Source organism: Homarus americanus, unplaced genomic scaffold, assembly GCF_018991925.1.
Source record: "Homarus americanus isolate GMGI-L3 unplaced genomic scaffold, GMGI_Hamer_2.0 scaffold24260, whole genome shotgun sequence".
NCBI lineage: Eukaryota > Metazoa > Arthropoda > Malacostraca > Decapoda > Nephropidae > Homarus > Homarus americanus.
The window spans coordinates 6,837,418-6,909,506 of record NW_024721079.1 but is presented as its reverse complement, the minus strand read 5'-3'; the positions used below and the strand labels follow the sequence as shown (position 1 = coordinate 6,909,506).

Below are 72,089 nucleotides of genomic sequence, written 5' to 3'. Positions count from 1 at the left end.
ACATGTTAAAAATCCGACTCATTACAGAGGGGAGCAAACACCCAAGCCACTGGACCTCACCATAACAAACGAGGAGGGTATGGTGGCCAAGCTGGAACACCTAGCCCCCGTTAGCACCAGTCACCACGAAACGTTATCCGTCAGATTTAAATGTTACTTGGTTCATGACAAAAACCAGGCCAAGGTTCAAATATTACTAGGGTAATTACGACGGGATGAGGGAGGAGATGAATGTCCACTGGCCTGACTCACTAAGATATAAGAACGCAGACACTACGCTGAATATCATAGCCAGTAAATTGAACCACTTGATCGAGAAATATATACCCAAGAACAAACCCAGTGCATCCAGGAATACAAGGAGACCGTTACACATAAGAGTCCCGGCCCTGACATGATGCATCCCGAGTGCTAAGAGAGTTGTGCTACGAGCTTGCTGAGCCCATGAAGATCCTGTTCTGTAAATGCCTGGATGAGCAAAAGGTCCCTAGTGATTGGAAAATGGCTAATGTGAGTCCTATATTCAAGGGCGATTATCACTCCACGAATAATTATAGACCAGTGAGCCTGACCAGCATAGTGCGTAAAATACTTGAGAGCATCATAAGATATGCCATGATGGAACATCTACTACGAAACAACCTTGTAAAGGATTGCCAACACGGTTTTATGCCGGGGTGCTCCTGCTTAACACATTTACACAAGGTACTGGACGTTTGGACCCAAATTTTGGAGCAGGGTGGCAATATCGACAATATACCTGTACACCTAGATTTTGCCAAGGTTTTCGACAGTGTACCCCATGAAAGGCTGAGAATTAAACTGGAAGGGTATGGGATTCGGGGAAGTGTCTTCATGATCACAAGCAGTGTGTGGTGGTTAATGACACGAAATCTTCATGTGTACCCGTGACAAGCAGGGTACCATAGAGCAGTGTATTGGGCCTGTCGTTGTTTGTCTGTTTCATTAATGACATGCCAGAAGCTATACACTCCTCCATACAAATGTTTGCGGACGATGCCAAGTTATTTAGGGAAATTAAAAACCAAACAGATTTCGAAGAGCTGCAGAAAGATCTCTGAGCTCCAAAAATGGTCGAAGAAATGGCTGCTAAGATTCAATGTCACGAAGTGTAAGAGGATGCACCTGGGTCGTACCAACGGTATGGAGGCGTATCAAATGTCCCAACGGGACGAAAAAACTGCATTAATTGAAACTGAATGCGAAAAGGACCTGAGTGTGTATGTTGACAATGATCTGAAGTTCTCGGGCCATTGCGAAAAGAAGGTGAATCAAGCAAATTAATTATTAGGTCTTATAAGAAGGTCACTCAAATATTTAGACGGACCGGACCATCTTCAAAAGTGAGGTGCTTCCCCGCCTGGAGTAGTCACCCCCGTCTGGTCCCCGAGATATGCTAAGGAATGTCAATTGATTGAAAATGTCCAAAGGAGGGCCACCAAACTGGTGCCTGCACTTCGGCACCTCCGTTATCCAGAGAGATTGGAGCGCCTGTTACTGCCTAGCTTATATTACAGACGGGCAAGGGGAAACCTAATTGAGGTGTATAAATATCTCAGAGGTCACTACTCAGTCGAGTGTCCATACCTGGAGCTGGTGGACGCCCGCCCTACAAGGGGTTATAGCTCAAGGTTGGAGAAGTCACAAGTCCAGAAAACTGTGAGGGGAAAACTTTTTCGGAGTGAGAGTTGTGAACCCTTAGAACAACCGGCCAGAGATTGTTGTGACGGCACCTAGTGTGAGCTGTTTCAAGACCAGACTTGACCAACACTGGAGCAGGTTCACATACATTCAGGAGCCAGTGCATGCCCAGTTAATTGCGTAACAGACGTGACCGACCGCCAAGCGGCTAACGAGCTGATCAGTGGTAAAGAGGATAACCGTAAAGCAAAAAAAAAAAAAAAAAAAACAGAGGTTATCGAATGGCGCCTTAATAATATATGTTATATCTGGAGGATTCTTTTATACCACCTTAAAATGTAATGGCCAGAACACTATCCCAACTGAATTGAACTGTAACTACATATTAGCACCGGTGACAAAATTTATTCAGGTTTAGATAGTCTAAAATCCTACTCAGAAAATATAACAAAATATACCGATGATCTTAGCTTGTGACGAAGCAGCTTTCTGGCGTCTTGGGGTACTTTGTCTCCGGGATACTGAAATAAATGGAGGAAACAGAAAGGTGAAAATTGCCTTTTCATAAATGAATTTCAATTATTCTTAGACACTTAAAAATGAATCATGGATCTTTTAAAAATTATGAAGCTAATCCAGATGAGATACCCCCGTTTGTTCCCCCCAAACGTGTTCTATTTAACTTTCTTCTGTTCCGTCTAAATTCTCCAGACTATCTCTTCACACTTCGACCTTCCCCTATTCATGGAGGCATTCTAACATTTATACAATCCCCTAAAAAGGGCGGTAAATCCAACCCTCCAGTTTATTGCCTAATTCAATATCTCTTACCTCAACAATAGCAATTCTTTTTACAAGTTTTCAATGGATGAAAATAACAATACTACAATTTATTCGGGCATCAGCTGAGGACTTCCAAGTCCGTATAAGGCGCAGATTATCTGTCGTTCCTCACATATTCAGTCTACCAATCCATAGACCGCAGTGGTTGATATTTCATTAAAATTCAGAAAATTACGTTAATTTATAAGCTTAGAATGACAATAAAATGACAATTGATCTCAGTACAGCCTAGTGATATTCACAGAAAAAACCACCCGCGCCATTACTTCACCCACCTCGGTTACAGCACAAAACAAAATACAAAATTGAGGGAACATCTCACTAAGGTTCAATAAATTATGTAGTCCAATAGGTTTGAATGCCAACACAAAGACGATTGATTTACGTCACCAGCTAATTGGAAGCATCGGTCGTGTTTTCGACTACGTTTCTTTGTTATGTCGTCACCCACCCCAGCTGCTGGGAGGAACCTGTCTCACCTCTTTTAAGTTCCGAGTTGATGCTCGTGTCTCACGTGCAGTGGGGGTACAAGAGGCGGGTGAGAAAGTGGTGGAGGGGTGGGATATAACGGTCTTATTAACAAATACCTCTTATTGTGTGTGTGTGTAAGTGTATTAAACAAAAGTGCTCCTGTGCGATTGTACTCTCCCCTAAGACCGCACGACTGATATATATATATATATTTTTTTTTTTCGGGGATTAGCCCACCCGGGCAGTCACTGACCCATATCGGAGCCTAGGGGGAGCGCGAAAATGTAATAATAACAATAATAATTCATAGTAAAACAAATTGTATATAAAAAAATTGAAAATAAAATAAAATAATAATGATAATAATAATAATAATAACACTGTAATTACTACTACTACTAATAATAATAAAGAAATACACATGAAAAAAAAATCAAGTGAAAAACAATATATATATATATATATATATATATATATATATATATATATATATATATATATATATATATATATATATAGTAAGAGAAACAATTGAGACCTGCAATTGTGTTAAATAAGGCAGAAAGTCAGATCAGCAACCTTGGACTTGGTCACAATTTTCGTGATACCATTTGGCAGCAGGGTCTACCATTAGACAATACAATGTGCTTCCAATATCTTCCCAGGCGGTGGTACCTCCCTGTTTGGTAGCTGCCTACTACCTACAAACATGATTGTATGTGAAAGTGTTTTAATGTGTACGTGTGTAACTTTAAATGCGTTTGTTAAATAATGAGCTATATGTGTACTTAAATCGAGCCTGTGATCGTGTGTGTTTACACATAACTGTTCCGTATATACGCATCCTAAAACGGGATTATTGTGAAATAGCTACACCACTCCCCGTATATCTTGATTTTTTTTTTTAGAAAATTCAAATTGGTCTGTTATTGGGACGATTCCGTAAATAGCCATAATGAAAATAAATTATTCTCCAAATTACTAACCAGATATGACACTAGGGCGGTGTTGAGTGAGGATGTTTTTTACACTGAGACAAAAGCACAGGCGTTCACCCCCGGGACCAGGACGGTCTTTACCCTAGTCTCCGGAGTTGTGGGAGTCTCTTTCTCTCTCTCTCTATCCGTCTGTTGATCTGTTCCTTTGTCTTGTCTGTCAGTCTGTCTTTCTCTTTCTGTGCCTGTCTATCTCTGTGTAACTGTCAGCTAACGTCTTACTTCTCTATCTCACTTTCTCTGTATCCTCCTTTTCTCTCTACTACTCTGTCTCTCTATTTGTACCCTTCGCTCTCTATGTACCTCCACCTCTTTCTGTCTCTGCAACTACGTCTCTACGACTCTACTTTTGGCCACTCTCTTCGTGCTGCTCGCGCGGGAATATTCCAATGGGTCCTTCAGTATTTCCTAGTGTAATGGAAACAAACGCTCAAGTTACGACAAATGTTTTAATAATCTTAAAGAGTATTCTTAAAGTAGATTAAGATAGATATTAAGTTTGACGTGGAATATAGAAACAATGCCAGCGTCTGATATATGCTGTTGTACCTTAATATTGATGTATATATGTTAGAAGGAGTCCTCAACATAAAGGAGTCTGTACGTACAGTTATCATGGAGAAGCTACTTGGATCCCATTGCAAAATAATTTGTCGTTACCCGAGCTGTAATTGGCCGTTTGTCGAGGAGAAAGATATATCAGCTTGTGTTGTGATTGACTGCCCGTCGAGAAGAAAGAGATGTATACTTCTGATTGGCTGCTCGTGGAGAAGAATGCAATGTATTCTTGTGATCTGGTGGGCTGATCAGTGTCAGCCAATAGACGTCACTTACACTTGGCAACTCCAGGAGACACTGAGCCTAGCCTTAAACTTGAAATGTATTGTTACGACCCTCCTCCTTTCACCGCTTACCCAGCTTCCACCACTGGTTACCAGCGGCCAGGGTCGTATGCACAGAAGCAGTAGATATCTCACAAGAGTTGTCGAATTACCACTGGCTGTCCCGCCAGTTTCCGGTAATTTCCTGACGATCGGTATCAGTGTATAGACAAACAACAGGCAGGTAGATTTCCATCAGGTCACAGAAACACACTTGTGAACTGTAGTCTTCTTTAATAAGCACTGATTCTTCACAACACTGTTAACAGGGTGATGTCTTCACAGCTTGACTCCACACTTCGAATATATAGTCAGCACACTACCAGTGTACAACAATTCCTTAGTCTTCTCTCTTTATATTAATCACAACAATTCCACAATACTTGCACATTCAGTTGTTCTGCTAGGCTTATTCTTTACACTACAAACAGAAGCAAGCGACTAACTGCCCCTAGGTACTCCAGAGTCCAGGCACGCATATATACGCTTCGTCAGACGCTTCTCGAACATTCTTGAATCACCCAGAGATGCCTGGGAGATTCTAGAAAGGTCTACTCTGATCGAGGCTTACACTAATAAGTAAATCAGAACAAAATTGATGCAATACATTTTTGAATATTCATACATAATTAATACATCAATATATACACGAAAATTTCACTAAATTTGCCAAAATAACTGCTGCATGGGACAGAAAACAACCAAACACCTAATTTACAAAATATTATTCGAAATTATGCCTCGGTATAACAGTATTGTACTTAAGTTACAAGAGAGTTTTATCTCATAATTTTTAGCTGTTGATGGAATAGTGTAATTACTAACCGTATTATATGCTTTCTGCCTCAGCCGTTGTCATTGGTGTTATCATTATCTTAATAAGCCTTACAGTTTCTAAGAATGCTGACTGCAGATAGCTTTCATTAAGTACAGCTCAGGGTCTGTCTACTGTGAAATCGAAGCGCCGCTATTATACCCCGCCACCTCACGTATCAAACAGTCGGTCACTGGACTGCAGATTGCTTGGCTTGTATGGGGATTACAGGCCACTGCGCCTTTCGGCAATTTCGGCCGTGCCCAGTACTTGCCAACAGTGCGTAACAGAGACGTGACCGATCGCCCAAGCGACTAACGAGCCGATCAGTGGTGAAGAGGATAAAAGTAAAAAAGTGAAGAGAAAGCAATTTGTAGCTCAAATTTCAATGTAGCACGGGCGCTAAACGCGTAAAAACAACATACAGTTGCTACCTTGCTATGATTGTCAACTAAATTTAGGTGTATTATTCTTATGAAAATAGTGTCATTATATAATGAAGACAACATTCTAACTGCATATTTCTATGAGAAATTTATGAATGTTTAATTCTGTTATAGAAGTAGGTGAATCATACGTCTGACAGTTATTATATAAATAAATAAATAAATAAATAATATAAATATATATATATATATATATATATATATATATATATATATATATATATATATATATATATATATATATATATATATATATATATACAGTACATATGAAGATGCTGATAACCACCGAGGAAACAAGAAAACACGAAGTTCCCAAACGTTCGTGTAATTCACATCTTCAGGGGTGAGTACAGACTGTACTGTCTGAACAGTACACACTATTGCCCACATTTCAGTTTGCTTAGATTCAAGTTTCAATTTTCCTAACTAATAATTATATCGTATTGGCAAAGAAACTTCCCAAAAGCACTTATTTTGAACTTAGTTACTGTATGGACTCCAAATTTACTGTTTACAACAGTTCTTCTCACAATAAATAAATGAAGTGAATCTACCGTGTAGTTATTCTAAAATGAACCTAAATAAGAGAATATTACACAAGTATGAAAGAAATGAAGTTCACAAAGTTTAATGTCGGGGATATTCAAGCAGCACATTTTCAAACCCAAGTTGCCTGCACACATCTGAAAATACAATGGAAGGAGAAGAGAACATCTCGTCCCTCCCCTCAGTGTATTTCAATGAATTCAGTCAAAATAATCTGCATAATTATGTATTCCAATTAATTTAAGAATAAATCAGGATAATCTTGCTAAAGCTGGGAATGCTGTACAGATGCCGTAGCTACTTCGCTCATGAGCAGTTTGTAAGGGATTCATTCGTCCTAACTTGGAGTGGCTCTTCTGCTCAACTATTTGATAGGGTGGAATCAAAGGCATTTCGTCTTGTTAACTCTCCTCCTTTCGTTGCTAATCTCTTCCCCACAATGTTGCTTCACTCTCTCTTCTACAGGTACTTTAACGAGCAATGTTCGGTGGATTTGGCATCTTGTGCACCGCCGGCAAGGCCGTGGGCTCGTAACACTCGTTTTGCCCTCGGTCTCCACCGTTCCTGTGGAGATGTCGGTCACACTAGAATAACCCGTTATAGTACATCCTTCTTCCCTCACACAGCCAAATTGTGGAATGCTCTGCCTTCTGTTTCCATACTACTGTATTACAATATCTCACTTCAAAAAGCTGGTTTTCCGGCATCTTCGTGGTGTAGGTTACTTTAGTCCTTTTCTCCTATTTTTAATCTCATTACTATTATTTTTTTCGCCCCCACCAGTATAGCCAACCCGGGATGTTAGCAATTATATACCTAAATGGCAAGTTGCTGTAGCAAGTGCAAAACGAGAGAAGATTTTTCATTTGAATTATTCTTCAACATTTTGTTATTCAATTATCGCCAAATTTACACCTGATATTTCTGAGAGAAATATATGTTAATCATGGATTTCATCACACCACTGACTGGCATAATACAAACGCTCTATTTGACCAATATTAAATGTGGATCAGGAGAAATAAATGATCACCTGAAGATTAATCCCCCAGCTTATTTTACCTTAGGAAGAATCACCCTAATGCTAACTTCACCTAAATTAAACCTACCAGATAGCAGGAGGGTGTTTAATCATGTGAATAAACTTACTGGGGGACTAATGTTCAGGTGATCCGAAGTATAGTGAGGTAGATGCATTCTGAAAGGCCGAATGGGTGTTGGAAGAAAGGAACTGTAGAAAGGTGGTACAATACAGTGTGGGACGGCAGCCAGTTTCAAGGAAAGTAAAAGTGTAGAAGCACATAAAGGAAAGGTTACCTGAGGGCGTGAGAGTAATATATCAGGTTAGGAGAAAGGTTTAGAGAGCACAGGGTGAAGGCTTTTTCTGGTTGTAATGTGAGTTCAGATGTGGTGTTACCTGGCATAGCAGCTGAAGGCATAAATGTGTAGTTAGTGCGAGTAACAATTTCTTTCACTTCACTCCATCTAGAATAAGAATTCAGGGACCATTACTGACTAAAGTTTTCTATATACTGTACTGTAATTTACTGTATTACTTCCAGCATTTGCTTCCTTATTTGACCAGGATTAACCTTTTATAAATAACTTATTGCATACCTCTATTGCTTACATACTGTACATGTAAAATTACTGTAAAGGTTGGTTAATTTTTAGGTGAAATAAGGTGGAGTGGAGATTTTTTACCCGAGTCCTGTAGACTTGTACATTATTTTTTACCTTTATCGTCTTCACCACTGATCAGCTCGTTAGCCGCTTGGGCGATCGGTCACGTCTCTGTTACGCACTGTTGGCAAGTACTGGGCATTCACTGGCTCCTGAATGTACCTGAACCTGCTCCACTGTTGGTCAAGTCTGGTCTTGAAACAGCTCACACTCGGTGCAGTCACAACACTTTCTGGTAGATTGTTCCAAGAGTTCACAACTCTCACTCCGAAAAAGTTTGCCCTCACAGTTTTCTGGACCTGCGGCTTCTTCAATCTTGATCTGTGACCCCTTGTGGGGCGAATGTCTACTCGCTCCAAGTAAGGACACTCGACCGAGTAGTGCCCCTTGAGATGCTTATACACTGTACACCTCAATTAGGTAGCCCCTTGCCCGTCTGTAGTATAAGCTAGGCAAGTTCAGGCGCTCCAATCTCTCAGGGTAGTTGAGGTGCCAAAGTGCAGGCACCAGTCTAGTGGCCCTCCTTTGAACATTTTCAACCAACTGACAGTCCCTAGCACATCTCGGGGACCAGACGGGGTGACAGTACTCCAGATGGGGAAGCACTTCATTCTTGAAGATCATTACGAGGGACGGACTATATACTGTAGATATCTCAAAGACCTTCTTATAAGACCCAATAATTTATTTGCCTGATTTACCTTCTTCTCGCAATGGCCCAAGAATTTCGGCTCATTGTCAACATACACACCTAGGTCCTTCTCACATTGTCTCAAATAATGCAGTTTCTTTATCCCGTTGGGACATATGATACGCCTCCTTACCGTTGGTACGCCCCAGGTGCATCCTCTTACACTTCGTGACATTGAATCTCAGCAGCCATTTCTTCGACCATTCTTGGAGCTCACAGAGATCCTTCTGCAGCTCTTCACAATCCGCATGGTTCTTCATTTCCCGAAATAACTTGGCGTCATCGGCAAACATTTGTATGGAGGAGTGTACAACGTCAGGCATGTCATTTATGAAACAAACAAACAACAACAGACCCAATACACTGCCCTGTGGTACCCCGCTTGTGACAGGTACAGATGATGATTTTGTGCCATTAATCAACACACACTGTTTACGGTCATGTAGAAAGTCTTCTATCCACGCTAGGACATTTCCCCGAATTCCGTACTCTTCCAGTTTGATTTTCAGCCTTTCGTGGGGTACACTGTCGAAAACCTTGGCAAAATCTAGGTACCGTATATAATGTCGATATTACCACCCCATTCCAGAATATGGGTCCAAATATCCAATACCCTGAGCAATTGTGTTAAGCAGTAGCGCCCCGGCATAAAACCGTGTTGGCAATCCTTTACAAGGTTGTTTCGTAGTAGATGTTCCATCGTGGCATCTCTGATAATACTCTTAAGTACTTTACATACTATGCTGGTGAGGCTCACTGGTCTATAGAGAGCCCTTCTTGAAGATAGGACTCACATAAGCCATTTTCCAATCACTGGGAACCTTTTGTTCATCCAGGCATTTACACACCAATGACAATCTGTCTCCATTTTCATCAGTTTCTTTTACAAAACCATTTGATTAACATTTCACAAATTACCAACAAAATATTGAGCATGCTGCATATTGTTTACAGTATATAAATTCGCAAAAAAACAACAATGTTTTAATATTATTCACTTTTTAACCACTGTGGAGTACCTGTGTTAGCTGGGTAGGAGATTAGGGGAGGAGTGCCTATGTGAGCTGGGTGGGAGAGAGGGAGGGAGTGCCTATGTTAGCTAGGTGGGTGAGAGAAGGGGAGGAGTACCTGTGTTAGCTGGGTGGGAGAGAGAGAGGGGGGAGGAGTGCCTGTGTTAGCTGGATGAGAGGAGGAGTACCTGTCTTAGCTGGGTGGGAGAGGGGAGGAGGATCTGTGTTAGCTGGATGAGAGGAGGAGTACCTGTGTTAGCTGGGTGGGAGAGAGAGAAGGAGGAGTGCCTGTGTTAGCTGGATGAGAGGAGGAGTACCTGTCTTAGCTGGGTGGGAGAGGGAGGAGGATCTGTGTTAGCTGGATGAGAGGAGGTGTTAGCTGGGTGGGAGAGAGAGGGGAGGAGTGCCTGTATTATCTGGGTGGGAGGAGGAGTACCTGTCTTAGCTGGGTGGGAGAGGGGAGGAGTGTCTGTGTTAGCTGGATGAGAGGAGGAGTACCTGTGTTAGCTGGGTGGGAGAGAGAGAAGGGGGAGGAGTGCCTGTGTTAACTGGATGAGAGGAGTACCTGTCTTAGCTGGGTGGGAGAGAGGGGAGGAGTGCCTGTGTTAGCTGGGTGGGAGAGAGAGAAGGGGGGAGAGGAGTGCCTGTATTATCTGGGTGGGAGGAGGAGTACCTGTCTTAGCTGGGTGGGAGAGGGGAGGAGTGTCTGTGTTAGCTGGATGAGAGGTGGAGTGCCTATATTATCTGGGTGGGAGAGAGAGGTGGAGTGCCTATGTTATCTGGGTGGGAGAGAGAGAGAGAGGTGGAGTGCCCAAGTTAGCTCTTGCAACATTCACTGAAGATGTTAATTTTTGCCTTTCACCTTCATACTGTACATTACTGGGTAACAGGACATTATTAGTAATTCATGACTTATGAAACTTCCATTAAAATATACACCAGACCACAGTGGATTTTTTATAATGAAACAAAAAATATCAACATATTTAATGATCATTTACATTTGGTATAATTAACAAGTATTCTATCTCCATAGTATATAAATAAGGCTAATATAACAACAAATTAACAAAATCATCTGTAGAACTTGTCCACCTTACCCGGTTCACCTTATACGAACTGTCACTGGAATTACTCGATACATTACTTCTACTTTAACAAAACTTCAAGGCTAATAAAAGAATTTCTAAATAAATAACTGAGATATCCAAGACATGAAATAGTTCACAAGGGCATAATGAAACAAAAATAAAAATTATTAGCAGCATATAACGAGAGCAAATACTGTATGGTGTTAACTTAAACATTTACAGAAAATGGAATATCAGTCACACTTTTAAACAACATGGATTCATGATAAAACCTTTATATATCACATGATGGACAGTATACTTATTAATTACCTCAAATCTTCAGCCTTACCATGCATACCCGGTACTATAAATATCAAGAAATATTTAGAGTCATGCTTCATTTGTAATTGGCTTGGCATTCTAAAAGCTTATCATACACTATGTATTTCAGATCTATTAAGCCATTTTCTTAAGCTTGTCATGGATTACTTGTCACTATAATGGCATATAATACACTGTGCAGCTATACTGTAGTTTATAAGATCTCAAAGCAAGCATTATGTCAGTGTTACCAACAGAACCATTTTGTTTATATCAGTACATGACAAAAAGGTACAGTACAGTATATACAGTATACCTGTATATTCCTTCTATTTCAGATGGAGTTTATAAATTAACAAAGTGAACTCTAGGGAGCTTTAGGATTTGGAAATTGTGATACAATACAGTACTCTTGCTTTCAAAATTAACCTAAACCCCTGTACCTGTATACCACAGTACAGTATGTTATGTACTGTACATCTGAATAACTCATATCACACAGCAGTAGCACACTCCCAGGAATGTTATATGACCTGCAATCAACATTTATCATAAGGTATCACTTATATGGCTGGTAAATACAGTTAGGTAGGTAATGGTATAAGTGATGACTCAGATCAATAATATCAGCAATTCTTTTTGTCGGTATGAGGCATTTATATAAAACATTCAACATTTCTTGAAAATATAATTTATGGTTACTTTATTTATACTCTAATGTCTCATACATGTACTTTACTTTTTTACACAAGAATACAAAGATTGTCCTTATTAAATACAAATTGGATCTATGTACATGTTATATAAATAAATACATTAACTGTATGTACAGACCTACAGTGAGTGCTGTATCACAGGGGTAGGTAGAACAGAGTCTGGCAATGAACATGTCACACACCACAGTAATATATTTCTGCCTTGTCTTGTACAGTATGTAGTGTTTCACATTACGTACTGTACTGTATACTATACAGTTTAACACAAATAAAATCAACTTCACAATTATGCTCCTTATTTCATCCATTTAAGAATAATCTACCAATAAATAAACTCAATTAAATCTTACAAAACAAAGCAGAAACTTTTATGGATCACCTGAAGAATCTCCACTCCAGCTTATTTCACCTAAAGATTAACCACCCTAATGCTAACCTAAACTAACCTCATCCTCGCAAATAGTATTAGGGTGGTTAATTTTTAGGTGAAATAAACTGGGTTGGAGATTCTTCAGGTGATCCATTTATCATAATCAAATGCACTCTACGGTATCATGGTATAACTTATGACACAGTTCACTTTCTTGTTATCTACCTCATGGCCTACACATGTAAGCATATTCTACTAAATCAAGTTGTTTTATATCATTAGACTTTCAGTGTTAATCAAATTACAATATTTATTACATGTAATTACAGTACAATTTAATTGGTTATGCTGTAGTTATCAAAACAATAAAAAATGTGTAAATTGCTTAAATACTTATGCAAATGATACTACATATTTTCAACTAAAATATTTATTAAAATGAAAACATGTTTCATTTACTGTACAAGCAATTTACTCTTCAAATAAATATCACCAGAAGCCAACATAATAACATTAATATCGTCAGACACAATGTATCAACACGTGGTACCGTATTCCCCTACCACATGTCCACCTTGCCCAAAAGCTCTCTCCATACACTCTGAATTACCATCTGGCTGTCAGTCTTCCCTTGCACCAACTTCCACACACCTCAGCAAGATACACTTTTAAACTGTCCACATTCATTATTTCTACAGACCTACATATGTCAACTATATCATCACAGTATTTACTGAAAGGAACTTGTGTTATTATGAAAAAAATATTGTTATCTGCATATATCGAATCTTATACAAAATACAGACCAGCTAATTCATCTAAGTTGCTAACTATGGGATATTCACCATATGTAAATAGCTACAACAATCTTAAAACCCAGTATAAAGTAATAAACAACACTATAGGGTGTCTCAAAATAATGTAAATGCACTGACATAGACTTTAATGGTGATCATGTGAATGCTTTTATTACAGCAGGAACACTGTCCTCACTAGCTGATGCGTGAAGTCTCCCACAATGTTGCTGTTGCTGTTGTAGTATGTACAAGCATTTACTCAATCTCCATGAAAATCTGTCAGATAGTGCATATACATTTTTCTGAGACACCATGTATATAAATAAACTACCTTAGAGCTACAGTACATCTATGACTCCCCTTCAGAGCTACATCTTACTCAGAGGCTAAACCATAACTGCTAAACCTTATAATAAAACAAACTTTTGACACAACATGATACTTGTACTGTACATGGTGAGCACCTCTAGGACTGCAGCGATTTGGTGTCATGAATCTTTATCTACAGTACCTAGGAAGCTATTCGTCTAAATCAATATTTTAAATTGCAAGTGAATATGATGAAGTACACCACAAGTTAGAACAAAAGATACACACTCACAGCTTTACTCAATTTAAATGACTGGTTATTGACTGAATAACTATAGTGCCAACTGTGTCTTGACAAGCACATTATTGTATATAAATCACTTTGGTAATTTTGCTTATCTCTTTGGAAGTTGTAATTATATTAAATGGTCATTAAATATTAATAAAAGCAGTTGTTTCCACAGTACAGGTACTCCTCAACTTACGACCTACTCGACTTACGACCACTCGGACATACGACAACAAGAGTTGCATAAAATATTTTTCAAATTACGTATTTTCGAGTCCCGACGTTGGCGATCGCCCCGTGTACTCACAAAATTTTTGTTTGTAATTCCCTTTAAAATGGCTGGCAAGCGTAAAAGTGAGAGTTCTTGTGGTGCTGAGAAGAAAAAGAGACACCCATTTTAGATTTTCTATGCATTATTTTTGCATTTTCGACTTACGACCAATTCGACTTACAACTTGGTCGTCGGTCCCTAATCCCGTCGTAAGTCGAGGGCTGACTGTACGTCATCTGCTCTAAAAAAAATGGTTAATTTTCACGAGAAATATTGATATTTCCCCCAATTTATTTTTTTTACAATTTATTTATGAAAAATGACAATAGTATTGTACGAGGCTAAAATTCAAGATTAAAATGAACCAATTAAAAATCTGCTAAGCAAAAGCCTTACACGTAAAGTTACCCAGATCATAGTGTGGTGGTGAGAGACAATGGGTGAGGAGTATCTTGCAATGAATTTTAAATGTTTGAAGTTAGCATATAATGATGGGAAGAGGAATGTAATTTTCTTATGTAAGATCATTAATTTGAAGTCTAATAAAAAGCTCTTAATCACTGCCATAAACAAATAAATTAATACTACTGTATTAGTATCAACAAACATACATCATACTGTATCTACACTGTACTATATTTACAATTTCAAACAATCCTCTATTCATCCTTTGTATAATATGCTATTTGTTTTCGTCTACCATGTAACTATAATCTATAAAGTGAGTATTTTTCTTTCATGTAAACAAGCCTTTTCCTGCTGTACTGCAGGGTGGCTGGGCAGGTACTAATACCCTAATTCTTCATGTTCAGTTGCCAGTGGGTTACCCCACTCTCTTGGCAGGATGCTACTCCACAAAAGAGCCGTTCCACCATCAGCAGGTATAATTATCTGATAGTTTACATATTAATTGTAAAAAAAAAAAAAAAAAGGCATACAGGGAGCGAACCCAATCCCAAGTCCAGCCTGGAATAAAACCAGGACCATTTGCTTGTGACACAAATGCTTGACCAACTGAGCTATCAAAGTGACCTGAAAAGACTAATCTCTAGTAAAAAGGGTTCCATGACAAAACCCCAACGGGGTTATCATTTGTCAACACTAACCTAACCTAAACATAAAAGTGTTTTATTTTATATTTTATCCGGTCACCAATATACAAAATCTCCTCTACTTGAGATGTTGACCCAATAACAATTGCAAATGAAAACTGTTTGCCAACATCTTTTAGCAATGAAGGAATATACTGTAACTATATAGGTACCGTACTCAAACAGAAGAAACAGCAATACCGTACTCAAACAGAAGAAACAGCAAAACACAACAAAACTCGACTATCATGACTTGGGTTTTCAAAGATGGACAACACTGTAAATGGATGAAATCAAGCAGGTTTGTGGCAGTGCTCTTAAGAATCTTTTGTTGGTATACATCTTGACACACATATAAACACAAATATCACAAAAGCACCAAAAAATAATGCAGAGAAACAGACATCATAAACTTAAATTTTCCAAGACCTCAATAATCTTTACATCTTACTGTTATAGGTCCTGGGACTGTTTGTGACTTCTGTTTGGCATTTTGATGCAACTGTAACCATTAACTTGTATTTCAAGGTTTTACTGAGATCACAGACCTCATGATGATTAGGCACCCCAGGTTATTACACCTGATGTTACAACACCCTAATGCTAAATGTGGGAGATTAACGGAGGTTAGGTTAGGTTAGCAACAAGGTGCTCAATCATCAGGTGAAGTAAGCAGGGTGCCTAACCTTCACAAGATCCAAGGCAACAACAAACTATACAATGCACTAAAAACCTATATATGGAAAACCACACAGGTGTTGACCGTTATACGATGGGGTTAGGGACCTCAAAAATCCATCTTTAAGTGATCAATTGTATAACTATATTAATAAATTATGGGGAAAAATAGGTTCCGTTCCAGAGACCCTTAAGAGTCCAAACAAGTTTCATATCCTGCTGCTATAATGATTAAATAATAAGTAAATAAATAAGAAATTTATAAATAGACACAAAAACAATAGATTTATACAAACTAAAGATTTATTTTAATTTTCCTTACATGGTATGTAAGTGTACAATAGTAAGCTGCGACCCCCCCAGCTGTCACTGGGTAGACGTACATAATTTTCTTCATTTTTAACTTGTTACATGCACACATAATCTTTCATACAAAATGTGCAAAAAACAAAACAATTATTATAAGTTCAAAAACGTAAACGGAATAAACATTTCCTACATGTGAGGACTTATAACAGAGCGGGGGTTGGCATATGTATTTTTTTTTAACTTTGTTACCTGCACATAAACATATAGAATAAACATTTCTTATCTCCCCAGGAGTTAGTGTGGATTATGGGAGAGGAAGGGGGGAGGGTGCGGCATCGGGATCTCAGCCTCCCTCTACTTGGCCAACCTGAGAACTGCAGTAATATCTCCATTAGCCAGAAACCCCCTTAACCAGAACTCTCTGATAGCCTGAATTGAAATTTTCCAAGGTATACATTTTCTGAAAAATTCCGAGAAAATTTTTCCAGTACCTGGAAAAGTCCAGGGAAGAGGTTTTTTTTTTCCTGGTTTGAGAGATGAAAAGCGGGCCAATTTTCCGGAAATTCAGTGACAATTTTTCGGTACCCGGAAAATTCCGAGGATGGGGAATATTTTTCCGGGTTCGAGAGATGATGTAATGTGCAATTTCTGGAATTCTGAGAAAATTTTTCCATTACTCGGAAAAATTCAGAAAATTCTGGGGATGAGGGATATTTTCTGGCTGCGAGAGGGTCGTTTTGTTACCTGGAAATCTCTCATTCCCGGAAGTGCTCTGCACCAATTGTTCCGGCTAACAGAGATATTACTGATATTTTTCAAATTGATATATCAGGTACTGTACGTATATACTGTACATAATTTTACTCTATTACATGCAGACACAATTGGTCATAGAGAATATATATATATATATATATAGTATATATATATATATATATATATATATATATATATATATATATATATATATATATATATATATATATATATATATATATATATATATATATATATATATATATATAATATATATATATATATATATATATACAGCAGCAAACCCTCGAAGATCCGGACTAAAGGGGGGAACCACCTGTCCGAAAAAGCCAATTATCCGAATCTTCTGGTGAATAATAAATGATATAAGAAACACCAAAAATACAGTACTAATGTAGTTTCACTTACCCTATGCAGTGGATAGATGAGTTTATGTTGCCATGATCGTATAGTGGGGACAGAGAACAACTTATTATTCCGAGTCAGAGGGGCAGGGATGCTCATTCGGTTTGGCTTGGCTGGAAGGCAGGAGGGGCACAAGTAACTGACTTGAAGGAGGAGTCCAGCTTAAGTTGCTTCCCTGTGTTGTACTGCTTCCTTATAATAAGTTCTCTAGAAGTCCGAAAGTGTTCATAATAGAGGTGCATTTGAGGACAGGATGTGGTGTCAATATTAGTTAAGAAGTTGTCGACTGACTCTTGTACAAAGGACAACTTAATGGTAGGCATCTTCACACACGACTCCTCTTCATCACTGCTCTCCGTGTCGCCATCCTCTTTGTCAACAGCACGGGCAGCATCGGTAATCTCCTCAGCCAAAAGCATCCGGTAACCAGGATCACCCCCATTCTCCTCCAACCACGTCTCCACATTCTCCATGGTTATATTTTTTTCTCCACCAAGGTGTAATATTTGATGAAAATCCATTACCTTAAATCCCTCAAAGTTAGGTTCAAGCTCAGTATAAAGAGGAAGTTTCTTCCAGCTGCTAGCTAAGGTGGATATCTTGACGTCCTTCCACGAAGCAGCAAAGTTAAATATGGCTGATTTCAAATCGTATTTCTTGATGTTGGCTAATGTACGTTGCCCTCGTGTCATTCACATCATCATCATCCAGGTACCTCCTCTGGTACAGCCTCTTGCATGCCACAATAACTCCCTGGTCTATAGGCTGAATAATAAACGTAGTGTTGGGCGGCAGAAACAGGGCACGAATTTTACCATCACTGCTGACCAGTTTCTCGGCACTAGGGTGAGCTGGCGCATTATCGTTCAGCAGAATTGCTTTGAACTCTTCAGAATCCAGCTTCATAACCTCTTCTTGGTATTTGCATGCGTCAGGGATGAAGTGCTTTAAAAAACAGTCACTGAAGACCTCATGATTAAACCATGCATTCTTGGAACCGTAGTACCGTAGATAACTGGCAACTGGCACATACAATCCTTTAGCACTCGTGGGCCCATAGACTTGCCAATGACAGCTAACTTTAAGCGGTGTATACCATTAGCATTAGCACAACATAATGCAGAAATGAGCCCCTACTCACTTTGTGGACGGATGTGGATGCTTCATGATGAAAGGCTTGGGTGTTGTTGGGGAGTGACCATCAAAATAACCTTGTCTCATCAGCATTATAAATTTGTGCCAAGTTCAGCCCCTCGTCCTTGATGAGTTGGTTTAACTTCTGCCTAAATGGCTCAACTTCTTGGGCTTGAACACTCCCAGTCTCACCATACAACTTCCTGTTACATATGCCATGGCGATTCCGGAACCTCCACAGCTATCCATCACCAGTTTTGAATGGAATACCCAAATACTGAGCCTGCTTATTAGTGCTTCAGCTATCTCCACGCCACGAACTTTAACCCCACAATCACGCTGCTGAACAAACCATTTGTACCATGCTTCTTCCAGCTCTTTATCCTTCGGCACTTACATATGTTTCCTTGCACTAGCCTTACTGGCACCATCAACATCATACTACATTGCAAATGTGGTAGGTTTATCCTTGGCCTTACGTATGACAGTTTGTTTCTTCACACCATATTCATCACAGTTTCGAGCCACGAACACACCAGACTCTAACTTCATTATTAACTTAAGTTTCTGCACAACAGATAAATATGAAAGACAAAAGTCATGTCATGAAATTTGGTGAAAACATATTCCGAAGGGCTAATCTTCGGACAAAACCGCTACACAACTTTTGTCTTTGATTGTACTGTACATGCTTTCTCTTCACAACACCACTTGCTTTAGATGCCATGCTTAATCACTATTAAGCACTATGTACGTGTCAATAAACGTAATACACAGTAAATCCAGTGATATATGGTAGGGACAAGCGACGCTTTACTACACCGGCCGACCCAGTAACTTACTCCCCGTGCTTCTTGTCCGTTGCCAAACGTACGATCAAAATAAACATCTTTTAGTCTAATTTGAAAATGGTGACAGACACAGTGATAAACAAATTATACAAACCATGCATTTACCTACAGTAACATAATAAGAAAATTGTATCATTACTAGCATAAAACTGATCTTAGCCATCGCATTGCAGTACAGTACAGTACAGTACAATAAATGGGGTTATTTTTTTAACATAATAAAACTGATCGATTGTATATAGATCCATCATATAACGGTCATTACCAGTGTTCTTAATAATGTCAAATATCTCAAGCATCTCTGTATTATATAAGTAATTTTAAAGCTTCGGCAAAATTATACAGTATAAGCACAAATAAAGATTAAATGCAAAGAATATATACGACGAATTAATGGAGGCAGATGTCCATGTTTTTCCTTATATTCCTCACATTACAACCAGTCATGCACTCTACTCATGCCAGAATAAGGTCAAAGAACAATTTTTTATGTTATTTAAAAAAAAAGCACAATATGTTTATCAACAACTTATAAAAGTAATTCTTGTGTAGGAATAAATTATGAAACCTCAATTCAGATTGTGTTATTTGTTGTATCTATCAAAATGTCAACTGGAGGCCATAACTCCTTCATCCAGAGTGAACTGTGCATGATGAAGTTGATGTACAGTATATCTTCATCCATACCATCAGACAACAGAACCCCATGAAGGTGTACAGTACAGAACAGTACTGATATTTTTCAGTTGACATACATTGTTCTAAAAATTATCACACTGTATGACCATATGACTGATATACACTACATACTGTATAAAATTTATTTCATAATATTTAAAGGTTATTTATTATATATACCGTAAAGTACAGGTATATATAAAAAATCAATAACTCGTTAAAAAAATTTTTTTTATAGTACTTAAATAGAGCTTTTTGGTAAAAGTACACAACACTCTGCTTTCAAGAAGTGACCCACTGCTTAATCACTTAGTGAAGAGGTGTCCTTGTAGGAAGGATTGGATTTACTAAATAGTTATCATTATCATCATCACTGTGTTTAATGGCCATTTTTCATGCTTGCGTGGGCTAGCAGTGATTACCTGATGGTAGCTCACTAAACTGCGAGGTCTGTCTAATCAGGTTTTCTCAGAGGTAATTTCCTACAACCTTTCCCCTTGTCATTCATGGCCATCACTAGCTCTCCTCCCCTCCACATTCAAACTCATGCCTTGACCCAATTAGTCTCCTCATTTCTCTGTACAAGTATGCATGCTCAAGCCAACTCAGCCTACGTCTGTGCGAATCTCACCAACACTCAATAGCCAGCCACAAAACTGCACAGAAACAGGCCGAGAAGCCTTGATTATTATAAAAAAAAAAGAGATCCTTTTAATGTAATGAAAAATATCACACTTAAATTCTGTACTGGTTACGAAACATGGGATCACCTGAAAAATCTCCAAACCAGCTTATTTTACCTAATAATAATGGTTGCCCCTCATGTGACGAGGATGGCCAGCCCAAGGGCCACCAAGGCGTGAATTTGTTTAAGGTGTAGAAGCTGTCGCCAACACAACAACCACACCCTAAGTTAACGAGTTGCATAACCCAGTGTCAAGGAATAGTCCGAGAAGACCGGACAACTTGTCAACTGCACTGGCTAACCATTACCCCAGAATACGATCCACAAATCAATTAACATCCAGGTTTCCCAATTACTGCTGGGTAGACTGAGGCAAATGGCATAAAGAAACTTACCCATAGTTTCACCCTGCCCGGGGATCGAACCCGGGTCCTCTCGCTTGCGAGGCAAACATGCTGACCATTACACCACAGGTTGCCCAAGATTAACCACCCGTTCACAAACCTAACCTAACCTCATCCTCCTAAATAGCATTAGGGTGGGTTGGAGATTTTTTAGGTGAACTGAAACATGAATTATGATCAACTAAAATTGGATGGGAAATGTATCAATTTTAGGCCCTCAAAACATGTACTGGGAACAGTAATTCACATTTCATAAAGATCATATTCAGAAGTAATATTTGGATCACCTGAAGAACCTCCATCTCACCTTATTTCACCTAAAGATTAACCACCCTCGTGCTATTTGGGGAATGAGGTTAGTTTAGGTTAAGTAAGGTTAGATTAGGTTAGCATTAGGGTGATTAATCTTGAAAAATATGCTGGAGTGGAGATTCTTCAAGTGATCCTAAAAATCCAGATTCAAAGTTAGCCACAAGGTTGATCTTCGAGATGAATGACAGTAATCACAATGTCTTCTTAAGCTTACATCCATAGCAGAATTCTTTGAAGCTTCACCACATAAACAAGCAGATCACAGTCATTAGTACATACAGTATTAATTTATTTTCTCTTCCCAACAGTATTAATTCTGACAATAAATGGTGAATTCGGCACCTTGTTTACAACCTGTTTACTCTGGAATGTTTATAATCAGTTGACAAGTGAGTATCATCAGTGTTGCATCACTCACCAACACCCTCTTCATGCACCTAATATTTTACTTTGTAGCTCTTAATCTACCTACCTATATTACCTGTATACTCTTCTTTATTTTGCATTACTGTACAGTATTTACAAAAAGTACATCATACTAGTTAGTAATGATTTTTTAATTTTACATAAGGATATTAACAGAAGTGACATTCCAGAAAAGTTTACATATGTACAGTACAACAAATTTTGAAGACATTGTATTTCAAGATTTCCAGTTAAAGCAACCAGTCTTAATTTGTTGAGAACCTCTACATTGCAGCAACATACAATTATGTACCATGTACAGTTTCAGACAAAATTCCTGGGATACCTGGCAGAATCTGGCAGGTAAGTACTTTAGGATCATTAGGTGATAGGATTGGAATTTTTATGTACAGGGTATGTATTTCCTCAGGTTTTTCTTTAAGGAAAATTTTTTTTTTCCATTTTGTGATTATTAGAAAAAAAAAATTATATATATGATCCAGAAGTACTGTAGATGCCAGAGAGTGCCATGTGTTTAGGGAATCTTGTCTGCAACTGTACAGTACCTGAACAAAAACATTAAATTTTGATCATTACTGTAATTACTGTACAGTGTACAATATATGTATGCATAATTGTTAAAGAAAATCCCTTCTACATATGGCACGGTTACTGTACTTGAAAACAAATATACCGGTACTTATATTCGATACTGAGACTACTGTACAGTATAGTCTGGATTTACGCGGTCAATTGAACCCGTGGAGGTCCGCGTAAAACGAGAAACGGGTAAACGAAATAACAACATATGGGATTAATTGAAATAGAGACTGGGCCAGCCCCAGACTACCCTTTTTCCGACACAATACGTACGTTGTAGTAAAAATAACATCTTAATTTTATGATGGTATGCACACACAATTAATATTTAAGAGAAATATCAATAATATTAGGTTTTTAACACTTATGTTAGTGGAAGAGATGGCTGGTCACACGGGGATGGGGGGTTGGTTCCGAGGCAGAGGGCAAATTATTGGCCCTCACCAGTATCACTTGTATCAATTGTATCACTATCCACCACAGAGGCTTGCAGGGCCTCTTTGTCAAACCCCTCAAAGTCCATATCCTCACTATCACTGACTTGGGCCGGCTGTGGTGGGTGGCGGGTGAAGAACTCGGTAATGTTTTGTTGACTGGGCTACCTAGTGTGCACCCTGACCGCGCCGCTTCCCGTGTAAATGATGGAATGTACCGCGTAACTAATAATTGCCGGTCTGGCCAGGTGCCGCGTAAATGACCAAATGCGTAAAGGAAATCCGCGTAAATCCAGACTATGTATACTGTACTTTCAAGCAGTCTCTGTTGTGTTTGTAATTATGAGAGAAAAAAGTTCTAAGAGTTCCTTTATGAAAGATGCAACACTTTTAAGTCACATTCACAAAATATTGTAAGAAATTAGGCATCAACATTTACAGATCACATTGTCTTTAGAATATAAAATGCATATGTGACATTCTTTTAACAATACAATAAATAGTTAATACATACAACCTACCATGGTCTTAATATAATATAAGTCAACAGATATACTGACCTTCAATTTCCTAAACAATTTACATAATTTCTGTGTTTTGGAACACCGGTAAAACCTGTACCATTTGTCTGGGAAAAAATTCCTTTCATAATAGGTACCAATCGCTATTTGTCATACAGTACTGTGATTACGTATTTTGCTGTTATTTTCCACTCCTAAACAAGAAAAAACATTCTTTACAATAGTAAATCTAAATGTAAATTCATGAAATATATTTTGATTTATGGAAACCTACACTGCAGGTCACTGTGTTCGATGTAAACAGTACATTAAATCCACGAGTGTGCGTATTGTACAACTAAATAATAAAACGGGGGCTGGGGATCACAAAGAACCTGTTCTTCTTAACCTTACAGGCCACATAAAATGCCTGAAAGGATTATACAGTGTAGTATTGAGATCCTTTCATGTCAAGAACAAATCTATGATGAATGCGTCTAAATCTGGGGGGTTGGTACGTCATATATGGCAAGGAATTTTACCTCACCTGCATCCACCTATCATGGAAATAAAATATAATTGGCAGGTATAATTATACACACGATAGTGGTTGAAATATATGCCCAAAGGGATAATTATCAACAGGGATTCCACACTGTCAAGGTTATGAAAATTACAGTAAACCCTCGATAACTCGGCATTTGATAACTCGGAATTTCATATAACTCGGCATGGACATGGTCTTGGAATGTATTATAGTATAAGTCGGGAAATGTCGAGATATATAAAATTATCAGGGAAAATCTCGGCATATCTGGCCACCTGCATCACCTACCATGCCTCTGTGTCACCTACCATGCCTCTGAGTCACCTACCATGCATATGTGTTACCTACTATGATGCTTTATTCATTGCCTGCAGTAATGGTGTTACTTTTTTACATTTAGTAATTACATGTACACATATATGGGTTGATAATTTGATATTGTTGTATTTTTGTAAGAAGGGGAAATGCCTCGATAAGTTGGAATTAGGGATAACTCGACAAGGCCAGAGCCCCATATGTGCCGAGTTATCGAGGGTTTACTGTATTGATGAATGAGTTAACGAAAAATTGGAAGTAAAGAATGTGGTTGAGCAGACCATTCCATTATGATGAGTGTATAATGAATAATGGAGATGCATTACAATTTAATCACATGTAAATAATCGTTTAGGAAAACAGCACAGGGATTTGGTCTGATGTGGATTGTGTCGGAGGAATGAGTACTGTACCATATCATGAGGACTTAGTGTGAACAGTGAATTTAGGATTATTATTATTATTATTGATTCGGGGTGTTGTGTACATTGTGGTAAAACTTAACTGTCTTATTCAACACTATCTAACAGTAGTTTCAACCAAGATGAAGAAATCTTGTAGCCTGATTTACTGTACTGGCACGTTAGTTATAAATACATGAAAACAAATGTTGTGGATGACTAAGTTAACCCTACTGGTGGGCAAAACCTCCTTAAAGCCATGGTCAAAAGACCATAATTCTAATTAAAAAACACAATTCAGATCTTACTATGATATATCAGCATACAGTAAATCTCACCATCTTGAAATAATTTGGGCTATCAGTTCAGTGTCTAATTTACTGATAGTTTCTTGACAAGTAAAAATAGTATGGGCATGTTGTCTTGGTGCAAGAGCCATCTCCAGTCAGTGAACTCTGGGCATTTTTCTTGGGATCTTTTCATCACAGTTAAAATTTCATTACATAGGTTTAATAGTTTCCAGTCACAGGGTGATCACTGGGTCCATAATGATAAAAAAGATTCAAACAATTCCCAACACTTAATTTTTTCATATACCTGTACTGTATAATCAGGATTGGTAAGAACAATACAGTTGTGAAGTGTAAGAGTAATGAAAATGAAGAGTGAATAAATAGCCCTTAGAATTCGGGGGTCTCAAAATGGCTGCGAATAGCCAAATCCACGGATAACATTTGCTGACCATGGGGGGGGAGGGGGGTTACATTTTTACTTGTGTGCAAAGAAATGTATATTCCCTTCATGTGTTTGCCCTTAGGACAATTATTTCTTTTACCTGTATTGTATATATGTGTGTGTGTGTGTATGTACACACACACACTCCCATACACACACATACAAAACAGGTAAAAAAAAGTACTGTCTCTAGAACGAATGGTTCCCTGTCTCGGCTGCAAAAATGCCAGTACAGTAACTTTAAAACCATTCTTAAACATTCTTGGGTACATCCAGGGTGTCATCAGCGAATTATCAGGGCATGCTGTACAGTACAGTGGCACCTCTCTAACTCTGATCATAAGCAAGAGCAGATAGATAGGGATTTCTCTCATCAAAATAAGTCATTTTCCAATATAAAAGAAAGTAAGAAAATGAATACTACGGATGTGTTAGTAACATACATGTACTCGTATACCACAGACCTTACGGGTTAAAAGGTGAGAAGTTGGGTCAGAGGACAGCGTGGAAGGGCCAAGGAAGCCAATTATTACAGTAAAAAGATATACCATGCACAGAAATGTACACATACACACACATGAACACACAAGTGGACAAAAACTTACATACATTCAAATGGAGAACTAAATCATAACATTATGATTATTACTGAAATATGAAATCTAATTATGATACAGTATGAATATGTATAACATGAAGAAAATAATATACTATAACTCCACTCAAGTGGTGGAAGAGGTGGTCAATGAATAAGTTGTACAATATTTATAGTTCAGTGTATAATTGAGTATAAGTAAATTTTTTGTGTTCAATTCCTGGAGACCTTGTGAACCTTCATTTATTAAAGACATAAGAAAAAATTAGGATCAGCTCCACCACTGCCTGCCAACCATCTGCCTTCTTCCCAAGCCATCAGTCACATGTATGAGTACACAGCACACCTTCACCTCACCCACTTTAACACCACAAGTTTTCACATGTGTTTACTTAACATAAAATATAAATCAAACATAAATTACACCAAACATAATACACACAGTGAACACACTTATATACAGGAATAATCAAATGATGTCAAGACTTAACTTAGGAAAGGCCACGAAATAGTGGTTTGGCAATACTTAGCTAGAATTTGTGAGATGCTTCTATTTGGCAGTGCAAGACTCAAAGCGCTATGCCTGATTGTCTGGTAAATGACATTACAGCAACCTTATAACAGAATGGGTTTTTCCCCCCTTGATGTTGGGGGATAAAAGCTGGTGGCTTGGTCCAGTGTTAGTTTAGAAGGAAACTAGAGTGCCCAGAGAAAACAAGTGATATTTAATAGTCACACTAGGCAATATCTTTTCACATCCAATCCAGAATAAAAAACCCAGCCAGAGCAATGAGAGATTAAATGCTCTATTGCTATGATAACTGACATTCCCTGTTGTACTATTGACAGTGCATGCACACATACTGTACCAGCTTCACTGCACCAGTCTATCAGGAACAGAAAATTAACCTTTGGCCACTTAAGTCAAAGCCCATGAATACATTGACTATATGGTGGAAACAGCAATTACTAAAGGGAGTACAGAAATCTAGGGTAATATTTAAGGACCTTGGAATGTAACCCCACTTTAACCAGACACAACTAATATACAATTTGTAGGAACATTATCCCATGAATTTGATTGATCTACTAGTATAAACATATTAACTTTTTGGTTAAAACCCAATCCTATATTGTTCAAGTCATCATGTTCACCAATGGTGGTCACACAGACAGATACAAGGACAGAAAGAACCCAATCCTGTGCCCCTTCCTAGGGTGACAGGGGTTGACAAAGACCTGCAGGTGTGGTATGGTGACTGGAAGGCAAAGATTAACACAAATAAAGCAAGGATGTGGATTGGGTGATGTTTAGATGGTTACAAGCAACTGATTTGTACTGTTGAGAGCCAAAAGTTTCATAACCCAAAATAGGAAGAACAAATATAAGAGTGATAAAGAAATGAGAGATAGTAATTGCTAAAGAGGTGATAATTCTGAGGTGGAACAAAAGAATGGATCCTGGAATTTTTAAAGAGTTTACATGGTTAGCAGGAGTGAAGTAAGACCAACCATGAGATAGAGGAATGGTCCTCTATAAGAGAAATTAAGTATACATCCTGTGTGTTGTGGGAGGAAAACCGTGAACATATTCCAAGAAATATGAGCAGAGTGAGGGGAGGATTTTGTCTATTAAGTATAAACATTTGTGAAGATATAATTTCCTAACTTTTTCATAATTGCAACAGCATACGGTATTCAAATGTATCTTCCACAAACGTCTTTTGGACATACTGTACTGTATTAAACAAAGAGAACTCTCATTTGTGAAACATCAACAATTCTTCAACAGAATAAACAGATAATGCAAACAACAGGCAATTTTCATTTTGATTAAAAATACGTACTCATTAGCTCCCGATGTACTGAAATCATCACAGCTAATTAACAAAGAGTAAGTCAAGCTACGAAGGGTAAAAAGGGGCTCTATAAAGGTAGACTGCAGGAAGCAGATCTTTCAGCACAGACAAGCAATGAGAATTATTTCAAGTATGGTAAACTATAATCTACATATCTAGTAATCAGCGTAATACTGCGGTGAATATTCTATTACAACACACTCAATAATATCTGCTCATGAGATGCATCCAACTGTCTAGTATTAGTCTTATGTTACAACCAGTTACCTGCATCAATTATTCTTTCATATAAATGAAGGATTAAAGCACAAAATATCATTATTTAACTGAGAGGTGGAAACAAATGACCTGTGAGACTCATACTGCTAAATCACCCCCTGGCAGAGTTTACCTTTACCAGAGAACCATAATTTTTGGGGTTTAGTAAAGGTATCTGGCATGTTCAATGAAAGAGTTGTGTAAAAATGGTGTATGGACCCTGTAATATTGTGTTCTAGCTGAGCTCACAATCAAGCGACCTGTGTTACTACACTAATCAATTATGAAAGTATGACATTGTCTTGATGACATATATTAGATGGAAATTTATCTTGTGACTGTCTTCCTAGTCACAACCATCACCATAGGAAGAGAAAATTAGAAGCAAAGTCTGCCCTCTGCACATGGAGGTCTAATGAGAGCCTGGATACCCAGCCAGTGCCTCTCACTGCTACTACAGGTCACCATCTTCAACTTACAGACAAGTCCATCATTTTCCTTTGGTTTCAGCCGAAGAATCACAAAGCCAATTTAGAAGGGGAGGTATGTGAGCTGCTTGGTTGTTGACTCAGCTAGTACACCTGATATCAAGTCAACCAATACTCCATTTCTAGCATGGTGCCATCTGCCAAGCTGCTCACCTACTGAAGGCCAGCTAGAGTAGTGGGAAGGAGGTACTACAAAAACTCAGTTGACTAGGTAAACATCCACCATAGACACGTCACTCAACTATTCCTAGTACAACTCCATTTAAACTTGTCATAATACCTTATATAAATTTCACTTTGTTTAGGAAACCTTAGGAAAATTAGAAATTTAACCAAAATTGAAAATCTTATGAATGATTGTGTCATAACATTACTGCTTCTGTAACTGAACTTTAATCAATAGTAAATAAACTGAAGGATTATTAAGCTATAAATATAAATTTATATGAAGTGCATGCAATAACATTTCTAAGAAAAATTTGGAATGACAGTTTCTCATTCTTTGATAAATAGTTTAAGATCATAAAGGATCATTTCTGTAAAAAGGATATTAAGCATTCCTATGTGTTATTTATTATTGGAAGATTCACTGACAGCTGTGGCCATATCAGGGCGGTCAAAAGATATGGTGGTGGTAGAGATAGGAAGTGGACTAGATATACTGAGGGTGGGCAGTCGTCCCTCTTTTGATGCCCTGATGGCCTGAAGGACAGCAACAAATTCCAACTCTCTCTGAGTCGGCCGTTCATTGTCTAGACATATCTCTGATGCCCTCTGACCAAACAGTTCAAGTACTTTAGTGCGATAATCCACTATCGTTGCAACAGGATTACCTGTGATAATGAGAGTCTCTAGGCAAGGGAGACGAGATATATGACTCACCTCTGAGATCTCCCATATGGTGTTGGTTGAAACATTGAGTGATGCCAGAGAATAAAGTCTACTTAAGCCTTTAAGAGAAGCTAAATTATTCTGTGATAGATCTAGATCAACCACATTGCCAAGCTTCGTGTGCATATCCTCCAAGGTGGTGAAGAGATTATTAGAAAGATTAAGAGATACTAAATGAGGAAGTAAAGTCAGATTCTCCACAGATGACAACTTATTGCAACTTAAGTTCAACTTCTCAATATTAGGTGCTAGAGCAACTGAGTCATCAATATGGGCAATGTGGTTGCTACTGACATCAACATCAGTAAGCAGCATCCATTTGTGAGGATCAGTGCCTTCAACACTTTCCTTATACACAGCATCACACAGTAGTATATCTGACATCTGCACCATGCCACTGCTCTTCACTTCCAAAGATCTGGTAGTTCTCCTGACTGCTCCGAGATGATCCACTTGGGACACACTGGCATTTTTCAGAGTCAACTTCTCAACATTCTTGAATGTATTCAGAGTGTAGGGGAGGGTATTTTGGATGATGTTACTTGTTCTGTAAAAATGAAGGATTAGAAAATGAAATTCCAATTTCTGGCTACAGGCTGACGTGTGATATCTGAAATCCCAACAACCCGAACAGAGCTCCTGATTGCCTTGGGGTGTAATAGATAAAATGCAGGAAGCATTATTCAAGTGGACAATGCTTCTGCTGCCAATGCAACTCTCTGCTGAGCACACCATGAGTCTTTTAAGATATTAAATGATGCAAAATATTCAATAATCACCATGCCTCTGAGCACTGTACCCTCAAGCCATAATTGTAGGTTCTCAGGGTACCATATTCCAGTCCCAGCTGCTCTAGATCACAACCCTTGAGAAGCTCCTGGTGACTGACCCCAGCTCTCAGCCATGAAAGTGAGGTCAGAGGGAACGACTATATGTGTAGCTGGATTTGAATCAGTCCCTGACCCGGAATATGGAGTATGAGAGCTCATGGTCAAGGCTAAGGAGTGTTCAGAGGTGCAGTAATTATAAGTTGGACAAAGAGCTGTATTAAATAATGCATCCTGTTACTGAACTATCATACACTAAGGTACAGTAATTGGGGGTTCTGCTATGGTGCAAAGCAAGTTAGAATCTCAGTGGTCACTTACCAAGTCCTTCAGGCCATAAACATAAAAACTCCACACTGGTTTAGTGTACATAGTTTGTTCCAAGAAGATATTATTGTCTCTCATGATCACTGATTGGCAACAATCCTTGTAACGACTTTGTAAGCCAATATTTGTACTCACAGAGAAAAAGTCAAGAACATGAAGTATTAACAAAACAGTAGGTACCTGAGAGACTGGCTGCTCCCTTTGATGATCAGATGTTGAACTTGAGAAACAAAGTCAACCACATGACTGAAATCTGTCTCTTGTTCTGATGCCATGTTGGTGGGGAGAGGATTTTTGAGTCGGAAGGAGATGGCATGCAACTGTGGAATACAATTTATGTGTGAGGGATGATAATGAAGGACTCAAGTATGAAATCCCATTTTATGACTGACAGACAGACACTTGTGACATTCAAGGTGCTTACCCATTTAATATCCCTTGTTAGAGCCTGCCTCTACGAAGAGGTTTTGACATATTTAATGAAATTATATATTGTCCAGCAGAGACAATATTTCTGCTGCAAGCAGCACCTCACTTAGTTGAATCAGAGTAAAAGAACATCTTCAAACCTTTAATCTAGTGGTTGTCTCTAGCATTAGTAAACTTCAGGTATGAGGTTGAAGATCTTGGACAGATTTTATACATTCCAAGCCATTTTTTGGCTACAGGAGGAGATCCATACCTTGACTCTCTAAGTTTCTTACTGGTTTAGAACCTAACCTACAGGCAGAGGAGGAAAACCAGGTGGCATGTTTATTATTCTCCTCAGTTATATAATGGGATTTCATACTTCAATCCTTTATTGATGACTACGTAAGATGTGGTGACTTTCGACACGGGGTGGTTTCGGACACAATTCGTAAAAAGTTGAAGAGGTGACAGCTGCTACACAGTTACAGCACTCATGGTTTTCTCAGTATAAAATGTTGCCCTAACTATGTAGTTTTCATATATGAGTATCTTTTGCTAGTTTAAAGTGTAAGTAATAAATAGAAGTCATTAATCAAAATTAATTTTTTCCAAAAATTTCAAATACAGGTACAATGTACAGTATACAGTACTGCAAAATTTCTCTGGTTGGAGCATATCAAAGTACATGAAGTCATATAAATACTGCAATGAAAAACATTAGATCATGTCTATTTTTAAAATTGAGGAACAATCTGGGGTGCTTGATTATCCAATACAGTATACATGAAAATGTGACTTAAATGGAGGTTTATAAAAATTTTCTTCGACTTGGGGTGACTTCAGACAGCTCAAAAATGACTTGGGAGGCCCAATCCAATTACTGTTCATGCATATTTGCAAGATTTCATGATATAAAACTTGTACAGTAATGGCAGTATGCATGGTACATGTACAGTATGCCTTTAAAGCTCACTGGGGTTAGGTAAAATGGACCCCGTGAGAAAGCAAAATCCGTGAGTTTTTCATGCCAGTCCCAGGTGTGCAAAATACATATATTAAACAGCTATATGTGCATGTATAACAACATTATGTATGCCTTTTACAATATAATAAATATGAAATAACAAAAATAAATAAACATGAAATAACACTGTATGGACATAAGGTCCACACAGTGACAGTTATATAGTTGTGGTAGTGACAAGGCAAAAACAATACCTTTGAAATGTCTGGTGCACGGGATGTAAACAATCCCTGTACCGGACAGTTCCTAGTGCACATGCCTGGTACCGATAAGTACAGTATTTGTAATGTGTCTACTGTAGGTGCCTATAACGTAAAATTATATCCTTTTGTATTAAATTTGGTAAATTTTATTAATAATACCGAGAAATGTTTGATAATAGGTCCATAAAGTGATAGTGAAAAACATGAGAGCATATTGCCAGTGATTTGGTTTTGCCAGTACCTGTACAGTAGGCTATTAAATCTGCAAAAATTATTTTCCCAAAATATACCTTGCTAATTATAGGTTGCATCTTATGACCTGGGAAATATGATGCTCTGTACTGTTGACTCCTCTTGATCCCTGGCACACAGCCTCAGATTTATTTTATTTATTTTCCAAGGCAATTTGTGAGTTTCTGAGGGATGCAAGCTTTAAAACAGCGAGCTTTAGGAGAATACTGTATTGATAACGAATAATGATAAAAAAAGTGTAATCTACAGCTCTGGAGGTAAAACAAGAATTGCATACTGGTCACTGGTGAACCGGTAAATTTGTTTTGCTGTCTCTCCTAATGTATTACTTAAAAAAAAAGAGCCCCTAACAGAAACAAATAGCACGTTATTTTCATGTATCTTGAAAAGTTTTCCCTTCTCTGGACTCTTCTCCCTTTTTGACCTATACAGTACAGTGTACATTATATGTAATTTTCTTGCTGCAGATTTTTGCCCATTTTTCTGTTGTCTGAAGTCAACCCATACCCGTCTGAAGTCATCCCATCTTTAGGGTGACTTTGGAAACCTATAAATTTCCTGTTCATCGAAAATTAATACAGTTTCCTGAATTTATGTTGACACATAATGATAACTCATTAGTTCAAGCACCAATAGCATATTTAACATATGCTTTTAGCCTTTAAATTTAAACTGCAGCTTTAAAAACCTCAAACACTGACCGAAGTCACCCCATCTTATGGTACATGATATCAATGAGATTTTTCAATACAAATTTAATTACCAGTATGAGCTGCATTATATTTTTGCATATAACTATGGAGATACATTAGTGGTGAGTGGTGATGGTGGCACATGCAGGCCAGCCACACCTCTCACATATCAAGAGATTGGTAAAGAACATCTTTATCCTGTCACTATATGACTGTATCCTCTGACACTGGTAGGCTCTGTCAAGGGGGGTTCAGTATCCATGTACATAATAAATCATTAATTAAAACTCCCTACCTCATAAAATCCAATTGAAACAAATACAGTTTCTTATAAAGACTAAATAGAATTTTGTTTCCTGATTCAATTATCACATAAATTGTGCAGTAAAAAAAGAAAAGACGCACAGTACTGTACTGTACAGTAAGTCCTCGCTTAACGTCGTGGTTCAGTTCCTGAAAACCGCGACGTTAATGGAAACAACGTTAGCGGAATCAAATCTCCCCATAAGAAATAGATAAAATACGGGAGTTACGTTCCCCAGCCTTCCTTTGCCCCATAAAATACATTAAATATACAGAAATTCAATGTCATTTTTATAAAAAATAGTATATATACAGTATATAAATAAACTAATTCATTTTGTATTGTACTGTACTCACTGATGGATGAAGGTGGTGGAGCGAGTGTGTGGTGGGTAGTGGAGCGGAGGAGGAGGAGGATGGCGAGTCATTGAGACCCTACAGGTGGCTCCTTCTCCCGGTTTAAAATCTCCATTTTCGTAGCAAGGCTAATGGTCTTACATTGCTTCTTCACAACACTAGCATCAGTAGCACTTGAATGGTACTTGGAAGCCATTTCGAATGGTTAGAGTAAAGTATTAAGAGCAACAACTCTTAAACACGCACGAACGCTGTGGTAGCTTAACAAAGACTGGCGACACTTGGGGAAGCTGTGACTCTCCGTGGGTGAGAGCGTAGTGCGCCAAAATGAGAGAGGGTGATGTGCCGTACAAAGTAGTCAGTGACGACGTTATATGGGTATCTAAAGAATAGCGACGTTATGACGAAACAACGTTATCGGGGGCAACGTTAAACGAGGACTTACGAATGTATGCGTTCACTGTGTCCATACTTGTAAAGGGGTGAAGTACACTGGCTGGTCATCATGCAGCAGTTTATCACCCTCATGGAAGAAATGCCTGGCCAGGGACTGAAGCAGGTGTGTCAGTTCATACTGATGGAAGTCTAGGAATTCTGCCAGTTCTCTGGGTAGTGCACGGTGCATGAAATTGATGATGGTCTGTATGAAAGTCATATGATGTCACAAAAGATGTCAAAATTATAATTAAAAAATATTATATTTTCCATATACAGTATAGACAACTCTTGAGTATCGATGAATTAAAGGTTTGTGTTTTGGGTATTCATTGTTCAGTCACGGAAAAAAGTTGTCAGTCCTCCGTCACACCCATTAGCCCTGACTCATGAACCTGTGAATCCACGACATCACACTACCCAGTGCACCATTTATGGGCAAAACAATGTGTGATGTCTCGGATTCACAGGTTCATGGATGGGACGGAGGACTGACTGAACCTTTTTCCGTAATTGTACCTTAAATAGATTTGTTCCCCCCCCCCTTTTTTAAGAAATTGCCAATAATCATGAGTACTGTACTGTACTACATGTGTTAGCTCCCCCATTGAGGTTAGGAGAAAATTTTATATGAAAACAAATAAAAAAAAAGGGTGGTCATCAAACGCAACAGAATTAAACTAAAGTCTGGTTCACATTAGCTAGTTTTGACGGCCTTCTCTGACAACAGACCAGCCCATTTGGTGGACGTCGTGTGTGAATCAGCGAAAGTCTGCTTCCCATTTCTAATATGTCTGTTGACACTAGCGAGATAAACTATATTCATCCCACCCGTCCAGAAGGTAAGCAGTGATGCCAGTCTGTATGTTGTTGAAATTAGTCAAATAATAATGAAATTTAGCTTAACTAATATAATCACTCTTAAAATACAGCTACTCCTCGACTTACGACCTACTCGACATACGCCCACCCGGACATACGACCGCCTCAGTCGTACCAAAATTTTGTCAAATTACGTATTTTCGAGTCCCAACGTCAGTGATTGAGCTGTGTCCTGACAAAATTTTCGTTTGTAATTCACTTTAAAATGGCTGGCAAGCTTAAAAGTGAGAGTTTTGTGGTGCTGAGAAGAAAAAGAGACACCCATTTTTTTTTCTATGTATTATTTAAGCATTTTCGACTTACGACCATTTCAACTTACGACCATTTCAACTTACGACCTGGATTTGGGTCCCTAACCCCGTTGTAAGTTGGGGAGCAGCTGTATATGCATAGCACCATTCATATTGTAAATGAAAAGATTAAACACAATTATAATACTGTACTGCATTTAGATCTTGATGGTACAGCACTACTGTACAAAAAACATGTTTTCTGCAGTTTGTTTTACTCCTCTTTCCAAAGGTGAAATTAATTTTCTGTGGAAATGAGCTTTTTCCCAACCTAACCTTGAATAATAATAAAAAAATGAAAAATAAAATAACTACAGTAACTAACTAACTCAATCAGTTCTTCCTCTCCATGAAGTGTCTATATCTACCAGCTCAAGCTGTGTAATAAAGAACAGTACTGGGCTTCAAAATAGCCCTAGACAAAATTATCAAGAACAATGGAGAGATCCTACACAGGCCACTGGCCTCCTTCCTTTGGCATGGCCACCTCTAGTGGGTGACCATTAGGTAAATAAGGTAAAAATTCAACTCAACTTCTCAATTAACAATTGCTGTTCTCTTATCCTAGTTGTGGCCATCGTGCAAGTTTACATTTTAACTCCCCCATCTGAGCGAACCACAATTTTTGTGATGCATTCGATGGCTATACTACATCAGAGACAGCCAACAAAACGGGCTCGTGTGAACCAGTGTTCGGGAATCCTTTATTTAAAGAATCAATCACAATCCTAACATGATGCTGAAACACAAGCCAGAGAGGGTTATTTTTCAATGATTTGGTAATTATTTCACATATGGTAGGGTTAGGTTAGGTTATCACTTCAACTATCATGTCAACTCATCAACATACAGAATACTTCTCCTTCAGTCTATAACTTAATATATTTTATTTTTTATATATCACCACTCCTTCCCTTACACCCTTCTGTGTAGCTTCCACATTGCTTCCGGTCCTAAGTGCCTGTGGTTCATACCCAATACATCTCCAATCTACCCTGCTACTAAAGGTTATCTAACCTTACAATCACAATTAAATATTTTTTTTTACATAGAAAATTGTGCCCCACTGCATTTTACTCTGTGCTATTGTATTACAGTATCGAACACTCTGTACACTTGTCCGAATCACTTCACAAATTTTATCATCATCCATACCATGACCCAATACAGTACTGTACAATACTCTATGTCACTGTATTTCTGAACCATCTAACATATACTGTAATTCATTCCCATTTCTCTATACAGGGAGAATAGTTTCACTTATTTGAGAACTATAATATTCCATCACTTTTTTAGAGCACTGCCGTCTGGTCTTCAACACTGTATTCAGTGGATTTTTTAAGAGGTTAATTTGTTTTGGAAAATTTTTGTACCACTTGAGAAATGTATGTGACAAAAACTTAATACATACAGTAAATTCATGTACAGTGACATGACAGACTGGCCAATAATGATTCTATTTACAGTAATTAACTTCTGGCCATAATGTGGTCTGTCTAGCCACTGGATACCTTATCCCATACAATTAATACAAAACTTAGTGTAATTACAGGTAACCTAATTTAATGAATTCTAATTCCTCAACACAAATGGGATGGCTTCACTTGCTGCTATTTCATGAGCCATACTAAAAGTTACATAACTATACACACCTGTAAGTAGAGTTCTAAATCAGCCCTTCTCTTCTCTATAAATGCAGGATCCTTGTTGCCAATGATCTTCTTCGGGGGGAGAAGGTCTCGAGCGACTCCATGGTTACTGACTAATTTGTCATGAAGCTCCACAAAGGCATTATAACGTTGCTTGACAGACCACTGGACAGGTCCCACATTCAGGGTAATGTTGTACAGAGTGACGCCATCTTGCTGTTCAGTGCTGGAGATATTTGCTTCCACCTGATTTTCACGACTCAGGGATGCCATCTGTAAAAATTAACAATAAAGTAGATGCAGCCAACTTAGTAATAAAAGAATAAAATACATATTTTCACAAATTTCCAAGAATCTGTTAAGCCTTTAAAAACTTGGTTAAATTTTTTCAACAATTTATTTTCCATTCTAAAACACCCCTTGTAACAAATTATTAAGTATGGAATTGGTATGCCCATTTTACTGCAAAAGTCATGTAAAACTTGCCAGCAAGCCTTAGCTTTTGGACTAGATTTTCTTTCAACACACAGTTTAATAATCCTTTAGATTAGTCCTGGTTGGTAATGTCAAGGTTTCCTGAGAGAATACATTTGAGCCATCTATTAAAGGGTGGCAGGCCAAAAAGCAGTCAACATCTAAAGTAACTGTGTACCATTAACACAGTACAGTAATCACTCAATTATCTATGACTTAGTAGAGGTTCAAGATAATGGATAACCCAGTTTCTTGGTTAATTCAGTTCAGTGAACCCTGCTGGCAGGTGGGTGGTTCAGCCACTCTAGCTAGCCTGCTGACTCACACACTACTACACACAGTATTACACTGTACAGTATAACATTTACAAGCAATACTCAGCTGTCCTGTCGTGTGATGTTATAGGCACCTATCTGCAGCCTCCTGGTCCTCTGGTGATGTTTCAAAGAACAAGAATGAACTACTGTATAAGAACAAGAATGAACTACTGTACTGTACAGGTATTTCTTCCTTGAGATGTCCTCAATACTGTAGTTACTGGCATCGCTATATGTTGTCTTAAGTATTTCTTCACCACATTTCCTGTTCTTCCAATGAATGGTGGATCAGTTACAGTCTCTTTAATCAGAGTTGTAAAGTATCTGCCCTGAAAATAAATTTACTTAAGTACTGTACTCAAGTAAAATTTTTGGATATTTACTTTATAAAAAGTACTAAAAAATTTTAGTACCGTACTTGTACTTTTACTTAAGTATGGTTTTCTAACACTTTTACTCCAATACAACTGAAAAAAAAAATTTATTACTCATTACATGTCCTAAACCAGCGGTTCCCAACCTCAGGTCGCGACCCAAATCAGGGTCACGGGGTGTCCTCAGTAGGGTCGCAAGGGGCCTTCAGACAATTTAAAAAATATAGTACTTATCATAGTCAAACAAATTTTTGCTTAACATTCAAGCTATATAATATATTATATGCCTGAGGGTCACGACACTGTATTGTTGGGAAATTTAGGGTCGCAGCCAAAAAAGGTTGGGAACCACTGTGGCCTAAACTAATAAAATAATATACAGTGGGGTATGCTATAACAAACGGATCCTACTACGAATATTCCTATAATGAACGGTTTTACCTATAAAATTGAGAATGCTATAATGAACGAAACTCCTACAACGAACATTATTTTTTTTTTTTTTACTAATTTATTGTTTTTTATTACAAGTATTAATGATATTCTCTATTTCAGGGGTTTAGATGCATATTTATGCACTTTTTTACAATTTTTACAATTTTATATTGTATTTTTCAGTGTTAAGTGGTTGTATTTGGGGGCCTGGAACGGATTAATCCTATAACGAATGAATGCTATAACGAACAAGGTTCTAGAACCAATTAGATTCGTTATAGCATACCCCAGTGTAGTTTTAATTAATTATTAACCATCGTAAAAGAGTTGCGTGGGTGGAGGGTATGGTATGGGTGGAGCCGTGAAGGGTACGGTCTGGGGAAACACCACACGGTCACATACCTAAAGGTCTCGTGAGGTGACGTCAGGTCAGGTCAGGTGGCAGTGGCCATGACAGCGGACTTTACCTTTGATCTTCTTGTGTCCATTAGCACCTTAACCACCCACCCCACCTACCCTCTTATCCCTCCTCTCCCATCGAATCCCCTCTCTTCTCCCCCACCTTTCCTTCAGGGGCTTGGTCTTCCCGTTAGATGTCAGTTGCTCTTTACATATACCTGTACCTAAAATGAATTTCAAAGAGGCTGGGATTCTAAAATGCTTTACATAATTCCATCTTAGACATAAAGGCTGTATCTACAGTATACATATGTGTGTGAGACTGAGTGTACTTAAAATTCTGTTTTAATAGCTAAGAACCATTGACCCCCCCCCCCAGCACCCGCCAGATATTACGTAGTGCAAAAAATTCAGCCACTCATCAATTAGAATCGAAAAGTGATGTCACCATAACCACACCCCAATTAGAGGGACAGTTCACAGTGAGTCTTAGTCAAACTCGGTCACTATGGAGGCAACAATCATCCACAAACTCCTCAACTGAAGGAGTTTAATAGCTACTTGGCATGGCCAGGGATGGAATGGAGCTACTGAGGTGTTTCCCGACATGATGTGACTTATCTCTCGAGCTAAACACCCTAGTACTGTACCTGCATCTGCTGCTTGTGAGCACCTGATTAGTCATGGTGGGTTTATTATTTATTATTTAATTAATTTATTACACCCCAGGGGGCGACAAACCTAGTCACAAGGCCATGCCGCCAGACATGAATACATTGGTACTAGTGTCTCGTAGTACAAGCTATGACTTGTGATATGGCGACAATTTTGATATGATTTGAGGACAATTGGAGTTATGACTTATGAGCCACCAAAGTGTGGGTGGCATACAAGAATTAGATCTAAATTATTACAAATAAGTAGGTGGTGACACATAGTGGTCAGTGACTCTCCCAGTGTTAGGAGGTCCCTGACTGTGGGGCAATCAAGGCAATACAGGAGTGTTGAAGGGTGTTAACATTGAGACAATTACATTGTTTACAGGAAGAGAAGTGTGGGTCATCCTCCACCTCAGATACATGCCAGATAGGTCTGTATCCTATCCTAATGCGAGCAGAGACAACATTATGTCTGCGGACCACAAGTCCACGTCGACGATACTTGTGTGTTTAAGGAAGAAAGTGATCATAGTGTTGGATGGATATATTTTCAGCCCATTCACTATCCCTGCGTTGGATTGTAGGGATAAGAGCGGCTGAACATATTCTCTTTCGGCAGGTCATGCTGGGCTTATATTTAGGCCTAAAAGATCCTGATTGGACAGCCATAATTTTGATTAATCTCAATAGAAAGATTTGCAAATAAACATGTGTAATGCTTTGTCTTTTATTTTTGTCTTTAGTTAACTAATCTTTTTAAATTTACTGTGGATTAATTTTAACATTTGAGACAATTAATAATTTTATTGTTACTTTTTACTTTCAGGATGTCAGTATTTTATGAATGAGATACATTTTTACTTCTACTTGAGTACATTAACATTTGGATTCTTTTACTTCTACTGGAGTAATATTTTGCCAATGTCACAATACTTTTACTTAAGTAACAAAATCTGGTACTTTTTACAACTCTGTCTGTAAACCTTTTTACATCTTGTGCTAAGTGACATCACACTCCCACAAAGTTGATTTTCTTCAATTGCGAATGTCAATAAACTGTGGCACTGGTGATAATGCAGTCACTGAACAAGAACAACCTTATTGACTTTAGGAATTCACTGCTTATTTCCCATCACTCAATAAAAAAAATCCTGCAGTGTCAAAGCGCTCTTCTTACAGACACACCATACTAGACATGTTCCTGACATCGATATAAAATAGAATTTTTAAAATATTTAATATTTCCTCTAACATATGAACAGTTGAGGAATATAAATAGCACCTTTTTAGACATTTAAGAAGGTACAACATGCCCTTAAAATTTGTGGGGGTTAGGTTCTCAAAATGGCCGAATAGCCAAAATCACAAATTTGACCGGGGGTTTTTACGTGCAAAGAAATGCATATTCCCTTTATGTGTGTTTGCCAGTAACTTTAAAACTACCCTTAGACATTCTTGGGTACATCCAAGGTGTCATCTGCAAATAATCGAGGCCCGCAAATTAAAAATCCGCGAATTGTCAGGGCATGCTGTACTGTAGATCATCAACTGCATTCTGAACTCCAGAACTATGAATGAAATAGTAATGCTGAAATTAGTTTTTGTGGCTATGGAACAAAAATATAACCTATTTGTGGTTGTGCTCAAAGTGTAAATAAACCAAGTCTACCCACGCGCATGGGCGGAGCTTATTATGTGACGTCGTTGGCCGAGGTGGATATTCAAGAAGTATAAAAGGACTTGGGCTATGATACAGTGCACATAGGGTATGTGTTCCGACTTATGTACATTTCCGACTTAAGAACATCCTCAGGAACAGAACTCGTTCGGGTCCCGGAGACCCCCCTGTACCAAAGTGTCGTCAGGATAGAAACTGCATGTATATACAGGTAATAAAAACTAGAGGAAAAACAAAATTCAAAAATTTGAAATTCCTCCAAATTTGGGGGTATATTCTTGAGGTAAGAAGGGTTAAGATTCGTTTTAGTTACACCACAGAACTTCATATTTCTATTTACTGTACAATATATAAGGAGAAAGAAAAAAATATATGTTCTATTATGTTTCCGTGGCAAATTTATATTTTTCAAGTATGTTAACCGATATGACTCACCCCAATTACTAACAACAATATTGGTTGTTCAAAGTGGGAAGGGCTTTGAAGTACTGTAGATGGAAAAAGTGGGGTAAAATACTAAAATGAATGCCAAACAAATCTTTGAAAACCTTACCTAACTTGTAAAAAGCTTAAGAAATGCTTTCGAGTTTATGGGTCCCGCCTCATCTGAATACCGAAAATAACACCGGCATCACACACTAAACACCAAAAACACGATTAAGGTAAGCTTTTTATGGTTTTAAGATTTTTATAAGTTAGGTAACCATTTTCAAAGGTCTGTTTGGCGTTCTTTTAGTATTTTACCCCACAATATTCCTCAATTTCATAGCCCTGCCTACTTTGAACCTTGACTGTTGGCAATTGGGGAGGGGGGAGTCATATCTCCATTATGGCTCATTTGTGACATACATGAAATTGAAATTCGTTTGAAACAACCCAAACTACACTTGCAAAGCCTATTTTTTTTAGTAGTTTCTGTGGTGTAACAAAAAATAATCTTTACCGTAAGAAAAAAATTTCTTCCAAACAAAATTTTCCTTGAGTTGTTAGTTATCACAAGTCCATGTTCCAGAGTAAAACCCACAACGCTAGTTCAGTATTGCTAATAAAAGTGGTGAATTTTTCTTTCTGCACCTGTCTTTCTCTCGCTGTTATTAATATGTATTTCGTAATGTTTAGATGCTTAGAAAAGTCTAAGACATTTTTTTTTCTATGATATTTCAGCCGGAAATTAAGGATAACTGAGATATTAATTTTTCAATATTGTATTTTTAAATTCACTCAGTCACAAGTCTCGCCATGTCTTATTTACCTTGAGAAGATGTTATCTGTGCATCAAGCATGAGCAATATTGACTGACGTCATCCAGTCGTGACCAATGATGTATCAATATCATCACGCAAATTTTTTTCCGACCAATCACATTTGATTTTTTTAAAAGGAAGCAGCCTGGGTGGAGTTTGGTTGTCATTTGTGCTCCTACGATTATTTTAAGTTTATAGCTGAGTTTTATGAGAAAGACGATCATTCTATCCAATTCTTACGTATCCCTGGTCCTTCCACTTTTAACTAAAGTATTTTACTTTCGGACATGGCTCGCCCCAATTGTTTTAACTACTGAGACATTTAGGTTAGTTTAAGCTAGGCCTACTGGGGGCCGGGGGCTCAAGGGGCTGGGTTGGGTTGGGTTGGGTTTCTCCCCCACCCAAAAACCCAGATTTCCCAGGTTCTTCCCCCATTATTGTTGTGTGAAGGGGGCAAAAACTAGTGATTTCCGGCGGAAATGAATATCAATTTCGTTCGAAACTCATCAAATATCATCGGAAAAACGTTTTTTTAATACCCAAACAAAGACCGGTGCATAAGTAAAAATTGACTATAAAATTTAAAACCTCCTGAGACCCCCAAGAGTTAAGGCATCCTCTATGTACTCTATGGAGGCGTAAAACCAATAAGTATTCTCATCATAACACTACAAATCTACCAACTATTATTTCAACAACAAGGCTATATTTTATCCTATATGGAAATGACCATTTAGGAGAAACTGACTCGTGCAATAGAGTAAGTGAAGGTAGACAGAGGGCATCACCTACCTGTTAATAGTTATGGTGAGTGAAGGTAGACAGAGGGCATCACCTACCTGTTAATAGTTATGGTGAGTGAAGGTAGACAGAGGGCATCACCTACCTGTTAATAGTTATGGTGAGTGAAGGTAGACAGAGGGCATCACCTACCTGTTAATAGTTATGGTGAGTGAAGGTAGACAGAGGGCATCACCTACCTGTTAATAGTTGGCGGTGAGTGAAGGTAGACAGAGGGCATCACCTACCTGTTAACAGTTATGGTGAGTGAAGGTAGACAGAGGGCATCACCTACCTGTTAATAGTTATGGTGAGTGAAGGTAGACAGAGGGCATCACCTACCTGTTAACAGTTATGGTGAGTGAAGGTAGACAGAGGGCATCACCTACCTGTTAACAGTTATGGTGCAACACAATAATTCTCTCATTGAGGAGCCAAAGGTAAACAAACATGCGATTCAACTTGTTATAAACCTCCCTGTAATATTTAATTTTACAAAAAATAAATAGATATATCCGTCAATGCTTTATTACATGAATTTTAAAAGTATTTGTTTGATTTAGTGAATAAAATCAAATAATATAAATAAGACTTATATAATGTAAATCGCAATGAGTCAGGTCGAGGGTTGGAGTGACGACGTTCGGTGAGATCCTCTCTTGGTTTTATATACAGAAACTATATTAACAGGAACCTATGTGTGCTATGTATGATATCCCTGGTTACTTAAAGCATATATCTATGTGTTTTTATTAAATTAAACAAACTAACTAAAGCGTTCTGTCCAGATAGGATATATATGTGTTATCATCAACGTGTGCCAATAGTCCTGTCATTTCTTCCTGAGCTTCATTTCAATAATAATGTTGATGTTTTGGTAAAATTTAGTTTCGTGCAACCATGGAATCTGAGATTTTAAAACGTGCAATAGATACATCTCATTTTGACACTCATTCTATACACTTCCATCGCAAGTGAATAATAATGAACCTCATAGAACCTGACCTAACCAACCTTATTTTGGTTAACGTTTTACCCTGTAATTCCCTCTTCTTTCATGCCCTGCCCACTACGGTTGATTTATGAACTTAGATACAGTAGAGAAAAAATATAGGTAAATTTGTAGTTTCGACCAACCACGGCTTGAGTTGAGCAATGTGTTTTTCCGATGGCTTAGACAATTTTAAGACACATTTCTTTGACAATTCCCTTGCAAATGACTTAAATATACTGGGGTTTCCAGGGGGGCGGAGCCGTCCGGTTAGGTATTTTAGGTAATTTGTGAGGGAAACGTCATAGAAGAAAAGTGGTAAATTTAGCGTTTAGGACTTTAGGTCATCCAGCGATTTTTAGGATTTTATGTTTTGAAATCAGTTGTTTAGACAATTTTAAGACACTTTTCTTCTATGATATTTTTCCCGTTCATGTTTACTTTCAGAGTAAATCGCAAAAAATAATAAAGGGTTTTGGATGGCCGAAAATCTAAAAAAAACAGTAGTAATTTGCAATAGTAATGGTCAGAATAATCCAAAACCCAACCCAACCCTACACCTTAACTTAGTCAGACTCGGAAGACTCCGAATTGGGGTCTTGAGATCCTCCTTGTCATCCACATGTCGTACTGCCTGGCTGCTTTCTCTGACTGAGGTGGCCGGGGCCTATACCAAGCTGTGATTGGTTGATCCAAAATCATACCCACCAATCAATGTCCAAAGAACAATTGTGCATGTATAATGAGCATAGAAACCAATACACTAACACACAGGAGCTCTCTCAGATGGTGGTAACAATAACAAGGACTTAGAAAAATACAAAGATTTTCCAATAATTTATTGGGATCTTCTCTTAAAGTAATCACAAGCGGGAAAAATGTCATAGAAGAAAAGTATGTTAAGAGATGTTTAAATTCCTGATTTCAAAACTTAAAATCCTAAAAATCTTTGGATGATGTAAACGATAATATTCCTGTAATACCAAGTGTCTGAAAATTGTCTAAACCATTGGAAAAACAAATTGCTCAACTCAAGAGCCATGGTTGAATCTATAAATTGACCAAATTACAGTAGTATAATTAAAATATAAAGCTGTTACCTCTTTTAAAATACTTACTATAGTGAGAAGAACTTCTGTGGAAAAAATTAACACAAAGGTGATATAACAAAGGTACTCAAACTATCCCACCAGGAGTGAACTCGTTGCAATGGTTTTAAATTAAACAAATTTAGATTTTGGCGCGAGATAGGTAAACATTGGTTTGGAAATAGAGTAGTGGATGAGTGGAACAAGTTACCAAACATCACCACTGACTCGAACACGCTGGGTAGCTTCAAATATAGGTTGGACGGATATATGAGCGATAGGGGTTGGGTGTAAACGTGATTGCCCAGCATGGGCCAATAGGCCTGCTGCAGGTTCCTCTGCTGCATTGTATGATTTATCATAGGTAAGAAGAACCAACATAACCTAACCTGATATATATATATTTCTAACATGGATAGGTTAGGATGCTTTCATCATGTCTCTAATGAGTCATAGCTGAGGAGTTACTGGAAGTATTCTTGTGTATGGAATGGTTTTGTAAACATTGAAAATGTCATCATTGGGTAGAAATAAATTATGGCTTAAGATGAAAAATATCACAGCAATTATGTGACAAAAATTGCAAATTTGTGTAATTTTATGGGAATTTATTTATGTAAGAAAGTGTTTATATTCTACATTACAATACAGTACAGTATAGACAAATTTCGTGATCAACTTGTGATACTGTTTCAGAGTATTACCTGTAACCTAACCTTCAAGTGATTTTTTTCTTCAATTACTTCTCATAAATTTTTTGGTTAAATTTCTCAAGATTATTTTTGGTGGTGTGGTTCACAATACTGTATTGAGAAATAAATTTATAACTTAAATATAAATTGTCCAGTAGTGTCATCAACAAAAAGCTTCTACTGGAGCCTCTGTTTGGTTTAAGTCTGACTTTTCTACTCTGCCATTTCTATAAAAGAGTTAGAAATAGCGAATCGAAGAACATGTTGGAAAATAGGGTTCAGTTCCCCAGTGACAAGGAAACACCAATATCATACCCTAAAAACATGAAATCGGTTCAGGAACAACAATTAATCTACCTAAATAATGATAATAGTACTCAACTACTGTAAATTATTTCCTAACACATTAAAAACAGTATAACTTTGGTCCATTACCTTATGGGAGGGCAGTCTGAGCTCACCACAAGAGGGTGAGGAAGTGATGGCTGAGTCACAGTTTTTCGTATTTTCTTCGGTGTAGTACGAGTACAGTAGTGTGAGATTCAGCAGAACGCTTGGACGCCATTACGAAAGGATGGGACAATTACACGAGTATAAAGAGAGATCACTTCACATACAATAAATGGCAGAAGGAAAGACATGGCCTTGTGGGAGATGCATGTCTCCCAAGGTGACTGCCCCAGCAATTTAAATTTTGCTGGGACCCAAATTCGAATAAGCAAGGGAAGCTTTCATAACACAAGAAATAGGTGTTTATATAGGAAATATGTATTAGCGAATTTTTGTACCTCAATTGTTCATATAGCAAGGGATGCTGTAGATTGATACAGTTGATGGATTTATACCGGTTAAGTTTATCAGTTATGAGTAGACCTCGGATGTTCAGGGAAAATACCATGGATGCCTTTTTTTTAAATTTCAGTACCCTGTATAAAATTGTGCATATACAGGTTGACAATCCCTTATTCGAAATTCCGAAAACCTAAAGTTTTTAGTGGAGCAAAACATTTTATTTATTTATTTATTTATTTTTTTTATATAACAGGGACTAGCCCACCCGGGTACGGGTCACTGACCCACATCGGGGCCTGGGGGGCGAAAATGTAATAATAATTCATAGGAAATAAAATTTATAATAAAAAATACACAAAAATAAAATAATAATGATAACAATAAAATAATAATAATAATAATAATAATAATAATAATAATAATAATAATCAAGAAATACAAGAATGGAAAAAAAAGATAAAGTGAGAAACACGACCTAGACCTATGAATTATTATTAGCCCTGTATTATTATTATTATTATTATTACTAGGTATATTATTATTATTATAATAATAATAATGATGATGATAATAATAATAATAATAATAATAATAATAATAATAATAATAATAATAATAATTACATTTTCGCCCCCACAGGCCCCAATGTGGGTCAGTGACCTGTACCCGGGTGGGCTGATTGATCCCTGTTAAAAAAATAAAATAAATAATAAAAAATTCCACTTTTTCTTAGAGAAATGGCAAAGTCTCAATTAGGAAAATTAATAAGAATTAGTTATTTTGCAACAAATTGATTGGTTAACTCATTTATTTTACTAATAGTTTTGCAATATTATACATAATATTTGTATAATTATTTTGTTAGTAAAATACGGTAATTAATGCGTTTTTATGGTTTTACGGTGCCTCTTTTAGCCGTTTGTCTTGCCTATTTGTCTACTTTTTTTTTTACCTTTTAAGATTTTAAGTGCCTAAAGTTTTAGGCTTTACTGTGCTGGTTAGAAATATCATCTCCATTTCAGACTGTGGCTGGAACCATGGGGAAAAAACATAGATTCTATGACAAAGGAAAAAAGCGGAGGCGGGACGATGGAATCTCTGATGAAGAGGAAGGAGCAGAACTGGAAGGTGTCCCACAAGCATCTAAACATAATGTTGAGGTAAATACACTTTTCATCAAATTTGGGATTTTAGTTACGTATTTAACAAGAGAAATTGTTAATGTAAAGGTGAGAGGGCATTTCATCCAGGAATACTGTACAGGCATCCCCCAGGTTACAGAAGGTATGTGTCCTTGACAATTTGTCCGTAACGTGATTCCGTAACGCGGAACCAATTTTCCCATTGACTTCCATTATATAGGGTATTGGAGATGAGTTCCCAAGGAAATGTTTTCGGCAAAAAGACGTAATGCAAGCACATTTATGAATGAAAATATATAGTTTTTTTAACACATACATTGATTATTTTATGATATAATATGATAATAAATTTACAAAATACTTGAATTTAACAAACCACAAATGATGTTGAGTGTCTACATCAGGTGAAGTGGGAGGGAGACGGAGGGGCACTACTGACTCCTGCCTTGCCCTGTACAGTATTGTAGCAACCACCAAGAAATCCACACGAAATAAATTTTATAATTTCTGTGAATTTTTGTTCTAATAGTATTGAAAAAAAAAACTTAAAAATTTACCCAATTTCTGGAAGGGCAAATTTTTGGTTTGTATCCTGAATTTATTGGTCATAATTTACAAAATCCGTAAGAGCGAATTTCCTTAACCGGTGCAGGTATTTACATATGATAAAAACTACCTTTCTGGGGGACCCATGTTACTCAGCCTTAGGACTTAATCTAAAGGTTTTCTACTCTCCACTTACAATAGAATCTCTGGAATTAAGAGTTGCCATTTTATGCAGGGAGTTATTAGGTCATTGCAAAGTGAGTAGTGCATATTTCAACAACCACTTCACTCTGGTCATAAGAGTTTGCATCCAGGGTGTGTCTGTCATTCTCCTCCTACTCCAGTGTAGAGCATAATGTTTTCATCTGTGCAGTGATTAATTAACAACTCAGCCACACAGACATCAGCTAATGTTAAACAGCAGAGGGTGTACTATTCTAGACCCCAAGAATGGCCAGCACAAGAGCCAATTGCCAACTGGCTGAAGGTGTCAAGTTAGGAAAGACAGGCTGAGTTACTATGGCAACTTTAGGTTCTCTCATGACACCAGGCATTAACTCTCCCCATGAAGCAAACAGCCCCTGATGTAAAAAAAAATATCTTGCCAGAAATTTGACCATTGCAACATGAATTAGAAAAACTAATTGTCTTTGAAGAAATGCTTTTACACTAATGATTTCAGTTTATGCTCTTTAGCTACTAGTTGTCGGCTTACCAGTCAGTCAGGCGGTCAACCAATTCTCTGTACAGTATTCCACTGTGGCAAGAACTGGTCATGGTTATTCTAGAGCCAGTACATGCAACCAAGCCTAATGAGTGTACTGTATATGACATAGACGTTTAATCATGTCTTACCATTTATATTTTATATAATCAGTTTTTGTCTTAATTACCTGTTGCTTAAACAGTGGGTTTTATTTTGTATTAATTGATCTTAATATAAGCAGACGACATATTTTGATAATTAAGTGAGGATACAGACTTGGCAGGCAATATACAATTAAGTATTTTTCATTATAACTACAGTACTGTACAGTATATGCTAATGGTTTGGGGGTTGGAATATAGGTGAGCTACATTATTAAGATTTTAGTGTTGGAAATGATTTCATTACATATTAACATTCATTTTGTTCATGAATGTTTGATACAGATGTAGCTTTGTATGTTACATTAATGCAGCTGACAAAACTGACTTCTACAATGTCCATATTTAATGCTTCAAATTTGATTTTCAGGAACGTGGAGATCAGGTGACCCCAAAGGACCAGTATGGAGCCTTTGATTATCGATCACAAATGGAGCTCAGAGAGGACCATGAGACTCGCCCCCTTTGGATAGCCACCAATGGCCACATCTTTCTGGAATCTTTCTCACCTGTTTATAAACACGCTAAAGACTTTCTCATCACCATCGCTGAACCAGTTTGTCGTCCGGAACATGTTCATGAATACAAACTGACTGCGTACTCACTCTATGCAGCAGTAAGTGTTGGTTTACAGACCCATGATATAATAGAATATCTTAAGAGATTATGCAAGACATCCTTACCACCTGGAATCTGTCAGTTTATACAGAGTTGTACATTATCTTATGGGAAAGTTAAGTTGGTCTTGAAGAAAAATCGTTATTATGTTGAGAGTGACTTCCCAGATGTTATTCAGAAGCTCATCAAACACCCAGCCATTCAGGACTGTATGCTGAGTCCGAGTGAAGGAGTAGTGAGCACAGAGAAGGAAAAATCCCAAGCTATAATGTTTACAAGTCATCAGGCTCAGATGGCAGGAGGTTCAGAGGAACAGAAGCCTGATGGGAAGACAGATGGTGATACAGCTAATGGGGAGACCAAGGAAGGGGAAAATGTACCTGAAGACATCACTGATTTTTATGAAAAAATTGATAAAGCTGATGAAGAGGAGGAGGATGATAAAAATCTTAAGACTCTGTCGTTTGAGGTCAATCAAGACAAAATTGAAATTTTGCAGAAAACATGCATTGGGCTAGATTTTCCCTTATTGGCTGAATATGATTTTAAAAATGACACAGTAAATGAGGACATTAAAATTGATCTCAAACCATCTGCAGTGTTACGGCCCTATCAAGAGAAGAGCTTAAGAAAGATGTTTGGAAATGGTCGTGCAAGATCAGGTATCATTGTACTCCCCTGTGGCGCTGGTAAAAGTTTAGTGGGAGTTACAGCCTGTTGTACAGTTAACAAAAAGGCTCTTGTTTTGTGTAATTCTGGCGTTTCAGTTGAGCAATGGAAACAGCAGTTTAAGATGTGGTCCACCGCTACAGATGATATGATTTGCAGGTTCACTTCTGATGCTAAGGACAAGCCTTTCAATGCTGGTATCTTGGTGACAACTTATGCTATGATTTCTCATAACCAGAAACGAGCGTATGAAGCTGAGCAAACCATGAACTGGTTAAAGGAACAGGAATGGGGTATAATGGTTCTAGATGAAGTGCATACCATACCTGCCAAGATGTTTAGGAGAGTTCTAACAATTGTTCAGTCACATTGTAAACTAGGATTAACTGCAACTCTTGTTAGGGAAGATGATAAGATTGCTGACCTCAACTTCTTAATTGGTCCTAAATTGTATGAAGCCAATTGGCTGGAGCTACAAAAAGAGGGATTCATTGCCAAGGTACAGTGTGCTGAGGTATGGTGCCCTATGACCCCTGAGTTTTATAGGGAATATCTCGTGGGGAAAGTATCTGACCAAAAAATCAAGTTGCTCTGTGCAATGAATCCCAACAAATTCAGAACATGTGAATTTCTCATAAAATATCATGAGAATCGCAATGACAAAATCATTGTTTTCATTGATGAAGTTTTTGCATTAATACATTATGCTAAAACTATGCAAAAACCTTACATCTGTGGAAAGACTGGACAGAAAGAGCGGATGACCATCATTCAGAACTTCAAGTTAAATCCTAAAGTTAACACAATCTTCTTCAGTAGAGTGGCAGACACCTCATTTGACATTCCAGAGGCAAATGTCTTGATTGAGATCTCTTCTCAGGGTGGATCTCGTCGTCAAGAAGCTCAGAGGTTAGGTCGTATTCTGAGAGCGAAAAAGGGTGCCATCGCAGAAAATTTCAATGCCTTCTTTTATGCCCTCCTCTCTCAGGACACACGAGAAATGGGTTACTCACGCAAGAGGCAGAGTTTCCTCATCAACCAGGGTTATGCATACCAAGTGATTACTCCAGCCCAGATGGTGGGCATGAACGAGGAACAGCTTCACTATGCCACTCGAGAAGATAAATTACAGCTCATCGAACAAATCCTGGCTGCATCTGATGCAGATTTGTTCGAAGAAGGTGTTACTGGTGAGCGTGGAGTTGGTTCTCAGCGCCGGATGGGCAACATGGGATCTATGTCAGGTGCTGATGACTCTATTTACGGCGAAAGGAGAAAGGGATCAAAGAAAGACCACCAACATTACCTCTTCAAAAAATTCAGGTCATAAACAATAATGGAGTTGTATACTGTATTATTCTTGACACAATCAATATTTTGTATGAAGAAATGCAGGTACACCACTGATTTTTCGGGAACTGATGGTCCGGCACCTCCTTTAGTCCGGACAAAATTACGAAAGGGCACTTAACTTCCCTCCCTCTCTCCCAGCCAGGGTGAGGGTAGTTTTCGGCTTAAATTTGTTATCTTATAAAATGTCACAGACTAAACTTAGCAGAATATAACTTGCAATGCTGGGAAATGCTGGAATCCTTGCACAATAACAAATAATTTGAGTATAAACATCACATAGTTTGCACAAGAGAATTTTTTTGTCCCTTAGTGTAGTGCATTTGAGAACAAAGTGTGTACAGTAATATCTTGCTCAAAATTAAGGCTTTTTCATGTTTAATTTACATTTAACATTTATTTAGATTAAGTTTCTAGCAGTCCATGGTGCTTTAGACACACAGGAGGTGTATAATTAGTGGGTCAGTGGTGTATTGTTGAATTATTATTACGTGACCTTGGTTGGTCCGGCAAAACGGATGATCCGGCAAGGCTTTGGAACCAAGGGTGCCGGAAAATCGGTGGTGTACCTGTACTAAAATTTTCTTTTCACCCTTTTAAGCCTTCTCCTCCTATAATGAAGGACAGTATATGTTAATGTATTTAAATATGATAATTAAATCCAAAAAAAAACAAAATGCTTGTTTTCCAAATGACCTCTGAAGAATTGTGGTTACAGTAGTTGGTCTGTTTCCTTCAGTCAGTTATTATATTGGCCCAATAAATGTTGCATTTTAAGTTGATGTAAAGATGGTTGTATCAAATGCTTTTTTTGTCTTACTTCATAGCATGTTTATTTGACAAGAAAGTTTGTTTTCCTGTACTGATTTATGTAGATACTACTGAAAAAAGTTTTAAGTCAGTTGAGAAACTGTAAATACATTTACATTTTTGCTTTGCCCAAACTTTCAGGTGTAATAAAATAATGAATTTAACAACTGACTGTAATGTGTACAAGAGAAGTTGTTGCTTAGTGATTGGTAAAAAAATATACAGAAGTTGTTTTGAGACCAGTTATCTGCTCTTTATGCTGTACATTTGTGAGAGTGTATGACAACATGTGTCTGCATAGATGTATGTATGTGTGTGTGTGTGGTGTACATCTTTCAAAGTTGAAATATTACATAATAATGTACACTATGAAGAATGAGTACAGTGTACATTATTATGATCAGTTATGGACCACCTTGGCTCTGGTATAAATAAAATAGTTATCTGAAAGCAAAAGTTCTTTACCTACTATGTGTAACAGTGTAAATATAAACACGTGAAATGATTTTATAAAAACTGATGTATTGTAAATAATTTAAACTGGTAAAATTAGTACAGAGAAACTTGAGCATTTTATTAGTTGATTACATCAGAGGTGTCATTTGGATGTTCTAATTTCAACCCTTGAGCATGTTTGATATACAAGTACAGTGCTGTCTTCTGCTCACTGTATTACTTTATACAAGTACAGTATTGTACAGTACTGTTAGAGAGGTGGTTATATTTATCATGTGTGGGACATGTGTAAACTAATTACAGATTTATAAAGAAAGTTTTCTTAACTGTGACTGTCCTTTATTGGTTCCATTTGTAATCATTATTTCCTTCATTCTTTTGTTGTGGAGTAAATACAGCAAATCCTGTTCCAGTGTGATACTCATAAACTTGCTCTAAAAATGCCACTGTCCAATATATTCCCAAAGGCAGGAAATTTTTCCAGGATGAGCCAAATCCATTTACTGGAGTCGATAAATTGGCAAAATGATTTTCTGTAATAATGGAAGGCCTGAACACTTTATCTAAGGTCCAAATATAATCTATAACGATTTTTCTTATTACCAAATTTTATTTTGCATGAAATTTACAGAAAAGTACTGTATAGGAAATATTTGTCTATCAAAGTATATTTTGCATTGGCAAAAAATAAACTAGTATATTTTGCTTTCTAATCAAGAAGTTTTATTATCCTTATACAATAGTACATGAATTATTCCTATCCCATCATTCTAGCCAAAAATGATGGACCACTAACTTATTTCATGTTATATTCTGATGGTTTTGTTTATTTAATATTACCATGTTTGCTGCATCTACCAAATATGTTTACCCGGTACTAGATATGAGTGAATTAAGTCTGAGAAGTTACATAATTAGTGTAGCAAGAAATATGATTATAATACAGGTACTGCATACTGTGCTGTACAGGTTGACAATCCCTTATCCGAAATCCTTGGGACCAGATGCATTTCGGTTTTTGGAATTTTTCGGATTTCAGATTTTTTTTTTTTTTTTTTACAGGGATCAGCCCACCCGGGCACAGCAGGTCACTGACTCACATTGGGGCCTGGGGGCTAAAATATAATAATAATATATAATAATTCATAGGTCTAGATCATGTTTCTCACTTTTGATCTTTTTTTTCATTCTTTTATTTCTTTATTATTATTATTATTTCATTATTACAGTATTATTGTTATTAGTATTAGTATTATTGTAATTCTTATTTTATTTTTGTGTATTTTTTATTAAAAATTTTATTTACTATGAATAGTTATTATTATTACTGTATTATCATTATTATTACTACCTGTATTATTATAATTATTATTACTATTACATTTTCACCCCCCAGGTCCCGATGTGGGTCAGTGACATGTGCCCGGGTGGGCTAATACCCATTAAAAAAAAATAATAAAAATAATTGCTCCACAAATACTTTTTTCGGTTTTCGGAATTTCGGATAAAGAGTTGTCAACCTGTATTATATTTTTGGGTACATATTTGCTGTGAAGTACAAAGGAAATTTGTTTTATTCCCCAAGAAACTAACAAAGTCTTTACCCCCACATACACTAATACTACCACACTCACTAGTACTACCCCACACCACGGCTGTGCACAGGATCTGTCAGATGGAGGTCTGAGAGTGCAAAAAGGGTGCCATCCCTTGAGGGAGGAGGTGAGATTAGCAAGCGCTTTACAGCTGGAGTGTCCGGGAAATTCTTTTGAAATTTGAGTTCCTAAATGGGGTGATCTGCCTCTTTTTTTTTGTTCATGGTTAATGGACACCCTACCCTCCTGTTACAAGGGGTCACAGCTCAAGATTGAAGAAGCCGCAGGTCCAGAAAACTGAAAGGGCAATCTTTTTCGGAGTGAGAGTTGTGAATTCTTGGAACAATCTGCCAGAAAGTGTTGTGCCGGCACCGAGTGTGAGCTCTTTCAAGACCAGACTTGACCAACACTGGAGCAGGTTCAGGTACATTCAGGAGCCGGTGCATGCCCAGTACTTGCCAACAGTTCGTAACAGAGACGTGACTGATCGCCTAAGTGGCTAACGAGCCGATCAGTGGTGAAGAGGATAAAAGAAAAGAAAAAGTAACATAGCCAGTCCAGCATAGTTGTTCATGGATAATGGTAGCCTCGATGCTCCTACAGTTGGTGTCAGCGAGAATACTGGCATTTGTTCTCTTGTCTTCCCGCCGAACTCAAGAGGATGGAACGTAGACTAAGTTGGTGGAAGTTTTCAAGCGCCTTGAGGTGCCTCCTGTATGTGACCCATGTCTCGCTACCATATAGCAGGGTGAGGAGGACCACTGCTCGATACACATTCAATTTTTGTAGATAATTACAGCTGAAGACATGGGTATGGAGTCTGCCAAAGGCCTGAGATGCACATCTGATCCGATGTTGAATCTCTTCATCGATGTCTGCAGTGGTGTACAGGTGGGAGACGAGATACCGAAAGTAGGTAAAGTTAGAGAGGGTAGTACCGTTAAGCTGCATGGATGGTGGTGTGGCTGAACCAGGGGCAGCTGGAAGAGAATTTGAGTCTTACGTACATTCACCTCAAGGCCGAAGCGTGCATAAGCATCTGCGTAGGTGTTCAGGATCTCCTGTAGGTAGTGTTCAGTGTGAGCGACAAGGGTGAGGTCGTCTGCATACCGAAGTTCAGTAATGGAAGTTGCCGACACCTTTGTTCCTGCCTGGAGTTGTCTTATGTTGAAAAGATCTTTCATCCCGTAGACGATGTCCACCCAGCCGGTTAAATTGGCACTGGTATGAGTAAGGAAGGCAGCCAAGAAAATGGAAAAGAGTTGGTGCCAGTACACATCCTTGTTTAACCCCTGTTTGGATGGGGAAGAACTCCGACTTATACTACCACACACACACACACACACACACACAAATACTACCACGCACACACAAATGCTACCACACACACACACACTAATACTACCCCCACACCAGTGCCGGATTTAGACCTGTGGAGGCCCATGGGCAGCCTCTTTGTGGAGGGTGGGGTGGCGAGTGAAGCGAGCCTAAATATGTGGGAGTTCCGGGGGGCGCTGTAAGCCCCCTGGGAAAATTTTGAAATTTGAACACTTCTTTGGGGAATTTTGAAGCCATTTGCAGTTATATTGAGGGAATTAGAACACAGCACCCTGATGGCATTCGTAATGGAAGTGATAATAAAAAAAATATTTTATTTTTTTTTTAATCTCAATTTCGTTATTCCATGTAGTTAATTTTTAATCAATATATGTTTGTGGAATTCTAAATATATTATTAACAACACAAACAATAGCATTCATTAAAAATATACGGTTCATAGGAAAACCAGGTATTCATGAATTTCAAGGAGTAGCTAGCCTAATTTCTATCACGCTTCTTGCTGAATATAGTTTTTACGTGATGGAATAGATAAACATGAATTTTAAGGAATGAAAATAAAAATAATCCAAATGAATAAACAAATAAATAAAATATTATAATATGTGGAGGCCCCCAGATTGTATGTAATAAGTCATTTTTGTTTAATTTATATTTTCAGCCTTCGGGCTGCTGAACTTTTTCAATAAACCGTTAATTATAATTATAATAATTATTATTATTACTACAAGTAATAGTACCACACACGTATAATCTTGCCAAGTGATCTGCATGAGTGACTATAAATATATTGATAGATTGAAGATTAATTGTTAACTGTCAGCAAAGATAAGAATAAGGCACTTCCTTTATGCGGCAGACAATGATGCAGCCCTGCTGAATATAATAAATGTGACGTCACTCCTGATACAAGATAATATATCACATCATTGGTTTACTCACATAAGATAAATATTGCTGACAACACTTCGGATATTGGTGTCAGAATATTGTACTGTGTTGGAAAAAGTATAAATACAAGTAGCACACACACACACACACACACACATATATATATATATATGTATGTATATATATATATATATATATATATATATATATATATATATATATATATATATATATATATATATATATTTCTATGTCCACAATGAAAACGTGGATAAGATAAATTGATAAAATCACGGGAAAATGGAAACAACGGATTACCTTAGCTTTCGTCTTTATTCAGATGTCTCTGAAAGAATTGAATAAAGACGAAAGACATATATATATATATATATATATATATATATATATATATATATATATATATATATATATATATATATATATATATATATATATATATATATATATATATATATATATATATATATATATATATATATATATAGAGAGAGAGAGAGAGAGAGAGAGAGAGAGAGAGAGAGAGCAAAAATAACGACATGTCTTAGACCATTGTACTTTGAAGGTTAAAAAATAACATTCGTCTCATATGAAAACTTTTGTTTTGGAGAGCATGTTTGAATATACATTACAATACTGTACAGTACAGTACAATACAGTACACATCTGCTTATAGTTCACTGTAGGGCTGGATAGCAGTATAGTAACCGAGAGAATTATAAAGTTAGTGAATAATTAACTGTGAGCTGCTCCAAGTTAATCATGAAGTTTTAAACTTAGTAACAAGGTATTGTGGCGGCGAGACCCCTCACTCTCACCCTGTCACGTAGCAGGGGAGTAGCATATGACCTGGAGGCTTAGCTGAGGGTTTATACCAACACAGTACCTAACCCTGAGAGATTGGAGCGCCTGAAATTGCCTAGCTTATACTACAGGCGAGCAAGGAGTGACCTAATAGAGGTGTATAAGCATCTCAAGGTGCACTACTCAGTCGAGTGTCCTACTTGGAGCTGGCGGACGCTCGCCCCACAAGGGGTCACGCTCAAGATTGAAGAAGCCGCAAGTCCAGAAAAATGTGAGGGCAAACTTTTTCGGAGTGAGGGTTGTGAACTCTTGGAACAATCTACCAGAGAGTGTTGTGACGGCACCGAGTGAGTCCTTTCAAGACCAGACTTGACCAACACTGGAGCAGGTTCAGGTACATTCAGGAGCCGGTGCATGCCCAGTACTTGCCAACAGTGCGTGACAGAGACGTGACCGATCGCCCAAGCGGCTAAGAGGTGAAGAGGATAAAAGAAAAGGAAAAGTAATCAGAGACGTGACCGATCGCTTAAGCGACTATGAGCCGATCTTTTGGTGAAGAGGATAAAAGAAAAGGAAAAGTAATCAGAGACGTGACCGATCGCCAAGCGGCTAACGAGCCGATCTTTTGGTGAAGAGGATAAAAGAAAAGGAAAAGTAATCAGAGACGTGACCGATCGCCAAGCGGCTAACGAGCCGATCAGTGATTGGTGAGCGAGGATAAAAGAAAAGGAAAAGTAATCAGAGACGTGACCGATCGTCCAGGCGGCTAACGAGCCGATTTTTGGTGAAGAGGATAAAAGAAAAGGAAAAGTAATCAGAGACGTGACCGATCGCCAAGTGGCTAACGAGCCGATCTTTTGGTGAAGAGGATAAAGAAAAGGAAAAGTAATCAGAGACGTGACCGATCGCCCAAGCGGCTAACGAGCCGATTGGTGAAGAGGATAAAAAGGAAAGTAATCAGAGACGTGACCGATCGCCCAAGCGGCTAAGAGGTGAAGAGGATAAAAGTAAAAGTAAATAAAAAGATATGGATGAGTGAAGGTCATACCTTCTATTGGAATTGCAAATTATTAATTTGACATGGTGATATAGGACTATTAGGTTGTTCTCTGGTATCTTCTTGAAAATATTACACATCTATACTGTTCGTCATCTGGGACCCGGGATAATGTGTGTGTGTGTGTGTGCGTGTGTGTGCGTGTGTTATTGTTGTTGTTGAGATGTAGAGAAGAGAACCATTGGGTCTGAAGATGCAAGACGGTGTAGGAGGAAGGTAAAGTTAGAAAGTGGGAAATAAAGCAGGAGATTTGATAGCAGGTGGGCTATCCACCTTGCATGGTGTGTGTGTGGTATGTAAGTAATGTCTAAAGTGATGACGCCTGGCTTGCCTTCATCCATTCATGCATCGTATATCTACATTGTATACACGCATGTCTATAAACATGCTGAATCCATATCATATTGTATAATGATTGTACTGTACTGAATATCTATCTACCTATCTATCTACCGAGTTGTTGCTGAAGCACTTAAGTTGAGGATTACTGAGGGAGTTCAGACGAGGTTGCATAATTGTATGTTAATCACCAACATTATAATGGTACGCGTGTGTGTGTGTGTGTGTGTGTGTGTATGTGTGTACAGTTAAGATGGACTTAACTTTGCCTTAGACTGTGACTGTATAATATGCTGACAGGTAGTGACTGAACTGACGGTCATATTAGCGGGACATTGTTACTGTACTGTGTGTGTCTACGTCAGGCATTTAGGGAAGTTTCATAAAATAAAATTCAGTATTTTCTTATTGTTTCTCATCTGTTTCTTAATGTTGTGAAAATTAAATTTCCAGGGGATGGTGTGACAGCCCCTATGGTCACTGCCAAGTACCGGACAATAAAGGAAAAATATTTATTTCTACCTCATTGAAATTCGTTCTTTAAAGTTTCTCCCCCACAGGGCCCTCGTCACGCCTCGCTAACATCCATCTCTCCAGACTCTCGCAGGCTCCCCAAAAAACATTTAATTACCTCCACCAGTATCATCCTGCAGGCCGGGGATAAAACACAGGCACACAAAGTTCTGTACTAAGTGAGATAAACAGTTCACTGTTATAAATATCTTACTTTATATATAACTTTTGGCAGAAAGGTAAAGTCAAATGAATATTGTCAACTTATTAACGAAATGATTATACGTTTCCTTAATGAAATATGATAAAGTAAAGCATTAAATTATCTTAACTGATGATGTAGTATGCAAATGTTGTTTTTATGTTCCAGAGTTACGAACCAACAAAGAGTTAATAGCCGGTAGTATATTTGGTTATGTAAACAGTGATCATTAAACGTGGTTTATATCAGTGGCCGTAATGGTGATGGTATGTGAGGTAGTTCATCTAATATTCTTCTTCAAATATAGAAATTTTCAAGTTTCAAACGACTCTTATTTAGTTAGATTGTGATATAGTCAAGATTTATTTTGAACATTGTGTCCATGCTGGTTCTCACTTCCACAGTTACTATAAATTCAATATGACGTGTGGCTATTTAGTGTAGATTAAAGAAAGAAAGGTAAAATACATGCGAACATTTACTCTAAAAAACGCGTAGCTATTGAAGTTAGTTAAGGTTCAATTTTTGGGGGTAAGAACATGCGGTGAGTAATTATGCTCTTATAAAATTAATGAAGTACTGACCAAAGATAACTGTGAATGAGTTGGATCAAGTCTCTGGAGGTTCACACTAACTCTGATAAACCCTTGATGTTAAGGCATTTTACAGCGGACATGTGAACTATAGAGAACATCATCTTAATCTCTCATCTGATGTGTCATCTAAGAGGAGACCAAACTTTAAGTGGAGGCATTTTCATGTTCTAAAAGTATCGGGAGGTCTTCGAGTCAATCTTGACCTCAAATACTTCAATCACATTTTCACAGACACAAACCTCAAGATAACAACCATTTAGAAAGTGTGATTGAGTTTTAGAGAGGCTCTTTAGCCTACATAAAGAGATTCTGAGTCTCTTTGGCGGGTATGAACCGGATCGCTCAAAGGACGGTTCGCACTGAAGCATATATTTAGGCAGTCATATCTCCAGGAAACTCCGTGGTTTGAGCTCAAGCGGGACACTAGAAGAGTTAGTTTGTCTTTTGAATAAGAAAGCTTAGTTAGTTGTTTAAAAAGGGTAAACATTCTCTCTTATCACCGAGAGAGCATCTTGTTGATAGTGGAAGAGAGTTACATGTTAGTTAGTCTTTGGGATTCCAGTGGTGGAGTTAGGTAATCTATCTGTACTGAGTTATTTCGACGCCACATCAGTTCTAAAGGCAAGATGTAGACACGAATTGTCTTTAAAAGGATGGAAGAGGCGGTTGTCTTCGCAAGTCCACCGGACGTGTCCCAGGCAAGACTTGTTTGGCTGGAAACGTTAAATCAAGGACAGGGTTTCCATTCTTAGGGAAATCTTTAAATTACATCCTTACTTAACAGCCCGAGTCCTGAGCCCTGCTGTCCGGGAAGAGATAAGAGGCGACTTGCCACCAAGCGGTAGTCACTCCGGGAATTACACCATCATAACACTGAGCTACACTTACTGAACTTTCTCACCGGGAAAGTTTATCTCCACCACATCCTCTCTGACCGACAGGGAAGGCACAATTGACTTACTCAAACATTTTCCTTGGACGAGCCCGAGTACCGTGGATAAGCTGTCTAAGAGGGAAAAAAAAGTCAAACTGAATTGCCTAATGTGAACTCGGTGTGCATTCCAAGGTCTCCACCCCGGGAACTGAAAACTGACCGAACCGACGTAACAAGCTGCTCTTGTTTAAACCCCTTTCTGGGGAAAGATTTTAAGCACGAGTGTAAATAGTTCATGCTAAAAGCAAGATAAACACTCCAACACTACCCTTCTAGTTCACTAACACAGCGCTGAGCCCGGTACAACAGGTGTTACACTTGAGAAAGGTAAATATCGTACATAATGATACAAACAGGACGAAACACTATCAACTAGGCGTTGATAAACATAGTTGACACAGTACAGCCAAAATATATAGAATGTCTTAACGTAACTCAGAAGGATGCACATAATTACTCACAATAGAACTTGTCTCTTATATTAGGTTTACAGTGTTTAACTATGACATTTCATCACCGCCACTCATTACGGTCGAATTGCAAGTGAAGAGAGCATATAACTCGTCAGGACGTAACGAGATTAGTGTGAAGGACTTAAGGACATGCCCCCATTCATTCCTCCCTGGGGTCCATGAACAGGGTTGACAGTCCCTGTAGTCGTCCTCAGTGTCTCTCTCCGGCGGGTGCCATGGTCCAACACTGTATAAGGGGGCGTCGCTCAGTTTCTATGACCTGCCTCGTCTATAGCTATACACCCATTTACTCTCATAGAAAGATCCAACTCGCTTGAGTCAGCTAAAAGACCCACTGAAAGGTTCCTTTTTGCTCTGATGCAGAATATGAATGAGAAACAATATCCTCCCCAAAAGAAAATATCATAAAAAGTTTAGTTTATTCCTGAGGTGGTAACACAGTGCACTACCAACCATCACCCACGGTAAAACTTTCTGTAATTCAATTTCAGATCGCACCAGGGAAATTCTCTCACTCCAGAGCAGACCCCGGCGTCTGGTAGAACAAAGACTATATTGTGAATCGTCTTCTGGGAAATAGACTCATCGCCGGACCGATACCGTATGGCGAAGCTTCCCATGCACCGACACTTCACTCCATCTCAAACTGGATCGTTAGTGAATGTGAACAACTCTTGCAAAACGAATTAAATCGCCTTAGATACTCGTCTTACCCTGACTGTGAGAACAATCCACTAACTCTCCCTAAGTGCTACAAAATCGAAGCAAAAGCACTTAGCTCTCTTTTTATAGACACGATGTTGGGCAGACCCTCGACTTCGCCGTGCTAGGAAACGGCTGGGAGTAAAAGTTTGGTCCTGTCGTGTGACAGTATGTAACATGACAGGTTGAGTATGCTGCCAGTGTCACGTCACAGGTTGAGTATGCTGCCAGTGTCACGTCACAGGTTGAGTATGCTGCCAGTGTCACGTCGCAGGTTGAGTATGCTGCCAATGTCACGTCGCAGGTTGAGTATGCTGCCAGTGTCACGTCACAGGTTGAGTATGCTGCCAGTGTCGCGTCGCAGGTTGAGTATGCTGCCAGTGTCACGTCGCAGGTTGAGTATGCTGCCAGTGTCACGTCACATCTCATTATCCTCCGGCTTTTAATAGTAATTTTTATTTCCAATTATTCCCGCTTGAGGGCCATGGAGTAGTATAACGGGGTAGTGACCATAGTGTTATTAGGTAATATCAGCCTGAACAGTCGAGAGTATTGACCCAGTACGCTTTTCTGGATATTATAAGAGTCGCTTAAGACAGGTCATAAAATATGTTAGGTAGATGGGGCAAAATTTACGACGCAGCGTCAACAACAGCTGTGACACACGACCGACCGTTAACGATAAAAACTCCTTCATTGATTTACAGTTTAATAAAGAGTTGTATCATTCCTGAATTTATACACCTGTACCTGTAACCAGCACTAGAAATCTGCACTTGTATCTGTACCAGAATCCGCGTAATTGCTTCTGAATTAATAAGTTGAAATGAAGAGAAATGAACCACCCCCCCGGACCCTGGTTGTCATAAAATACGGCTTCAGGGCCAGGCAGTGAGGATCAACTCGTATGTTCGTGATGTTTATGAAGAAAATCTGGCTCGAGGAAACAACAACATATCATGGACTCAGAAAACTTAAATGATTTTTAGCGTCACTGTGACAATAATGGAACTTACGATAAATCTATTTTTACGTAGATAAGCGAAAACGAGTTGATAATAATTTATGTCCGGTTTATTGTTGAAGTTTGAACCAATAATGTACCTAACACAGTTTGTACGATTTTACAAGCACCTAAGTGAGGGTGGTGAGCTGAGAAGAAAAACAACCTCAGCCTGTGACTGTTTCTCCGTGGTGGTGTAGATTAAGTAAGGTTAGTTTACGTTAGGTTAAGATTAGGTTAGGTTAGGGTAAGGTTAGGTTAGGTTAGGCTAGGTGGCCAGGAACACGTAGAGGTTAAAGGTCATTGACTTCAAAGGTAAACATTTATGCATTTATGTGAATTCAACTCAAATTTCCTCTCATTATCTCTCTATGTCTCTCATTCTCTCTTATTGTCTTTCTTTCTTTCTTTCTTTCTCTGTCTGTCTTTATCTCTCTTTTTCTGTATCTTTATTTCTCTCTCTTTTCTGTATGTCTCTCTACCTATCTGTTTGTCTCTCTCTCTCTCTCTTTATCTCTATGTCTGTCTATCTATCTCTCGTGCTCGCTCAGTTCCAGCATCACACACGACCAATGTTATCCCAGTGGCCTCCCCCAAACACCGCTTCACATCCTAAATCACCTCCAGTTTTTAGATCAACACCGACTGCAGTTTAATGTTGAAGAAACAATCATTCTGAAATTCCATAGTCACCCCATTTTTCTAAGTAGGTTTTTAAAAGGTTGAAGAATTATATACAGTATTTCTATATTATATTTCTGTTCTCACGGTATTCAAAGGTTCTATATTAATTTCTATAGAAGATTTGAGGCAAAATAGTGACGACGATAAAGTAAAGTAGAAGAGGTATACAGTTCTCTATTGTGTTCTCACCCGTGTTAATTAAATAGCTGCCTGCAAAGCTTCCGTGACGCCTGCTGGACCACCACTCCACGACCCCCTGACGGAGACACGATGATCCTCCCCATACTGGCCAGATATTATGTAAATAATATTGATTATGTGTTAAAGGAATATCCTTCCTTCCTTAGGCTTTAGTAAGCCCCTTTATAATATTTATACTGTATATACTTGTCACACTTGCCAGATGCTTCTGGTGTCATTGTACAGGGGTACCTAGTGACAGCACTAGGATCCCGCTTCCTTTATCAAGGAATAAACAATTGAAATTAAAAAAAAAAATTGAATTGCCTCTCACCTGTCCCGGGATGTAGGATTCTGAAACAAAGACGAATATCACTGATTAATACTGTAAATATGTGTTAAGATAATACTGTTGCAATGTAATAATCAAGATAATAAGACCAAACACACACACACACACACACACACACACACACAAACACACACACACACACACACACACACACACACACACACACACACACACAAACACACACACACACACACACACACACACACACACACACACATCACACACAACACACACACACACACACACACACACACACACACACACACACACACACACACACACACACACACACACACACACAAACAACACACACACACACACACACACACACACACACACACACACACACACACAAACCTGAACACACACACACACAAACACACACACACCATAAGACCACTAATAGGACAAAACTATAAAACAAGAGAAACTGTTAAACTTCAAGCATTCTAAAAGAGTAAACCGCACACAACACCATCACACTTTAAAGTTTGTTATATCTGACTCAACAACCAACACACATACCTGTACTTAGTTAAGAGGAGTAACTCAACCAGAGTTAAATATTTTGTCAATAGACTGTCACACAAATACTTAACAGGATCACTCCTGCTTAACGACCACGGGACGGTCGTTATATGAGTAGTGTCTTCGTTTACCGTCTTCCTCTATAATAAACGTAAGAGTAGCAGAGGTTATCTAATTTTTTAATACATATGTTCTTCTATCGGACCAAAAGTTACCAATTATGAGTTTATGAGATAAAGGTGTGAGGTGTAAGGTTATAATATTTATAAGGAATTCGACAAATTTAAGTAAAAAAATTGTAAAACATGTCCTTAAATAGCACAGATACTGTACGCACTAACTTAACCTTTTTACATGCATTAAAAAAGTTAACTCAAAATATACCACAAAGAATTTTTTATATTTTTTTTTCTACCATAAATTAGTGGAAGAATTGGAAAATATAGCAATTTATGGTAAACTTTTCCACTCGAGTAAGTTACGGGAAAGTTATTTGGTCTGACCCTATTGAATATTTTACCCAGGAGAGAGAGAGAGAGAGAGAGAGAGAGAGAGAGAGAGAGAGAGAGACCTTAAGGCTTAAGGTCTCAGCCACACAGTCGTACGCCCAAGGGTGTGAAATATATCACAGTTTAGTCACACAGTTTACACAGGGACGATCATCTCGATATATTGTCCTGGGAGGTTGATAGATCGACCTCTGCTGCTGCTGGTGTTATGTACAGTCTCGTTCAAGATTCTTCGAACACTGCTGGCAACTCAAGGCCGTTTGTTTACTATAGTACGTAGTAAAAATTATGACTAAATGTAAAAGTGATCGGCGATTGGTTACTTAGTTCCCCGTTGCTTAATTTAATGGTAGGGCTTTGTTGTTTTGTATTATACTACGTACTATAGTTAACAAACGGCCTTGAGTTGCCAGTTATGTTGGAAGAACCTTGAACGAGACTGTACAGTACATGGTGTGTGTCTCCGCTGAGTCTCCCTGTATGTGTGTTTATGCATGTGTGTGTTTATGTGTGTTATGCATGTGTGTGTTTATGTGTGTTATTCATGTGTGTGTTTATGTGTGTTATGCATGTGTGTGTTTATGTGTGTTATGCATGTGTGTGTTTATGTGTGTTATGCATGTGTGTGTTTATGTGTGTTATGCATGTGTGTGTTTATGTGTGTTATGGTGTGTGTGTTATGTGTGTTATGCATGTGTGTGCTATGTGTTGGTGCATGTGTGTGTTTATGTGTGTTATGCATGTGTGTGTTTATGTGTACAGTATGTGTGTTTATGTGTGTTATACATGTGTGTGTTTATGTGTGTTATGCATGTGTGTGTTTATGTGTGTTATGCATGTGTGTGTTTATGTGTTATGCATGTGTGTGTTTATGTGTGTTATGCATGTGTGTGTTTATGTGTGTTATGCATGTGTGTGTTTATGTGTGTTATGCATGTGTGTGTTTATGTTTTATGTGTATTTTAGGTTCCTTATTTATGTTTTGTATTTCATGTGCGTGTTTTACGTTTCTTCGTGAGCGTAAATGTGTTGTGTGTGTAAGTATGTGCCTTGTGTGTGTATATTTATTTTTTGCTCTATATATCAGGGTGGCTGAGGCTGGGGTAAACCTGGAAATATCAAGGAATCTAACAATAACGATAAAAAGAAAAACTTGGATATTTGTGTAAATTTGTACTAAAAAATATATACTGTATATAATATTTCATTAGCCCAATATATATGGATCCTCGTGTTTCGAAGCAGGATTTGGTAAAACGTTACTCTGACCACCTACGTGATACGGGTAGTCCCCATAAGAGGTTCAAGCGCCATAAGCTCGTTGAACAGGCTTTGTGTGAAATATAAGAGTCTGGGTATGTTTATAGTATCCTGGTGGTCCAGAGTTAGCGTTCTCCGGTCACAGTCATGAGCTCGTGGGCCGTGGGTTCGAATCCTGGCAGGGTGAGGTGTATATAATATATAGTCCCGCGTTCGAATCTCTGTTACTCGGGTGAAAATTTCCTATGTTTATATATCTTCAAGTGTCTCGCCACACACACAAGCACAATCCTTTAAAATTTCGGTTTCTAAATAATCTAGGTTACGGTAAACAGCACTTCTTGGTTAAACAGAAACAACAATACCTGGAAATTCATGGAAATATTTAATTATCTCAGTAAATGTCAGTGAAGAAACTTTGTGCTGTATGACATAGTTTTCCCCCTAACGCGGCGCCGCGCCATCCAGCATCGTGTGAGAGAAGAGAATTATCGTTTAGTTTCGTTTAGTGATCATGTTTCAAGGTCTTTTAAGTCTCATTTGTCATCGTTCGGTTTCATTTAGGTATTATTTATTAAGTTCATGAGTTTTAAGTTTCGTTTAAGTAATAAAAGTTTCATTAAATAAAATAATTATTTCAGTAAGTTTCGTCCAGTTATCAAAAGTTTCATTAAATATAAGTCTTTCAGTGAGTTTCAAAGAAGTATTAAAAGTTTCATCAAATTGAAATTTATCAATAAATATCGTTCAGGTATTCACAGTTTCAGGGTTAGTTTCACAGGTGAGAAGTTTGTTAGCAAGTGTTACCCAGGCATTACGTTGCAGGTAAAACACAAGTGTTAAATTTCAGATAAAACGCAGGTGTTGTATTACTGGCAAAACAAAGACTGTTGAATACTGGACGCTGCTGCTGGAAGGTTCGGGTGACACGGAAAATTTATCTAGCGAAAAATTGTGTGTAGTGGAGGCAGGCGTGTGGTGCGGGGTGGGGTGTGTGTGTCGTCTGTCTGTCTGTCTCGTCTACACCACCTCTCTCTCTCTCTCTCTCTCTCTCTCTCTCTCTCTCTCTCTCTCTCTCACTACTTTTTCTCGTCCTATCTCTCATCTACATCTTTCTCATCCTATTTCTCATCTCTCTCTCTCTCTCTCTCTTCCTCCTTATCATCATTTATTTTCTCTCTCTCTACTTTCTCTCATCCTATCTCTCACTGTCTTTATTCTTCTCTCTTTCTCTTTTTATCACCATTTTCTCTCTCACTCTACTTTCTCTCCTCCTATTTCTCATCTTCCTTTATCTCTTTCTCTCATATTATTCCTCATGTACACCCGATCTCTCTCTCTCTCTCTCTGTATCCATGTTTTCTGTTATTAATTAAAAGAAGGAATATATCTTTGTTCTACCTTGCCTGATTAATAATACGTTCATTCAGTTCGTTGATAAGGAAAATTGATTAAGTAATTCGTATGATAACAGGAAGGGTGTTTAACGCGGAGCATGATAGCATAGTGCATGATAACTCGTATGATAGCATAGTGCATGATAACTCGTATGATAGCATAGTGCATGATAACTCGTATGATAGCATAGTGCATGATAACTCGTATGATAGCATAGTGCATGATAACTCGTATGATAGATTAGTGTATGATAACACGTATGATAACATAATATAAAAGCCTCTTATGAGTTCCATGGGTCAAAAATATATTCCCCCAAAATACACAGCTGACTTTTCATAATTATTATTTCTCTTGTACTCATCTCGTTGTGTGTGTGTGTGTGTGTGTGTGTGTGTGTGTGTGTGTGTGTGTGTGTGTGTGTGTCTCTCTCGATGTGTATGCACGTATCTGTCTGTCTGTCTGTCTATATGTCTGTCTGTCTATATGTCTGTCTGTCTCTTTCTAAGTATAACCCACATGTCTTAATAAACTCACTAAACTGAACATGCTGTCAACTCCCAAGATATATGAGTCGAACTGAGCAATTAGAGAGAGAGAGAGAGAGAGAGAGAGAGAGAGACGCAACCCAACTCAACAAAAAAAAAAAAATTAAGTGTGGCTTTCTAACTGTTATTTACCGCGGGACAGTTTAGTGCACCAGTTAGTCAAGACTGTGTGGTGGTGTTTGTTAATTAAAGAGAAGAATAATTATCCTCCTCTCAAGTCCAAGATGAGTGTGGTGGTGGTGGTGGTGGTGATTTACCGCTTCTGTCTGTGTGGTAGGTGGGTGAGTCATTTACAATTACTGACTCACTGACTTGACTGACCTACTGACTGATTGACTGACTGATTGATTGACTGACTGACTAATTGACTGACTGACCTACTGAATAACTGGTTGACTGATTGACTAGTTGACTGACTGATTGACTGACCTACTGACTTGACTGATTGACTTACCTACTGGCTTAATGCTTGATTGACTGACCTACTGACTGACTAACTAATTAATTGACTGACTGACTGACTAACTAACTAACAATGACTGACCTCCTTCGGGTTTATAATTTTTTGGGTGATCCATATTTGGTTTGAGAGAGAGAGAGAGAGAGAGAGAGAGAGAGAGAGAGAGAGAGAGAGAGAGAGAGAGAGAGAGAGACCATACAACACGTTCACTTTACTACTTTATTTTCTCAAATTCTAAATATTACTAAAGTTAATAAAAAAAAGTGTATAAAATCCTCTTTAAAATGCAAATATATTTTCTGGAAGGAAGGGACGACATCTTTGTTTTTTGTTTCGTTTATATTTATAGATGTTTATATATGGTGCTGAACAAATGACTATCGTTATTCTTGAACTATAAGGGATGGTGAAGGTATAACGGCATCCAGTTTTATACTCTAGATCGAGTTTATATAGGATCGTGTGTGTGTGTGTGTGTGCGTGTGTGAAAGGTAAATATCCTACACATTATCTAAAAGCATTCTGGACAGATGAGCCAACACCACCATCACCATCATGAAGATAAGGCCACAAACACCTGTGACATATGATACAGTAATTCAATAAATATTTTTAGAGGTGGAGTTACTCACACAAGTCATGGAACATAACAGAGAAATATCAACACAGGTACACGTATACATCACCTGTCCATCTGTGTGAATTAGTGATGGACAGGTGGACGCGTTACTCTCTTACACATATCAAGATGCTTATAAAACTGGCGTATCTCACCTGTACCCACTGACACTATTGTGGGTTAATGAGTGAGTCTATTTAGCTAGTGTGGTGCTGGCTGGCCTGGTGTTGGTTATTATAGTGCGTGTAATAACGTATATGATGGATCTCCAAGACCCGCCAGCCGGTAGGAGACCTCGAGAAACGATATAACTATTGATTTATAATGAGACAATCTTGATGAGTTACTTGAAAGGGTTTTAATCGTGTGTTGAGGCAGAGGAGTGTTTTTGTTAGGTGTTAGTTAAGGGTATTTACTCGTTAATGTGTGATGCTATTTTGTCTGATCCCACACGTAAGTTAAGTGTTGAGGGGAAAGATATGATAATTATGATATCAAATGGTAGTGTGAAGTATTAGTTTGCCTCTTCGTCAGCATCTTCTGTCACTTATTTATCTGTCACCTCTTCTTGTGTCTCTGCTTCTGCCTCTGTCACCTCTTCTTCTGTCTCTGCCACCTCTTCTTCCGTCTCTGTCACCTCTTCTTCTGTCTCTGCCACCTCTTCTTCTGTCTCTGCCACCTCTTCTCCTGTCTCTGCCACCTCTTCTTCTGTCTCTGCCACCTCTTCTTCTGTCTCTGCCTCTTCTTCGCCTCCACCTCTTCTTCTGTCTGTCACCTCTTCTTCTGTCTCCACCTCTTCTTCTCTCTCTGCCTCTTCTTCCGTCTCTGTCACCTCTTCTTCTCCTCTACCCCTCTTCTTCGTCTCTGTCACCTCTTCTTCTGTCTCTGCACCTCTTCTTCTTTTTCTTTCTCTGCCACCTCTTCTCCTGTCTCTTACCTCTTCTTCTGTCTCTGCCACCTCTTCTTCTGTCTCTGCACCTCTTCTCCTGTCTCTGCCTTCTCTTTGTCTCTGCCACCTCTTCTTTGTCTCTGCACCTCTTCTGTCTCTGCCACCTCTTCTGTCTCTGTCACCTCTTCTTCTGTCTCTCTCACCTCTTCTGTCTCTGCCACCTCTTCTTCTGTCTCTCCACTTCTTGTCTCTCCCTCTTCTGTCTCTGCCACCTCTTCTCCTGTCTCTGCTACCTCTTTTCTGTCTTGCACCTCTTCTTCTGTCCTTGCACCTCTCTTGTCTCTGCCACCTCTTCTTCTGTCTCTGCCACCTCTTCTTGTCTCTGCACCTTTCTTCTGTCTCTGCACCTTCTTCTGTCTCTGCCACCTCTTCTTCTGTCTCTGCACTCTTCTGTCTCTGCCACCTCTTCTTCTGTCTCTGCACCTCTTCTTCTGTCTCTGCCACCTCTTCTTCTTGTCTCTGCCACCTCTTCTTCTGTCTCTGCTTTTCTTCTGTCTCTGCACCTCTTCTCCTGTCTCTGCCACCTCTTCTTCTGTCTCTGCCACCTCTTCTTCTGTC

General features: G+C 38.2%; 2 protein-coding genes and 1 non-coding gene across 3 annotated transcripts; 1 reads left to right on the top strand and 2 right to left on the bottom strand.

Moving 5' to 3' along the window:
* Positions 1–21,202: 21,202 nt before the first annotated feature.
* Positions 21,203–21,276, bottom strand: Trnaa-cgc. Its single transcript has one exon. It is a non-coding gene; the product is annotated as a tRNA-Ala (tRNA).
* A 4,296-nt stretch (positions 21,277–25,572) lies between these two features.
* Positions 25,573–44,011, bottom strand: LOC121861507 (nischarin-like). The gene is made up of 5 exons (XM_042359303.1): positions 43,948–44,011; positions 37,202–37,471; positions 34,412–34,579; positions 30,878–31,017; positions 25,573–30,090 (listed from the first exon to the last, which is right to left on the bottom strand). Exons 2-5 carry the CDS (start codon positions 37,469–37,471, stop codon positions 29,220–29,222), a joined length of 1,449 nt encoding a protein of 482 aa, XP_042215237.1. The 5' UTR covers positions 43,948–44,011; the 3' UTR covers positions 25,573–29,219.
* A 150-nt stretch (positions 44,012–44,161) lies between these two features.
* Positions 44,162–54,292, top strand: LOC121861506 (general transcription and DNA repair factor IIH helicase subunit XPB-like). Its single transcript, XM_042359302.1, has 3 exons — positions 44,162–44,204; positions 48,144–48,281; positions 50,047–54,292. The coding sequence occupies exons 2-3, from the start codon at positions 48,159–48,161 to the stop codon at positions 52,291–52,293; spliced, it is 2,370 nt and encodes a 789-aa protein (XP_042215236.1). The 5' UTR covers positions 44,162–44,204; positions 48,144–48,158; the 3' UTR covers positions 52,294–54,292.
* Positions 54,293–72,089: the final 17,797 nt, after the last annotated feature.

Bases quoted from the DNA above. Each gene is read 5' to 3' on its own strand.
- LOC121861507 (XM_042359303.1), bottom strand. From the start codon at position 37,471: ATGGCATCCCTGAGTCGTGAAAATCAGGTGGAAGCAAATATCTCCAGC. The intron at 31,018-34,411 runs GTATGGACACAG...TGTATTCCACAG, and splicing joins TGTACTTCACCCCTTTACAA to TTGCATGCCATCTCCTTCCG. The intron at 30,091-30,877 runs GTACCTACTGTT...TCATTTTTACAG, and splicing joins GGGAGCAGCCAGTCTCTCAG to AACAAGTAACATCATCCAAA.
- LOC121861506 (XM_042359302.1), top strand. From the start codon at position 48,159: ATGGGGAAAAAACATAGATTCTATGACAAAGGAAAAAAGCGGAGGCGG. The intron at 48,282-50,046 runs GTAAATACACTT...TTTGATTTTCAG, and splicing joins CATCTAAACATAATGTTGAG to GAACGTGGAGATCAGGTGAC.